The sequence below is a fragment of the Phalangium opilio genome, unplaced genomic scaffold, assembly GCF_054372755.1.
Source record: "Phalangium opilio isolate 3A_F unplaced genomic scaffold, DU_Popi_V2 ptg000209l_1, whole genome shotgun sequence".
Taxonomy (NCBI): Eukaryota; Metazoa; Arthropoda; class Arachnida; order Opiliones; family Phalangiidae; genus Phalangium; species Phalangium opilio.
In genome coordinates this window covers 8,405,476-8,476,443 of record NW_028324217.1, presented here as the reverse complement: position 1 = coordinate 8,476,443, position 70,968 = coordinate 8,405,476, and the positions used below count along the sequence as shown (strand labels likewise).

At 37.3% G+C, this 70,968-nt stretch overlaps 5 protein-coding genes, 3 long non-coding RNA genes and 1 other non-coding gene across 18 annotated transcripts; 5 read left to right on the top strand and 4 right to left on the bottom strand.

Moving 5' to 3' along the window:
* The first annotated feature begins 20,934 nt into the window (after nt 1-20,934).
* LOC149618874 (uncharacterized) lies at nt 20,935-24,105 on the top strand. Its single transcript, XM_089854536.1, has 5 exons — nt 20,935-21,013; nt 21,158-21,460; nt 22,257-22,471; nt 22,726-22,988; nt 23,837-24,105. The coding sequence occupies exons 1-5, from the start codon at nt 20,935-20,937 to the stop codon at nt 24,066-24,068; spliced, it is 1,092 nt and encodes a 363-aa protein (XP_089710662.1). The 3' UTR covers nt 24,069-24,105.
* An 8,891-nt stretch (nt 24,106-32,996) lies between these two features.
* On the bottom strand, nt 32,997-36,441 carry LOC149618872 (uncharacterized). 2 transcript variants are annotated; one of them, XR_016375184.1, is made up of 3 exons: nt 33,597-36,441; nt 33,402-33,507; nt 32,997-33,309 (listed from the first exon to the last, which is right to left on the bottom strand). It is a non-coding gene; the product is annotated as an uncharacterized LOC149618872 (long non-coding RNA). The 2 variants fall into 2 exon arrangements; XR_016375183.1 differs by having other exon boundaries at nt 33,402-36,441.
* LOC149618873 (U2 spliceosomal RNA) lies at nt 35,382-35,573 on the bottom strand. Its single transcript, XR_016375640.1, has one exon. It is a non-coding gene; the product is annotated as a U2 spliceosomal RNA (small nuclear RNA).
* Nucleotides 36,442-36,744: 303 nt separating the features above from the next.
* LOC149618871 (uncharacterized) lies at nt 36,745-41,817 on the top strand. Of its 8 annotated transcripts, none has more exons than XR_016375240.1 (4): nt 36,745-37,266; nt 37,406-37,483; nt 37,577-37,666; nt 37,729-38,642. It is a non-coding gene; the product is annotated as an uncharacterized LOC149618871 (long non-coding RNA). The 8 variants fall into 8 exon arrangements; XR_016375241.1 differs by having other exon boundaries at nt 37,538-37,666; XR_016375239.1 differs by having other exon boundaries at nt 37,538-37,897; nt 37,972-38,642.
* Nucleotides 41,818-48,711: 6,894 nt separating this feature from the next.
* Nucleotides 48,712-61,774, bottom strand: LOC149618869 (uncharacterized). Of its 2 annotated transcripts, none has more exons than XM_089855088.1 (3): nt 61,175-61,774; nt 50,905-51,210; nt 48,712-48,898 (listed from the first exon to the last, which is right to left on the bottom strand). In XM_089855088.1, exons 2-3 carry the CDS (start codon nt 51,167-51,169, stop codon nt 48,732-48,734), a joined length of 432 nt encoding a protein of 143 aa, XP_089711214.1. In that variant the 5' UTR covers nt 51,170-51,210; nt 61,175-61,774; the 3' UTR covers nt 48,712-48,731. The 2 variants fall into 2 exon arrangements, with proteins under 2 accessions (XP_089711214.1, XP_089711213.1); XM_089855087.1 differs by lacking the exon at nt 61,175-61,774 and adding an exon at nt 55,969-56,163.
* Nucleotides 58,929-60,566, top strand: LOC149618870 (uncharacterized). The gene is made up of 3 exons (XR_016375403.1): nt 58,929-58,984; nt 59,528-59,664; nt 60,488-60,566. It is a non-coding gene; the product is annotated as an uncharacterized LOC149618870 (long non-coding RNA).
* Nucleotides 61,216-64,416, top strand: LOC149618868 (carboxypeptidase B2-like). Its single transcript, XM_089854535.1, has 5 exons — nt 61,216-61,296; nt 63,023-63,124; nt 63,184-63,288; nt 63,360-63,455; nt 64,270-64,416. Exons 1-5 carry the CDS (start codon nt 61,216-61,218, stop codon nt 64,414-64,416), a joined length of 531 nt encoding a protein of 176 aa, XP_089710661.1.
* A 389-nt stretch (nt 64,417-64,805) lies between these two features.
* On the top strand, nt 64,806-67,070 carry LOC149618867 (carboxypeptidase A4-like). The gene is made up of 3 exons (XM_089854138.1): nt 64,806-64,969; nt 65,045-65,129; nt 66,879-67,070. Exons 1-3 carry the CDS (start codon nt 64,847-64,849, stop codon nt 67,055-67,057), a joined length of 387 nt encoding a protein of 128 aa, XP_089710264.1. The 5' UTR covers nt 64,806-64,846; the 3' UTR covers nt 67,058-67,070.
* A 794-nt stretch (nt 67,071-67,864) lies between these two features.
* On the bottom strand, nt 67,865-69,386 carry LOC149618866 (uncharacterized). Its single transcript, XM_089854398.1, has 2 exons — nt 69,029-69,386; nt 67,865-68,954 (listed from the first exon to the last, which is right to left on the bottom strand). Exons 1-2 carry the CDS (start codon nt 69,256-69,258, stop codon nt 68,087-68,089), a joined length of 1,098 nt encoding a protein of 365 aa, XP_089710524.1. The 5' UTR covers nt 69,259-69,386; the 3' UTR covers nt 67,865-68,086.
* Nucleotides 69,387-70,968: the final 1,582 nt, after the last annotated feature.

Below are 70,968 nucleotides of genomic sequence, written 5' to 3'. Positions count from 1 at the left end.
CTTTATCCTTAATATAAAGTGAATATGTGGAAATATTTTTCGTAATTATGATGCATTTAGTACTTTTGTAGCTTTAAAGCTCTATTTCATTTTGATATTCCAAAGATTTTTTTTAATATTATTATTTAAAATGGATGTTTATATATTACTTAAGCTATACTACATCTGTTTATAGCATAATCCTTTCTAAAATCACAGTGAGTACAAGCACAACGCTGCTATGTTGGTCAAATGAACTCTTATTTGTCAATAGGCCTAGTCAATGCCGACTCAATTTATAAAGGCCCATGCATGGTGCCTCGGGAGTAGGGGACCGGACCTTTTATCGGCCGCCTCTCCCAGGAGCTAGGTGGCGCTTTCTGTTGTATAAATATTTGAATGAATTTAAAGTTCGCGCCAAAGATATTTTGGCGCCAAAATGCATGATACCTAAAATATCCGTTTTTACTAGCATAATTTTTAAAATTAAGAGGAAATACGACTATATGATGATAAGAAAAAAAATTTTACCCTAGAAATTAACATATATCATTACAAAAATTATAATATCTTATTAATGACCAGAATTAACATTTTGTAACAAAGCGGTATTATCGCAATGAAAAATATCACACTCTTCCCCATTAGTCTACATTCATTTAAACTTTATAAATCCCGTCCTTAATTATATTTCATAATATAGGAAACTTAAACATAAACTAGTTAAATTTATTAATTTACATTATTTACTAGCCTTGCGAAAATTATTTCCTCCACATCAAAAACAGTCGAGAACAGGCTAGGAAATAAGACAGGTTTACAGGTCAAAAACCAGTTTATTAATAGCTTGGACCACTTTTTTTATTCAAAACGTGAGGGTCACTGGTCCCAATGACTAGTTTATTAATTCCTACTTTTATTAAAAATTGATATGGGGACCTCTTTAATTATTTTCATTTTAACATAAATTTCGACTCCATGAGTCCAGTTGTGTATACAACCCTAAGCCGAGAGAGATTTTTTTAGAAGAGAGAACGACCACAAGTCCTGGGACCAGTAGAAAAATAAATAGGGGAAGGGTCACTGGTCCCGGGACCAGATTCATATTTAAGATATCAGGGGTCACTGGTCCGGAGGACTAGTTCAGAAATAAACCTTATTTCCAAGCCTGGTCGAGAACTCCGTTTCCGAAGAGTCCCTTAACAGTCGTATACTCAAAGAGGAGGGAAATATTTCCCTCCTCTTTGGTATACTCCCCCCCCTCAACCGCATAGCCGTAGTTTCCCTCACTCTTATTGGCTCTTACACGGCGCGAAAACATTTTGAATCCTCTGTATCAAGAGCGCCAAGTCGCTGTGCGGCACTTTTTGGCGAATTCGAAAAAGCGAAAATAAATTAAAAAACCGAGGCATGCATGGGCCTTTATAAATTGAGTCGGCATTGGCCTAGTGAACCAAAAAGTAAACGTTTGGGTTTGGTTTTCGTTTCTATATGCAGAGACATTAACGGTTCAGAGTGAGCCGAAAGTTAAATACACTTTTAAATAATTAGGCTTAAATTTTATTATCATGGTGGAAATCTGGGCCGCGTTCAGCAGAGCCCAGCGTTGCTGAACGCGGCCCAGGGATTTTGTTTTTGCTTAGCGCTGAGCTAGCGCGGTCTTCAAAGAAAATAGTCGGCTTTTTGGATAACGTGACGTAAAACGCGTAGTTCTCAGCTTGGCGAAAAGACCATGGAGGAATTAATACAAATAGTTCTATGGGACTATAGCTATTTAATTGGCGTGAAACCAGTTGATCACGCGAGAATTTTAAGAGATATGTTAGTTTCTAATTTTAATTATAAAAGTTGTTATCTATCTCTATAAATATGTTATCCTACAATTTTTGTTAAGCCTTGGTACCTTGCACGCTTTATTAGGCTAGCGTCATTTATAAAACGCCGATGACCCGTTTTTCCCCCATCGGATGATTTTAATGTGTACAAGTATATCATTATTGGATGTAAAATGTCGTCTGATTTACAGTAAATTTGCTATGCTTTGTATACTGCTTTAATATTTCATAAATTTTAACTTAAGAAACATTTCCTTATCTGGGTAAATAAGTTTGTAAGTAGTCGTCTTGACTCGGAGAGGTAATATTTTGGTTTTCCCAACTTGTTTTAAGACGGAATGGGTAACAGGGTTATTCGGGTGCGCGTCCAAGTCCACGACCCCCTTACCCGTGACGGAGGGGTATGAAAGAAGAGGCGGGTCTTATTTTTGTTATGGCGTTGTATGTATATCCGGGTCAAATAAACGTCGTCTGCCCCTTCGTCTGCCAAGTTGGAGTGGGCTCGGATTGTAATTTTTGAAATAACATTGTTTAACAAGTTGGAAAACCAAAATATTACCTCTCCGAGTCAAGAGGTCTACTACTACAAACTTATTTACCTAGATATGGAATTATTTCACTTTTTTGAAGTAAAAATTTACGAAATATTGAAGCAGTATTCCAAACATAGCGAATGTACAGTAAAGCAGACGACATTTTACATCCAATATGGATAAATCCTGGACACACATTAGCCCTTTTACTAATCTAATTGCCATCATGATCTTTTCTTCTATTATAAAATCTTAACCTGATTATTTAAGAGTGTGTTTAACTTTCGGTTCACTCTGAACCGTTAATGTCTCTTCATTTCAGACACGAAAATCAGAGCCAAAAGTTTATTTCACCTCAGACCCCAATTATTTACTCTTAGTTTCACTAAGCCTATTGCGGATAAGACTTGTTATACCCGCCGGACTCTAGGTTTTAGTTTTCTTCAGGAAGTCACTAAACCAAGGATTATTCTATATACAGATGTAGTATAGCTTAAGTAATATATAAACAGCCATTTCAAATAACAATATTAAAAAAAATCTTTGGAATATCAAAATGAAACAGAGCTCTAAAGCTACAAAAGTACTAAATGCATCATAATTACGAAAAATACTTCCACATTTTCACTTTATATTATGGAAAAATGGAATATTAAGGTTTTGTATGATTTCTTAACACATCAACACAAGGCTAACTGCTAACGCGACGCACTAGTGTAACAATGGACGGACACACACAGACAAAAACATAAGCTGCTTTTTAACTCTTTCCGTATTAATTTTGAGTTGAGAAACAAGATCATCTTAAATATTAAAATAAATATAATTAATATTAAATATTTTCTTCGTCAGTTGTTTGCCTTATTGAGCGTTACATCGTTTTGATAAAGAACAATTAAACATACTTGAGAGACTTGACTAATATTGGCGTTTGAAATGAAGCATACGCCGGTTGCTTTTCCTTACTCAAATAGGTAGTATATAAGGGTGTCGAACTACACTTTAAAGCAAGAACAACCGCAATTGCGAAAACCTTTGGTGGACAACCCACCCTAGGGAGGCTAGACGTTTCTCGTAACCCTAGCTGATCGCCGCGAATGTCTTAAACCGAACGATGACGATGGAGTTAGAAGCCAATGAGACAGATTGGTGTCTATGTGGAATAGACGGAAGACCAGTAGATGGTGGTGTTTAGAAGCCAGTATGTACAGACTGGTGTCCAAGTGGAATGGACGAAGACCAGAAGATGGTGGTGATTAGAAGCCAGTGTGTACAGACTGGTGTCCGTGTGGGATGGACGAAGACCAAGAGATGGTGGTGATTAGAAGCCAGCAAGTACTGGTGTCCGTGTGGGATGGACAAAGACCAGAAGATGGTGGTGTGAGAACTCAAGTAGAGGAGCCATTTCCGTGACTGTGAAATCAGTTCGGAAATGGCGAACGCGTTTGCTCCGATTTGGAAACTGCGAACGCGGTCACGTGGGTGTAACAACAGACACACACACAGACAGACACACAGACAGACAGACAGACACACACGATCGTTACAGAGCCTCTCCGTGACATACGTCACTCGGAGAGGTAACAAGTTGGGAAAGCCAAAATATTACCTCTCCGAGTGGAGATGACTATCACTACCCCTTAAACAACCTAAATATATGCATCTATCGCTTTTTTTAATTCTTTGCAAGTGCAGGAATTGAATTTTAAAATAGTCTATTGTTCAAGCCTTTTCAATATCTCTCAATTGCTGTGGAAACTCTACTCTCTCGCTATACCTCAACCGCATTCTTAGTCTACCAGTATGATTTGTAACATTTGTCCATATCAAAGCTGAATCATACCTCGCCACACAAAAAGCAAATGTGCCCAAATCATGGAAGCCACAACCCAATCACACATAAGCTAGGCTCCCACTTAACCAAAATAATTATTAAACAGTTAAATACTCACAAAGGTTGGCAAAATCAATCTCCTTCAGTAATACGTAAGGCTTAATTATATTATTTGCCGAACAAAATTAATCGAGCAAATCTAACACTTAACTTCTTCCTTCGAAATTCTATCAAAGAATGATTCAACTGTTTAAAAAAAGGTTTTTTTCGCAAATAGGGCGCTATCATATCAACCGCAATTCCGTCATATTTAAAAAATATACATGGCCAACACTTTTTTAGACACAATAGTGGAAGTTTTAGTCTCATTTAAAACATGTAAAACAATTATCTCATCTACAAATAGCTTACACGTCTTTTTTTACCAATATCTAGCCGTTTGAATTTTTCTAAAGCAATCTTACCACCAAAATATTTTTTGATGTAGAATAAATGTTCTATGTTCTTCATTTTTGAAAATATATTTTTTAGCGTTTGTAATGATTACTCTCTACACCTACACTAATCTAACAAGGAGTATAAATCCACTAGTGGAAGCGGTGTTTTTATTGAAAATATATTTTTTAAGCATTAAATCTAACTGGGAGTAATATGAAAGGAGTAGAAGCTTATCTGTCTTAGGAAATATGAAATTTTATCTTAACAGTTCGTTAAATCATAAGTTTATAACGAAAAAACGCGGAAGGGGAAAACGAGCAGACAACAACGATTTTTGGGGGTAGAAGTTTAAGAGCGCCATCTGTCGTCCGTGCCAAAGTTGAACTTCCACTCGAAGGCAATGGGAAAGTGGATAAAATAATGCCATCAGCTATTTAACTGCGTCGATATATTTAACGACTTGACCCATGACATGCCCTTAACACTGGCTTCTATGAATCCTATTTATTCTTGGATGCTAGGAAACTTGGTAGACGTAACAGTCTGTACCAAGTACCCAAGCATCCTTCAATAAACGCCTGGCAACATTGTGGTACGCATGGTACAACTAAAAAATAGGATGTGTATTTATCTTTCGACTCACTCCAAGCCTTTAAGCCCTCAATACAGAGGATTTGAAACACTATCGTAATTCCTAGTGTCTCGAATCTCTACGTTCCTGTCCATTATGAACAGTGCTGAGAGAATGATACATCAGAAAGAGCCATTCAAATCGAATTGCCGAAAATATTATCCATATTTTCATTTCATATAACTGAGAAAACAAATTATTATGGTTCTGAGAGGAGCTTCCCATTTTGGTTGTTGTTCTCAAAAATATATCGCAATGCACGGGCCTCGATAGATATTGGAGGCAATGAAGGAAATATATCACAATGCATGGGCCTTGATAGATACAGGAGGCAATGTAGGAAATATAACGCAATGCACGGGCCTTGATAGATATAGGAGGCAATGATTTAACGACTTCGGTACTTGGGTTTATCTTTAATATTTAAATAAATATAATTATTTTTAATTATTTTAATCGCCAGTAAATAACTTTAAAAATAGTTAAATCGTTTAAAATAAAGTTGTTCCTATTATCTTTCGAAACTTTGCTAATATTGACGTTTAAAGTGAAGGGTACCCTTCTTGCCCGCTTTCTTCAAATTTTGGGGTATATATACGTTTCGATTCCATTATAATAATAGATAAAAACGCATTCGCGTGAACCTTTGGTGGAAGCCCTGCCATTGGGAGGCTAGACGTTTCTCGTAACCCTAGCTGATCGCCGCGTATATCTTAAAACCAAATAATAGATAAAAACGCATTCGCGTGAACCGATGGTGGAAGCCCTGCCATTGGGAGGCTAGACGTTTCTCGTAACCCTAGCCGCTCGCCGCGTATATCTTGAAACCTAACGATGACGGTGGAAAAGAAGCCAGAATGTACTGACCGGCGTCCATGTGGAATGGACAAAAGACCTGAAGATGGTGGTGCATAGAAGCTGGTGTCAATGTGGAATTGACGAAGAACAGAAGATGGTGGTGCATAGAAGCTGGTGTCAATGTGGAATTGACGAAGAACAGAAGATGGTAGTGTATAGAAGCTGGTGTCAATGTGGAATTGACGAAGAACAGAAGATGGTGGTGCATAGAAGCTGGTGTCAATGTGGAATTGACGAAGAACAGAAGATGGTGGTGCATAGAAGCTGGTGTCAATGTGGAATTGACGAAGAACAGAAGATGGTAGTGTATAGAAGCTGGTGTCAATGTGGAATTGACGAAGAACAGAAGATGGTGGTGCATAGAAGCTGGAGTCAAAGTGAAATTGACGAAGAACAGAAGTTGGTGGTGCTTGGAAGCAAGCACGTACAGACTAGTGTCCATGTCTGTTAGTAAAGACTGGTGTTGGTAGATGAATGACCAAATTTCCGTGAACCGCGAACGCGTTCCGGAAATCGGGTATTTGTTTGCTCCGATTTGTAAATTGCGAACGCGGTCACGTGGGGTCTGACAGACAGACAGACACACAGACACACAGACAGACACACAGACAGACACGGCCGGTGTAATACCTCTCCGTGACATACGTCACTCGGAGAGGTAAAAATGGAAGTTACACAAGACCATGAGTTAATAATATGTCAGCTCCCTATACGTTACTCAGGCAATTCATTTTTATAGTCCAGCGTTTTCTCCCGCGCCGCCGGCTTCCCAATTATATGCGACGCTCTGCGGCCGCCACGTGAACGAAAATCTTATTTACAATTCTTTCCGGTTTTTCCCCCGGAAGCGCGTGTAATGGAAGCTAGCCAATGATATCGGAGCTATTTAAGCAGCCGAATATTTCGCTCAGTAGCCTCGGTTAAGGAAACATTTAAGAGAGCCGGGAGTGTGGCGCACTCCTGTAAGCCAAGCTTCTGGGCGGCAAAGTTTGAGGGAATACGACACATGTCGGCGATCCTACCCTATAGGTGCCGACTGTCCCGTGTCCGCCGGAGGTGACTTACCCCAATTCCACCTTCCGTCACCTCCCAAGTAAACCTCATTTCCTTCCCTGCTTATACACATACGACCTAGCGGCCCCCGTCAGTGCTGGGCCGCGTAGGGTCTCCCGCTCAATTCTTCCTGGTGCTCAAGGCCTAACGGCTAAGCACTAGTGTTGTAGGTGGAAAAAAAAAAAAAAAAAAAAAAAAAACATTTAAGAGATCAGAGGATTGGATTTAGCTCAGTTGTATAATTTTCTGGTTTCAAGTCACAATAACGTACAACTCTTATCTTTAGCATTCTTTATCAATATCGGCAAATTTCATTGAGTTCCTGCATTTTTTGTCTCAGTACTGACACAAACGCCATGATTTAATGTTAAATTGTTAAAACATAAATATTTACGACTAAAACACTCCCTTGGTGAAAAAGCACTAAAGCAGCCGACGACTCGAGGTCGAGGAGTACGAGCGGGATTTTTTTTTCGACAAGAGAGAGCGCAACATTCGAATTTTTTGTCCCGCGCGGGCGAAATGAGAAGAAATCGCTGAATACATTACGCCTATGGAGCCTGAGTAACTTATAGCAGAAGAAAATAGGGGAAGTACGTATTCGTACCTTTAGCTAGTGCAAGTCGTCCTTCTCTCCCAGAAACAAGCTATCGCTTTAAATTGGCCAATCAGAGATAGGCAGAGAACCGATAGAAATTTTTGAAGGTGCGCCACCATACCGTGAGAAACCGAACTACAGAGTATAGACGACGATTTCCGTCCTTCTTTCGCCCCGGTAGATTGATATTGAAAGTTATCGTTCAATTAAGAGTTAAAAATGGATAGTTCTGTCCAGTGTAATTTAGTATATCGGGAAACTAGTGACAAGAAAAGCCAGACAAGTTTTTAAGGCAAAACTAAAGGTATTCAAGTAGATTTTTCGCCAAATTCGAGTGACTCGTTAAGCCTCGGCCATAGTAAACTGAAGAAGTCTAATATAAAGACACTACCAGAAGGATCAACAATAGCAGACGAACCTTCGAAGAAAATAGTTTCTTGTATTCATCCGCGGTTTCCCGCCAAAAAAAGCGGATATTCAGTGGCGCGAAAAAACCGATAAAGTGACGTCTCGTGAAATAGCTAAGAATACGTACTTCCCCTATTTTCTTCTGCTTATAGAGAGCTAACATATTATTAACTCATGACAAGACATAGGGCTTGTAACTGAAAAAAACGGGGAAGACCCAAGAATATTAAAAGTGAGTTAGAATTGAGTAAAAGTCTTCATAGATATTACAGCACGAACAGGTTTTAACAAAAACGGATTTATGGGATAAGAACGTCGGAGTTAGCGAATTCACTCCCCATCCTCGCATACTTTATTGAGAAACTTCGTCTGCTTATATTTTGACTCCACCCACAAATTCTGTATATAGCTACTTCTAGCAGAGAGAATTTAGAAGGGGAGTGGAAGGTCCCCCCTTTGACTCTATTAAACGTGATGACGCCCAAACAAGATGTCGCGTTGAGCTTTTTGGGGTAGGCGAGTTTCCGGTCACGTGTTCTAAAATCTCTCTGTTACAAACGCATCATACCGGAAATCGACCTGCCTAGATAACGTTTAGCAGACGACGTTGCGCTACATTCCAAACCACCCCTTCCACTCCCCTTCTAAATTCTCTCTGCTTCTAGAGATCGAATTTGTGGGTGGAGTCAAAATATAAGCAGACGAAGTTTCTCAATAAAGTATGCGAGGATGGTACTAGAGGCTAAAGCTATGATCCGACGTTCTTATCCCATAAATCCGTTTTTGGTTTTAACCAAACACTAAGCTCACAAAACTCCTGACCATTCACTAAGCCTTGGTTAACTTCATCAAATTCGTTTACAAAATCATGAGGATAGTAGAAATGATTGGCTTAAGAAAGAATTAGCGAACACCCTTACAGATGTACTCCAAATCCAAAACACCGGCACCAAATTCACTAACTACCTTCTTAATTGCTATTAAAAACAATTCCCGAATAATTACCGGACCGTCGCATTTAGACGGCTCCATTTGAACCCCTGTGAAGACGCTTATATGTACAACCATAGCCCACTCGATCCGCGCTCTATAGCTATAGCGCGAGCAGCTTGCGTCGTGACGCGCGTGATCGAGTGGGCTATGGTACAACGCAAGAGGGGTCGTAGTCATGGCGACAGAGGTAAACAGGAATTACGTATTTTTGGCCCTCCTTGTCAGCAACGTCACCAATACGTAGTTTTTGTGAGCCAATAAGATAATTTAATTTTTTGGTTACGTGTTGAAGGAAGGGGCTATATACTCGTCTATTAGCGTTTTCCTTTGGTTCCTCGCGGAGCGCTCCCAAGGAGCAATAAAAATGGTAGTTGTAGTTTCCAGCTTCGTTAAAGACTGTTTTTGAAGAATAGGATCTCCTAGTTTTATTCCTCCATGGGATCGCTCCGCGAGGACACAAAGGAAAACGCTATATGAGTCGGACTGAAGTAAAGGCCAAACATTGTTTATTCCGTCTTAAAAAAGTCTATCTATCCCTGGCCGTATTTACAAACCGAATTAAAAAATACGTCTTTTGGATTAAATAAAATGCCCTTGTCCTTAAGCTTGCGTCACTTTCCTATATAAATAATGATACTCTGATGGTCAAATCCCAATAGAACTGTTCACGAGCCGAGCTGAGCGAGTTTTTTAAAAGCTCGGCTCGGCTCGAGTCGAAAAAAGTACTATTTAGTAACATTTATTATTTTTTATGAAACATTTTAAGACTTTCTTTATTAAGCAGTTACCTTGGAATGACAATTTCTACCTTGCACGCAACTGCTAAAGATAAAAAACCCCAAAAACCGAACTACCCAATAAAACCCGGTAGGCTGGACTTTAAAAAAAAAACCCAGGTTTTTTTGAGCCCTGATAACGTTTCACATGAATTCACCTTGATGATTAGACTAAAAAATATTTGATTTCGTTCATTTGAAGACACTTTTTTATTTACAGGAAGTGATTTACAAACAATATACTTCGCCACTAGAATATTTGTTGGCACTTGGATTCTTCTATCTAGCATCATAATGAAAGCTTACAACGGCAACTTAAAGAGCGAATTAGTAACTAGTAGATCAAAACATATCGACTCCATTGAGGATGTCTTATCGAATGAAAACCTAGTGCCAATAACAGTAGAAAGAGCACCTGCTATACATCATGCTTCAGTGAGTTCCCTTTATAAATCATTATAGCTTAGGTAACCGATGTTGTCCGGTTCTTTGAAAGGGAGGGTGAAGTGGAAAATCAAGTGATTTTTATCGATTCCTCTACATATTATAAGATCAATCTGCGTAGTGAAACATCCAGGAAATAGCTGAGAATGATTTTAAACTTCTAATTGGGTTGAGATTTTATGGATAATTTGAATTAAGGACCTCTGACCAATTGCGTAACGCCCTGCCTTTTTGTTAACAAATTTCTCGTGGCACGCTCCATGCCAAATGAAATTTATCGAGAGATTTGATAAAATTTGCCCACGATGTGATAATCGTGGCGCGAGAGCGTGCAACGGAAATTTTGTTAACAGGAAGGCAGGGCGTTACGCGGTTGGTCAGAGGTCCTTATTTCAAATTATCCTTAATGGTGAAGATCAACTAATGTTTAAGATGTAAATTCTACATTCTCAGTTCAGTTGCAGTGTCTAACAACCATTTTTACCTCTCTGAGTGACGATGACGTCACGGAGAGGTATTACACTGGACGTTTAGGTGTGCGTGTCTGTCTGTCTGTGTGACTGTCACCGCGTTCGCAGTTGGCAAATAGGAGCAAACGTCGTTCCAGAAAGCATAATTAGCTTCTACTCCATTATCATCGTTAGGATTAAGATTTACGCGGCGATTGGCTGGGGTTACGAGAAACGTCTAGCCTCCCAATGGCAGGGCTTCCACCATAGGTTCACGCAATTGCGAGTTTTCTTGTCATTTTTCAATCGCGTTATATACCCTAAATTTCCAAAAAAAATTAAAGAGGCATACGCTTGAATTCAAACGTCAGCGTTAAAATGATTTTTGGAGTAAAGTTTCTAAAAAGATTTAACTAGAATTAAGGTGAATTAATGACGATTAAAATAATATCAATTATATTTAACTATTTAAGAAAAACCTATAACCCTATGTTATACAAAAAACCCCAACTATATTCCGAGTTAGGGAACTTTTCGGAGAGAGCCCAAAATTAAACTTCTCCTTTCGAATTCCAACCAAAAAGTGTCATATTATTCTTCTTAAAATATTTTATACATGTTTCAATATAAGAGTTATTTTTAGAGAGAAAACCGTGCTTTACCACGAATATATTCTTAGCATTTGGCTATCCAGGTGTAGGGGTAATAATTCATATTGGCAAGAGAAGCATAAGTAAATACGAAATATCAGGAGTTCATAATAACCCGAAGTACGAAACTGGTTAAAAAGCCCGTAACAACAAAGTTTCGCCGCAAAGCTCAGCGGATTCATACACCGCTTAACTCCCAAAGAAATAGTTACCCCATTTTTAGCGCCCACGCGCATTGACTTACACACTTCCGGTTTAGCACTATTTTTATCTTGTGATTTTGGGAGCGAAAATGGCTCACGTCTGCTTCTGTCGGAACGGTGTAAATTAAGCCTTGGCTAAGAAGTTGGCTTTTAGTCGAGGTTTCTAGTTTTCTACAAGGGAAGTTTTGGAACGAAAACCAAGGAGCATAGATACCACTACGATATACTGTAAGGTTGTATGTCCATAAACAGGCTAATCCTTTCTATGCGCAACGACAGAATCTTGTTATTCGCGATTTTTACCATTTGCTCTATGGCCAGTTTCATACTTCCCCCCGAAGGGGGTTATTATGAACTCCTGGAAATATGAAGTATTTTTTTTTTTCGTGGTCGTTACAACCCTCTTAATTGCGTCTCGACTCGGAGAGTCTTATTTTGGTTTCCCAACTTGTTTATTATTTATTAACTATTTGACCTCATTGGAGCATCGTGTATATTCATCAAAACTTAAAACCGATCTTTTAAGTATTTCACTTTATTTGTGTTTCCTATTTAGGAACGCCGTAAACAAAACGATACCTTGTTTACTCAGTTTTTAGAAAAATTGAAGCGAATCCCAGCTCAAAAATTAGAAACCGACTTCATTTGTGGCAAACACGCTATTTTTCACGACGAATACTACTTAAATTCCTTAACTCTAAGTCCCAAATTTTCAAAGTGTTCATGTTACCTGGGGACTGAGAAGTACTTCACTTCTTTCTATGCTATGCGTTTTAACAAATATACCCCTAGAATCGTTTTGGAAAACGCCAACTACATGTAAGTATACATAAATTATGAGTATTTTTATCCCAATGAAAAGAAACAATTCTTTATATTAAATCGTAAGTTATTTATAACATATAGTCAAATTTGTAAGGATATTGCATATACCTGACGAATCTTTTATTTTCATACACTCAGCTCTGTTTAAAAGCAAATTATTATTAATCTCATCAGGAACACACAGATTTCTTCTACTTTGAATCTCTACCAGGCCATTTTCTAGTCTCTTGCCTTCTCTTACCCGCCATCTTGCCGTCTCTTAGCTAGGGCTGTGCGAATAGTACTTTTTAAGGTATTCGTCGAATACCAAATAGCAGTGTTTTTGGGAGCCATCTCTCGGCTCGGAATAGGAAAATGACCAAATAATTTGACCAAATAGTGTGAAGTTCAAAAATTCGACCAAATTTAAATTTCTATAAAACTATTCTACCAAATTTCAAATTTATAAATAATGGGACATGGAAAGGTACTTTTGAACAGCTGAAAACTTATTTTTGAACGAATCAAAGGTTTTATTTTAATCAAAATTAGGTTAGTTGTCAATATATCCCTACTCGTTTTGCAATGTATGACCTCTTCCATGATACTATATTTTTAAATAGGTATACTGTAGTGACATATTATTAAGAAGTTCAATATAGTTAGCTCCGCAGCGAGAAGTTAATAATAACCATTACCCTTTAAAACCTTTAATGGTTTATCCTTGTCTATGAACTTCTAAAGACTGAGTGGCTGATTCCAGCTAAAGCCTCCTAGATCACGCGACTCGGTGAACGCAGGTAATACTTAACAGTAGCCACGTTAGAATTTTAAGGCTGTGTCTTCCGAGTCGCGTCATCTATGATCTATGAGGCCACGGTCCAGCGGACACTATCACAGCGCCCATAGGGATAGGAGCATAACATTTATGTTCCTATCTCTATGACAGCGCCCTCAAATTCACAAAATCAACAGAAAAATTCAATCCTATGAAAAACATTAACATGTACAAAAATGGGCCAAGCCTCGCTCGTGCCCTCTCCGCCGTAAAACGTTCTGAGATCCCATGTAGAGCCAAGTCTGCCTTTTGTTCTCATTCAATCGCCATTCGCCAATTGAACAATTATGTTATATATTAAGTCATTTTCCTAATTAATAACCAATATTCTTTGACTCTATCATTATTATACATCTTTGTTCGTATCAAAAATATCGTGACTTGACAAGCGCAGGTAATTACCTTATAAACGTGTACATAAGGTTATGCATAACTCGCCTTATAAACTTGTGCATATCCCCTCGACCAAAAACGATTTAGTGAATATCCCCTCGACTTCCTTTTAATATTACTTACTTGCGATTGCCAAGTCGTAATCCCAGCCGTGCTCCCAGAAATACCAAATAATTTGGTCAATAGACTGTTAAAAATATTCACTTTCAAATTGTTTTATCCGCTATAGAATAGTCGGTTTTTCGAAGCTCATTATTTGGTATTCTAGGATTTTGAAAACCATTATTCGATTCGTCAGTGCGAATAGTAAACGTCAATTTTCACCATATTAGTTGGTCCGACCAAATAGTAACGAATAGTCTGCACGGCCCTACTCTTAGCCGCCACCTTACCGTCTCTTACCCGCCACCTTACCGTCTCTTACCCGCCACCTTGCCGTCTCTTACCCGCCACCTTGCCGTCTCTTACCCGCCACCTTGCCGTCTCTTACCCGCCACCTTGCCGTCTCTTACCCGCCACCTTGCCGTCTCTTACCCGCCACCTTGCCGTCTCTTACCCGCCACCTTGCCGTCTCTTACCCGCCACCTTGCCGTCTCTTACCCGCCACCTTGCCGTCTCTTACCCGCCACCTTGCCGTCTCTTACCCGCCACCTTGCCGTCTCTTACCCGCCACCTTGCCGTCTCTTACCCGCCACCTTGCCGTCTCTTACCCGCCACCTTGCCGTCTCTTACCCGCCACCTTGCCGTCTCTTACCCGCCACCTTGCCGTCTCTTACCCGCCACCTTGCCGTCTCTTACCCGACACCTTGCCGTCTCTTACCCGACACCTTGCCGTCTCTTACCCGACACCTTGCCGTCTCTTACCCGACACCTTGCCGTCTCTTACCCGACACCTTGCCGTCTCTTAGCCGACACCTTGCCGTCTCTTAGCCGACACCTTGCCGTCTCTTAGCCGACACCTTGCCGTCTCTTAGCCGACACCTTGCCGTCTCTTAGCCGACACCTTGCCGTCTCTAACCCGACACCTTGCCGTCTCTAACCCGCCACCTTGCCGTCTCTAACCCGCCACCTTGCCGTCTCTAACCCGCCACCTTGCCGTCTCTAACCCGCCACCTTGCCGTCTCTAACCCGCCACCTTGCCGTCTCTAACCCGCCACCTTGCCGTCTCTAACCCGCCACCTTGCCGTCTCTAACCCGCCACCTTGCCGTCTCTAACCCGCCACCTTGCCGTCTCTAACCCGCCACCTTGCCGTCTCTAACCCGCCACCTTGCCGTCTCTTACCCGACACCTTGCCGTCTCTTACCCGACACCTTGCCGTCTCTTAGCCGCCACCTTGCCGTCTCTTAGCCGCCACCTTGCCGTCTCTTAGCCGCCACCTTGCCGTCTCTTAGCCGACACCTTGCCGTCTCTTAGCCGACACCTTGCCGTCTCTTGGCCGACACCTTGCCGTCTCTTAGCCGACACCTTGCCGTCTCTTAGCCGACACCTTGCCGTCTCTTAGCCGACACCTTGCCGTCTCTTAGCCGACACCTTGCCGTCTCTTAGCCGACACCTTGCCGTTTCTTAGCCGACACCTTGCCGTCTCTTACCCTACACCTTGCCGTCTCTTACCCGACACCTTGCCGTCTCTTACCCGACACCTTGCCGTCTCTTACCCGACACCTTGCCGTCTCTTACCCGACACCTTGCCGTCTCTTAGCCGCCACCTTGCCGTCTCTTAGCCGCCACCTTGCCGTCTCTTAGCCGCCACCTTGCCGTCTCTTAGCCGCCACCTTGCCGTCTCTTAGCCGACACCTTGCCGTCTCTTAGCCGACACCTTGCCGTCTCTTAGCCGACACCTTGCCGTCTCTTAGCCGACACCTTGCCGTCTCTTAGCCGACACCTTGCCGTCTCTTAGCCGACACCTTGCCGTCTCTTAGCCGACACCTTGCCGTCTCTTAGCCGACACCTTGCCGTCTCTTAGCCGACACCTTGCCGTCTCTTAGCCGACACCTTGCCGTTTCTTAGCCGCCACCTTGCCGTCTCTAACCCGCCACCTTGCCGTCTCTTAGCCGACACCTTGCCGTCTCTTAGCCGACACCTTGCCGTCTCTTAGCCGACACCTTGCCGTCTCTTAGCCGACACCTTGCCGTTTCTTAGCCGCCACCTTGCCGTCTCTTAGCCGACACCTTGCCGTCTCTTAGCCGACACCTTGCCGTCTCTTAGCCGACACCTTGCCGTCTCTTAGCCGACACCTTGCCGTCTCTTAGCCGACACCTTGCCGTCTCTTAGCCGACACCTTGCCGTCTCTTAGCCGACACCTTGCCGTCTCTTACCCGACACCTTGCCGTCTCTTACCCGACACCTTGCCGTCTCTTACCCGACACCTTGCCGTCTCTTACCCGACACCTTGCCGTCTCTTACCCGACACCTTGCCGTCTCTTACCCGACACCTTGCCGTCTCTTAGCCGCCACCTTGCCGTCTCTTAGCCGCCACCTTGCCGTCTCTTACCCGACGTCCATGGCCGCATAAAGATTCCAAGTAGAAGCATAAGTATATGAGATATGTTCCATAAGTTTGTCACTGGTTACTAACAGCTTGTCATATAGTGAAATAGATGAAACGTTATAGAAAAAGTGACGCCTGGTTAAGAACTGTTAAAAGCTTAATACAGACTAAATAGGAAGATGGACTTCAAAACCAAGTGTAGTCAATTCTCGCGTCGATCTCGAACTACCACTCAGTAATTCTCTAGCATTACGAAGTATAGATAGTGTCATACTTATGGAACATATCTTATAAACTTATGGTAGAAGTTATAGAAATTTACGTATTCCTGTTCTCTCTGATAACATATTTTACATATGCATTTCTTTCACTAATCCTTGACTTAATATATTTACAAACGTGAAAAAATGTCGTAATTGTTTTGGTTGGGTGAAGGAGTAGGCTAAGGGAACCTTAAAGTTTTAAATCCTGCCATCGCACCATCAAATATGAAGGCGATGCTCAGCAAAACGGCCAAAATTATTTATTGACTATTGCATAATATGTAATTATCCATGAAAAATCTAAATTACTTATATGTTGCTCATATTAATTGCAGAGTTTTGAGATACATTGAAACCGATCAAAACACAAGGCAGACGATCGGGTTAAGATATCGTCTTAATAAGAAGTTGACGGTGCGAAATAACCAGGCGACTTTTTCTACAATGATTTTTCAAACTCTTAAACCCGTATTCAAAATTTACGTTTTTGGACAAATAATGGCATTAAGTGCGTTTCTTGTTGAAGTTTGTTCAACATTGAATTTTAGCCGATTCTTCGAGTTTTAATCAATGAAACTTCATTCGATTCGGCATTATAAAAAACTGTGCCCTTGAACGTACACGTCCATATTTTTATGAATTTGAGGCAATTTCTTCTATCATTGAAGAAATTAAGATATCTTCTAAAAGCCGATAAAACCACGAAGCATCAATCTAGAAGGACCAGAAACTGGAATATTTTTTCTGCTTACAACGTCTGTGCCCAGTTGTATTTAAAAATACAGTATTTTTCCAATTTTTTTTTACTTCTAAATATATGGCAAAAAAATTAACATTAAACTCAAGGGTTAACGAAATGAGACCAAGCTACATTGTACACTCTTTCTTCAAGGCCTTGTCGTCTGCTAGTTTTTTTCTTTATTATATTAGTACACTTTAGCAAGGACATTTTAGCAAGAAAACGTTAACATGGGATCCGCCATTAAGATTCTGGTCCATTACATAGAAGGTTCGTGATCAAACACTATAATGACACATGCTAATTGCAAGTCTATTTGCAAAAGACAGTAATGATGCTGTGATTGCATTAACCTCATTAGCATTTTAAGTGAGCAATTTAAATTCAAAAATATATCAGAGATTTTAAGCTTCACGAGAAATAATAGCTTTAAAATTTGAATATACTATGTAATGAATGGAGTTGGAAAAATATTTCGCTAATGATCCTTCTCTCTGCATTTTAAATTTCGGTATAATTTCGCTTTTGTGAAATATGGCGCTAAAATAAGCAAATTGAACAATTTAAATGTAAAATGTTAAAACCCTAATGTTATAGATTCAAGTAGGCCTATGTTTGCAAGGTTGTAAAAATATTTGTAATGCTAATGATTCTTATCGCTTTATTTCAAAACTTGAATTATATTAGGTTTTCGTACGAAAGGCATTAGAGTAAAAGATACTGCTAAGAATTATAGACAAACTCAATCTGCCTCTCTGAGAACACTTCGGTTAGTACAGACGACGTGGTAAGCCTCTTATCGATAGCAAAGACTGAACGCCCAACCACGTGAGAAGATTTTGTTTTGGCAGAGCTAACTCGATCACGTTCATTGGGTGTATGTAACTGATTATCGTCTGCCTCATAGTTTAGAGGGCATAATTGTCTAAACTGGCTATGTCGTGTTCTTCGAGTCTTACCTCTTCAAGTGACGATTACGTCATGGAGAGGTATTACACTTAACATTTATGACTGTGTGTCGGTGTGTATGGCCGTGGACGTGTTCACAGTTTCTAAAATCATAGCAAAGGTGTTTCCAATTTCAGTACCGAGTTCACGGTTCGCACAATTTTAGAAAATTAAATAGCACAATGTCAGCACTCCCACTAATGTCCAATACATACTTTTGAGCACTGTGAAGAGACATAAAAGGTTCAAAATGAGCGGAAAGTTAAATACACTTTAAAGTGAATAGTTTTAGGTTTATTAGTAGCACTAATTCGTGTCATGACGGAAACTAGATCGCCGTAGTTAAAGGTCTAATCATAATCGTGTTATAGCGTTGGAGCTTGCATCCTTTTTGAGGACATTCTTTATTGGCCCGGCTAGAGAAAAATAAGCTTTGGTTACGTTAACAGTCGTGCTCGCTAACGAAGAATTTCTTTGAGGTGTAACGAAAGGATAGTGTTAACAGGCCAACCTAGTTGTAAATATAGCTTTGAATAATGCTTGGATAGTTCATTCGCTTGCTTGTCAATTAAGAGCTATAATTGTATATGTAGGTAGACCTCCTCACGACTCGGAGAGGCATTATTTTGGTATCCCAACTTGTTATTTTTTAATTCCGCGTTTATAAATTTAGGTTCTCAATTTAGTTACATATATTTTTACATTAAAGTTTCTTACGAACAAAAATATATCGTCAATGAATGTTCAGTTCTAGCCTAGCGTCTACAATTATTTCATACGTATTTAGAAGAAATGTAGACTTATATGTACCGTCAACCTTGATGGCTGAATATAGTGTTAAACCTCTATTGTTAGAGTTAGGGTGTGGTTGTTAGTGTTAGGGTGTGGTCACTAGAGACAGTTTGTAACTCCTAAGTGGTGAATTACCAGCAGCATTCCTAAACTTTAGGGTTTTAGTTTAGAGTACCCACTTTGACGTTCGACATTTCATTTACGATTTGTATCCAGTCATTATTAGGATACTGAAAATGGAAAATGCTTTCCTTTACTCAACGCGAGCTGTAAGTGTTTCGACAGTTCCTGTTTGTAATTTTAATAGCCATAAAAATATTAAAATAATTAATATTGTACCTTGACTACTTTAGTATCACGATAATACAAGGAAATCTAAATCATTTTGGTACAATAGACAGAGCTTTTACGTTCAGGATTACGTAATGGATAAATTGTCCAGCAGCTGTAACCTCAGGTATTTTATGTATAATATTTACTTATAATTATAATATTCGAAAGGGATAATACATTTTTCTAATTTCTGCTTTCAAGTTCAAAGTATGTCACACGTGAACAAGTTAAAAATCGTTTGGCTAAAATGAAGGACCCAGCTGCTAAATGGAGTGAACACAATTATCAAGAGGAGTCGAAACTGGAGTAAGTTTGAACTTGAACATATCACAGACATGAACTACGTCTATTTGCAAATGATTCTATCAAACCGTTCGACATTGCAATTTATAGTAAAAGGACGAAGTTGGTGTTCTTTAAACTACGTTAACGAAGGCAATAGCTTATTCAAAATATTCGCTTCGTCGGTGTTATTTACTTATTTGGCCGCCATTTTCATAGTTGGCTGCTGATGGAAATATAACTTTATTAGTAACAACATAAGTTTTTAAGATATGTTCCATAAGTATGACACTATCTATACTTTGTTATGCTTGAGACTAGAGATGTGAGTCGGTATAATTTACAGTCCGTAAATTACCGGTAATTTACCAAATATTGCGTAAATTACCGTTTTATATCTTACCGTAATTTTACAATGGTAATTTACCGGTAAATTACCAAACATTTTTAGTACGCATTAAATGTTCATTTTACACTTAAATGATCAATGATTTCTGTGTTTACTTCCAAAATGACTCACCAGGCGCTATTCGCTAGTCAGTACTTACAAAGTTGCGCTAGAAATTAGTTTTTAATAAATCTTTAATTAGAAATCAGATTAGAAAGGCCCCGGCTGCCGTCTTGGTAGCAAAAGCCGCAAATACGTGTAAAGCAGTCAAAAAGTGCTCACAATTAAACTTTGTTTTAAGCAATGCATTGTAAGCACAGGCAAATATAAATAACCAAAAATTACCGACTGAACGGTAATTTTTGTTTTCCCAAAATTTCAATCGGTAATTTCACATCTCTACTTGAGACTTACAGCTAGAGCTAGTTCGAGAACGACAAGCGAGAATTGACGACACTCGGTTATGCAGTCTATTTTCCTATTTAGTTTGTACTAAGCCTTTGACAGCGCCTTACAAGACGTCGCTTTACGAGAATCTGTGACGTTCCACTTACGTCACTTCATGACAAGCTCTCATTAACCAGTGACAAACTCATGGAACATATCTTATGAACTAACGGTAACAATCACATACTTATAGGCCGACTTCCATCGAAAAGAGTTCTAGCGAACTGAAAACCGAACATCGAGACTTACAATGAAGCGACTATGCCGATTTTCGAAGCCCCGCTGGGTCAAACGTTGGAAGGGTTCTCGCTAACTGAAAGCCGAGCAATGTGTTTCTAGCGAACTGAAGATGAACAATAGAAATCCTTTTAAATTTATTTCCTCTCGAATTTTTGCTTTCCCCTGAAGAAAATTCTCTATTGTGTATCTTCAGTTCGCTAGAACCGCATTGCACGGCTTTCACTTTGCTAGAACCCTTCCATCTTTTACCCCAGCGGGGATTCGAAAATCGGCATTGTCGCTCCATTGTAGCCTCGATGCTCGGTTTTCAGTTCGCTAGAACTCTTTTCGATGTAAGTCGGTCTTTAAGATCAACTTTCTTACAAAATTTCAGAGGTAATTTAATCTGATACAGAGTAAAATTACGTAACTCTAGACCTATATGCAAATTATCAAATAAGTTTTCGTTAATTAATTGAAACACTCATGAGCATTGTAGTTTTATAAGTAAAATACTGTTTTTTAAGATTATCCACACAGCTTTTACGCTTTTCATGCCAGTGAGTTTAAGTGTATTGAGATATTCTTTCATTCCACCGCATCATTTCGTCGAAGTGGGAATATTAACTGGCAACCCAATAAGAAATGGAATCATAACTCGTGAACCTGAAGAATATAATGTTCAAGGATTGGAAGATGCAGTCTGGCTTGTTTTGGCTATAACTATAGTTCTGATTGCATTCATTTCAACATGGTTTAAAGAGTTTTCTTTTCCAAATGTAAAATCAAAACTGCAAAAGTTGACCAACGTAATTTGGTACTATACAGCAAGCCTTCTAAATGGTGATTATTTTGATGTTTGGACAAATTTTTGTCTGGGCTTTTTTTTTTACCTCTCCGAGTGACGATGACGTCACGGAGAGGTACTACACTGCACGTGTCTCGGAGCGTGTCTGTCTGTGTGTCTGTCACCGAGTTCGCAATTGGCAAATGGGAGCAAACGTGTTCGCAGAAAGCAAAATTAGCTTCTACTCCAGGACCATTATCATCGTTGGGGTTAAGGAATACGCGGCGATCCGCTAGGGTTACGGGAAACGTCTAGCCTTCCAAAGGCAGGGCTTCCACCAAAGGTTCACACAATTGCGAGTTTTCTTGTCACTATAGTGAATCAATCGCCTTATATACCCTAAATTTCCAAAAATTGTTAAAGAGGCATACGCTTGAATTAAAACGTCAACAATAGCTGTTTAAAATGATTTTAGGAATAAAGTTTCTTAAAACTGTTTAACTATAATTAAACTAAATTAATGACGAGTAAAATAATTAATATCAATTATATTTATTTAATTATTTAAGAAAACCTCTTAATTGCGTCTCGACTCTGAGAGGTTTATTTTGGTTTCCCAAATTGTTAATATAGAATTGTAATGAAAAGGACTATTTTCTCGAGGCTAATTCAAATTAGTGAAATGTGCGCTATAGCCTCGAAAACTGTAACAATTTCATTTTTCGCTATTTTCTGCAACACTGATCCCTTGAGACCGTTAACTAGGACACGAGAAGCAAATAGCATTTGAAGTGAATTTACCTCTTTGTTTAGGGTAAGTAATAATATTTTGGTTTGCTCATTCATTTACAGGAGCAGATTTACCATCAACATACTTCGCCACTCGAATATTTGTGGGCAGTTGGATTCTAATGTGCAGTATCATAATGAAAGCTTATAACGGCAACTTGAAAAGCGAATTATTAACAGACAGATCAAAATACATCGACTCTATTGAGGATGTCTTATCGAATGAAAAACTTGTGCCAATAACATCTATAGAAGCAATAGCTTCAACCAAAGCAAAAGTGAGTGGAAGGTTAGCCGCTTACCCTAAACCAGTTTTAATTTTAGACCTCTTGAAACTAAATTTTAAGGTAAGTTAATATTCGATATTAACTTTTAATTCTACATCCTCAGTTCAGTTGCGATGTATGTATAGGAGTGCAAAAACCTTTTTAACTAATTATTAGCCCTCATTGCAGCATCGTGTAAATTCATCGAAACTTAAAACCGATAATTTAAGTCTACGTATCTCAAATTATTTGTGTTTGCTTTTTAGGAACGCATGGAACAAAACGATACCTTGTTTACTAAGTTGTATGGAAAATTGAAAACATTCCCATCTCGAACATTAGACGCCGACTTTATCTGCGGCAAACACGCTATTATTCACGACTACGACTATTTGATGTACTTAATTCAAATACGAAGGCTTTCAAAGTGTTCTTGTTACTTGGGAGCTGAGACATACTTCCCTTCGTTCTACTCTATGCTGTTTTACAAACATACTCCTCGAGTCGTTTTGGAACACGCCAATTACATGTAAGTTCATCAATTAATACCATGCAGTATTCATAAAAATCCTTCAAAAAAAATAAAAACATCATTTATGCGGAGCCTCCGAAATGAACTAGGCCCATGCATGTCAAATTTTATATGGGGAAATATCCAGTTTGTTAAGGAAAATATTTTCACCATATATGTGTACGAGATGGTGCTTATATTACCGTTGTGACAGGGGTCTTCCTTAAATTATCGTTGATATTTTAGGGGTCAGTCATAAAAATTTTTTGATAGAGAAAAGTTTCATCCTAAAACCAACGTAAATGTTTTTGGGGCTATTCACTTTTTATTGAAACTTTCGGTTAGATTGTATTGATGACAACAAAATGAATTATTTTAATTAAAATAATTCAGTAAGAGTAATAAAAACGTATACTTACATTCAGGGCTCGACATAAGGCACTAGTCAAGGCATTTGACTACTAAAAAAAATGCCTTGACTACTAAAATAAATCGAAATTTGGGGGTTCACTAGTCAACTTGACTAGTAAAAAAATGTCCCAAATATTCGTAAACCATGCGTCTCACTAGTCAGTGACTACTAAAAAAAAACTGGGATAGGGGGCTCACTAGTCAGGCTGACTACTAAAAAAAATATCCTTATGTCGAGCCCTGCTTACAATCCGCGACCTTGGCCCAAATACTTAAGCAGTCGACAGGGTCACGGGGTTGAACTTTCTTTATTTTACGGTAATATAAGCGCCCCCAAGCGTAAAACCACAGCGAACTAAATTGGTTAAAAAAATATTCTCGCTTCGCGACACGCATGGGCCTAGTTCATTTCGGAGGCTCCGATTTATGTCACGTACTAACATATTGCTTTGCAGAATTTTGAGATTCTTTGAAACCAGTCAACAAATGAGGAATAAGATCTTTACTAAATATTATACTAATAAGCTGTTGACGGAACGAAATAACCAACCGACGGTTTCTAAAATGATTTTTAAAACGCTTAAACCCGTTTTTGAAATTTATATTTTTGGACAATCTATGGCGATTTTAGCGTTTTTTGTTGAAGTCTTTTCAAGATACAACTTCAGACGTTTTTTCGAGTTTTAATCCGTGAAACTTCATTGGCCTCATCGTGAGTTTTAACAGAAAACACTTTCACGACCAAATTTTCAAAAATTTCAGATCCATAGGGAGCTAACAGTTCTAACCCTGAAACGTCACACCCTTCTATCTCTTACTGGAGTTTCATCCCCCTAACGGTTGGAAACAGTATTCTACGCGCAAAAATGCCAACCAGAGGGGGCTGCGTGACGTCAGACTATCTCTTCCCCCTAGCCAGTTGTTAGCTCCCTATTGAATGAATAAAAAAGTCAATCTCTCAATTGAAAATAATTTTTCTTTAAATGGACATTATTGACAAAAACCAAGTATTTTTTTCTGATTCCTTATGTTTCTGAAATATGCCGTCTTGAATTTTTAATGATTTTTTGAAGAGATAATTATATTTTATAACCATAATTGAAATTTTATATCCAAAACATGAATGGCGTGTTGTATATCCGTTTGTCTAGTTAAAAAAAAAAGAAAAAAACTCCAGCAGGGACACAATGGGCATTTCCGAAAACATTTCTGAGCCCGGGGCATCTTGTTTAAAAGGACCCGCACACGCGCATATCAACCAGATGTACATCACTGATACGCCAATTAATGAGAGCACGTCTGGTGCTGGATTATTGCGATATAGTTAGGATCAGAACTAGGGGTGTGCGAATACCACTTTTTGGGTATCGAACCGGTTATCGACTACTAAAAAATTTTCCTTATCAAATACCGAATCGAATAGTTTATTCCAAATCGAATACCGAATAGTTAGGCATTGGTAAATTTTTTACTAACCGATTAATCGCGAATAGTTAAGCCTAGTATTCGCGAATAGTTAACCCTAATACTCACGAATACAAGGTTTAACTATTCGCGATTAATCGGGTGGTAACCCTAATATTCGCGAATAGTTAAAACAAAGCAAGGGGAAAAGCATTTAGAAGCTCCTAAATTTCACAATACGTCTCCTCGTTGGTGTCCAAGTGTTTCTTAAAATTTTCCTAGGCACTTGCTGGTAGTTCTTGATGGAGGACAAATAAAATCGGGATGATATGTTTTAAAAAAGGTGGTTTCTCTAGTGTCAAGGACCTAAATTCATGGTAGTCGAACTTTAATCGAATAGTCAGTTCGGTATTCGATATTCGTATCGAATAGTGAAAATGGGCTTATCGAATACCGGATCGAATTATTCGGTTCGATATTCGATCGAATTATTCGATTGAAACGGTTAACCGCACACCTCTAATCAGAACTCTTTTTAACTATTATAAACGTATCTGTAGAAAATATTTACACTATATTTTACGAAATTAAGTAGGGCTGCTAAATATTCCGGTTCCATGGTGCCGTAATTATGGTTCCGGGTTTCGCGATTGCGAAATCGCTCCTAAACAAACTATCGTTAAGGATTTTCCAAAAATGTGCCACTTATTGTATTATCCGCTTATGCTAGAAGTATAATTATTTGTAATAGGGATAGCTAGAGTACGTAAACGATGTGTGCTTAATTATGGGCTAGGCCATCTTGTTTCTATGTAAAATGGGGGAGGGAAATCTACCCAATAAGTGGAAGGAAGTAATGGTCTTTGGCCTTCGAGGATGACCTAAGGTAACGACAAACTTTGTATGTACACTACTACACTTGTGGCATAACTCAACAATTTATTGTCATTACATTGGATCATACTTTTCAACGTTTTAACTTCTACCAAGGTTAAAACTAATATTAACTTACAGCGTTCAATTAAACTTGTAATCTTGTGGCACTAATAAGAAATCATAATACTGTATAATATATTATATATACTGTGGAAGAAGTAGAGATCTTAGAGGATTTAAAATCAAGCTTCGTAAATGTCGGAAAACACGAAAGAGAAATTGAATTAGATTCTGTCTAATTCTAGCAAGTATATAATGGAATGGTCGATGGGTAGTAGGAAGAAAGATTGACCCCGTGAATGTTGAATAGTGAAGGCTACCTTGCCCGAGTGTTCATTGTAGCATTTTATTTGCCATGCAAATTCAGGAAGGTCGCCATAGATCTGTCTGTCGTCATAGAAGATGAGCCTTTTGACTTCAATGGTTTCCGAGTAGGCAGTTTAAATGAACGAGAAATTGTCATTTGTTACGTGGTTTTTATAGAGAAATTCCCAAAGGTCGATGCAGTAGTTAGATCGGTATAAAATGAGAATAATGATCGGTTAAACCTCCCTCTAGAAGATATGCTATTGGACAACTCTATAATGATCAAAAAATCAGGACAAAGTGTTTTTTAATAAGCTGAAAGATTTTCAGAAGAAAACGTTAGAGAAAGGGATCTATGCTCTTTAGCATTTTACATTAGTCAAACGTATTATCCATTTGAATTAAAAAAGTATATTTGAGGTTTAATGATTCTCGAGATATATAAATCTAGATTTAATATTTGAACATTCAATGTCATGCATGTAAATGGAAATGTAATTTTCGCGAGGTTGGAAAAATATTTCGCTAATGATCCTTATTACCGCATTTTTAATTTCGGTATAATTTTATTGATATATTCCGTTAAAACAAGCAAATGGAACAATTTAAATGTTAAAACCGTAATGTACTAGAAGCAAATATGTTTGCAAAGCTGGAAAAATATTAGAAATGCTAATGATTCTTATCGGTTTATGTTAAAACCTGGGTTGAATTAGGTTTTCGCACGTAAGGCATTAAAGTTGAAAATGTGATTAGAATTTTATGCATACTGAACCAGCCTCTCTGAGAACACTTCAGTTACAAACGGAGGATGTGGAAAGACTCCTATCGATAGCAAAGACAAAGCCCAACAACGTGACCGTAAAAATCGACGTCTCAGGTTACAGCTTTTCTCACTTAAAGCCGAAAAAGTAACAAATCGCTAAGAAGACTGCGCTATTATTTTAAAAATTATTTTGAAAACACTAGTAGATCAAAGATAGGTAATATTTTAGACAATTATTTTGTCTTTACTAGACATTGCAGCATTAAAACTATGTAGTACTATTTCTTATGCTTATTAACACGCTTTTCACCACTCTGAGTGACGGTGACGTCACGAATAGGTATTACACTGGACGTGTCTGTTTGTCTGTGTGTGTGTGTCTGTAACCGCGTTCGCAGTTGGCAAAGCGGAGCAAACGTGTTCGAAGAAAGCAATATTAGCTTCTACTTCATTATCATCGTAAAGGTTAAGATTTACGCGGTGATAGGCTAGGATTACGAGAAACGTCTAGCCAATGGCAGGGCTTCCACCAAAGGTTCACGCAATTGCTGGTATTATTATCCTATATTCTGAATCAATCGTCTTATACACCCTAAATTTCCAAAAAATTGTTAAAAGGCATACGCTTGAATTCAAAGGTCAACAGTAGCTATGTTTAAAATGACTTTTGGAATAAAGTGTCTTAATACAATTTAACTATAATTGAGCTAAATTAATGACGATTAAAATTATTAAAATCAACTATATTTTTAAATTATTTAAGAAAAACCTGTTAAAGGGAGGGTGAAGTAGAAAATTAAGTGATTTTTAATCGATTCTTCTATTAATTGTAAGACCAGTCTACATAGTGAAACATTTAGGAAATACCTCCCATTGATTCTAAAATTCAAATTAGGTTCAGATTTTAAAGATAATTTTAAATAAGGACGTCCGACCAATCGCGTAACGCCCTGCCTTTTTATTAACAAAATTCTCGTGGCACGCTCCTTGTCTCGCGCCACGATTATCACGTCGCGCGCGAATTTTACCAAATCTCGTGATGAATTTCATTGGACACGGAACGTGCCACGAGAATTTTGTTAATAAAAAGGTAGGGCGTTACGCGATTGGTCGGAGGACCTTCTTTAAAATTATCCTTAAAATCTGAACCTAATTTGAATTTTAAAATCATTCGGAAGTATTTCCTGAATGTTTCACTATGCATAGAAGAATCGATAAAAAATCACTTGATTTTCTACTTCACCCTCCCTTTAATTGTTCGGAGAGGTTAATTCTGGTTTCCGAACTTGTTAGTATAACTTGCACAATAATCTCAATAAAGGAAGCGGTAACACGAGATAGAGCTTCAAAAGCAAACTAAACAGAGAAATAATTCTATAGTCCATTTTTCTACCGCTTCTGCATGCAGAATATCGTGGCGGTTTCCGCGGGAAAAATAAAAGCACGTGATCGACCTTCATTAACGGATAGAAGATTTGGTTTAGGCATAGCTTACTCGAACAAGTAACAGATTATTGCTTGCTTCATAATTAAGAGAACTAGAGGGCACAATTTTAAAATAAGCATCGTTTATTTCGTATTCTTTGAGTTTTTACCTCTCCGTGACGTACCTCACTTACGTCACGGAGAGGTATTATACTGGACATTTATGACTATGTGTCGGTGTGTCTGGACGTGACTGTGTTCGCAGTTGCAAATCGGAGCAAAGGTGCTTCCAATTTCAGTACCGGGTTCACGGCTTTCACAACTTGGTCAGCTCTCCCTCTTATGTTCAATCCACCCTTTTACTGGACACTATTATTTCATCAGCCAAGTCCGTCCTCCATTCAACATAGACGCCAATCTTTACTTACTACCTTCTAACACCACCATCTTCTGGTCTTTGTCTATCCCAAATAGACGACAATCTGTGCTTATAGGGTTCTAAAACCACCATCTTAGAATCTGTTTTTTTTTTGTGTCCACTTGTCCACTATGAAGAGACATTAACGGTTGAAAATGAGCGGAAAGTCATATACATTTTTAAATTAATAGTTTAAAGCTAGATTCCCACTCGACCGAAAAAACCCGGCGGAAACCACACAGCCAACGGTAGAAATTTTAACGTACGCCGGCGTCCGGCGGTAGACCGTTCACACTACGACTGAATTTTCAGTTTGGCGGTAGATCTTTTAGTGACAGATTTGAGTTGTTTCCACAACATCCATTAAACACTCTGAATTGGTATCTTTGTCCCCTTGTCGCTTAGATCGTACAAGAAGGGATATTTTCTAACCTCCTCAGTAAAGTCTTCCTTATTAACATCAAATCTCATTTTACTTCCGTTAGTATAATTTTGCTTTCTTGGTAGTATGTTTTCGATAAGCCTTGATCAACCACAAAAAAATGGCGGCTATCAATCTATCTCGCGTATGCGTGCGCTCTTGAAATTTATGACGTTGTCAGTAGGATAATTTCATTGGCTGAGACACCGTCGTAACGCCGAACACGACCGAAAAAATAGAACACAACTTACGCCCGACTGAACGGAAATTCCGTCGGGCTCGGCGTAAAGATTTTTCGGTCGAACCCCTTTCTGCCGGTTTCCGTCGTGTTTTCCGTCGAGTGGGAATCTAGCTTTAGGTTAATTAGTAGAACCACGTGCCATGACTGAAACTAGATCGGCGTAGTTAAAGGTCTATTCGAAATCGTGTTATAGCGCCAGAGCTTCCATTCTTTTTGAGGATATTCTCTATTAGCCCGAATAGAGAAAAATCAGCTTTGGTTACGTTGACACTCACGCCTGCAAACTAAGAATTTCTTTGAGGTATAACCAAAAACGGATTTATGCACTAAGAACGTGGGATCATAGCTTTAGCCTCTGGTACCATCCTCGCATACTTTATTGAGAGACTTCGTCTGCTTATATTTTGACTCCACCCACAAATTCTGCATATATCGACTTCTCTATTTTCGTGGTTAAATATTTTTTCCGAAATTGCGCCAGTGGTAAAAAAGCAAAGTGGACAATTCAAATTGGCTACCAAAAAATATTTAGGTCTATAACTTATCTCCCCACAGATTTGGAGCTGTAAGGCTTTGTATAAAGCCCTAGCTCGTCATACACAACGGAGCAAAAAAAAAAAAAAGAGAGATATACAGAATTTGTGGGTGGAGTCAAAATATAAGCAGACGACGTTTCTCAATAAAGTATGCGAGGATGGGTAGTGAATTTGTTACCTTCAACGTTCTTCTCACATAAATCCGTTTTTGGTATAACGACATAGTGTTAACGCGCCAACCGAGTTGTGAATACATCTTTGAATAATGCTTAAATAATTCATTAATATTAACATCAGCACTTGCTAGTCAATTAAGAGCGATAATTGAGTATCTAAATAAACAAGTTTGCATGTAGACCTATCAACTCGGAGAGGCATAATTTTATTATCACAACTTGTTATTTTTTTCCTTCCACGTTTTGAAATTAAAGTTCTCAATTTAGGTACTGTACATATTTTTTTAAAAATTAAGTTTCTTACGGAAATAAATATATCCTTTACAAATATTTAGTTCTAGTCTAGAGTCTACAATTATTTTTTATACATTCAAGCTATATTTGGAAGAAAATAAAGCCTCATCTTTACTTTAAATGTACCTTCAACCTTGGTCAAACCTTCTTATCTATTGTTAGAGTTAGGGTGTGGCCACTAGAGGCTTAGTTTGCAACTCCGAAGTGGTGAACTACGTAGAGCATTCCTAAACTAGAGACTTTATTTAGAGTACCCACTTTGACGTTCAATATTTTATTTATGATTTGTATGTACATGGATACCCAGTCATTATTAAGATACTGAAAATGGAGAATGTTTTTCTTTACTCAACACGATCGGTAAGTGTTCCGAAAGTTCCTGCTTGTAATTTTAACAGCCATAAAATTATAAAAATATTTAATATTGTACCTTTACGACTTTAGTACCACGACAAAACAAGGAAAACTAAATCATTTTGGCACAATAGACAGAGCTTTTACGTTCAGGATTACATAATGGATAAATTGAAAAGCAGCTGTAATCTCAGGTATGATATAATATCTATTTAAAATCCACTGGAACATTTTTTACCTCTTTGAGGGGTGTTACACGGGACAGATCTGTTTGCGTGTGTGTCTGACGCCGTGTTCGCAGATAGAAAATCGAAGCAAACGTGTTCACAATTTTCGGATGATTGTACATACATCAACCTTCATTCGCAAGCTATCCTCCAACTTTTACACCTAATTTGTACAATCTCTCCCACATACAAACCAATCTCTACTTATTCGCTACTAACAACATCATACTCTAGTCTTTTTTGTATACCACATACACACCAATCTGTACTTATTGGCTCCTAACAACAACACCATCTACTTTTCCTATATCCGTACCACAGAGACACCAATCTGTAACATAGGCACTCAATCATCATTAAGATCACGAGAAACGTCTAGACTTCCAATAGCAGGGCTTACGCAAAAGGTTCACGCGATTACTCTTTTTCTTATCCCTAACTGTGAATCAATCGCCATCCTAAATTTAACAAAAATTGTGAAAGCGGAGTATACTACATCCCTTAGGACTTAGCATGGCTAAGAGTTCTGTATCAAAAACGATGGAGGGCTTTCAGAAGTGTCCGAGGATTTATACTAAAGATTGTAAGATAATTTACCTGTTTAAAGATAAGAAAACACGACTGAAATGACCGCAATTTAAATTGTCTTTCGCAGTGCTGTATTTAGTGAAGGGTTAAGATTTTTTTAGGTGTAGGATTAAAACGTGGAGGTTGTGACGTTTTCCTACGCTATCACCACGCGTAACCTTACGAGACCGACTTATCCGTCGGCCTCCTTTGAACCAAACCTTACCCGATAGCACAGGCACAAAAACCACCCAACCGCCTACCAAACCTTATACCCTAAATACGAAACAATGAGACCATAGTTGGGGTTCACTTATTATTAAATTTTAATAATTAACATTTCAGGACTCATTAATATAGTACACCAGTACCAATGCCATTTAACTCTATTTACAATTATACAAAATATTTACATAACCATGCCAAACATTATAAAACCAATAAAAGTACTTTACGTTCTTGGGGTCTCCCGTTTGTTCTTCAATACGCGCTTTACCCGCACCAAACCGGTTTAAACGTCTCGCGTTCTTATACGACGCGGCTTTCGACCGACTGATCACCGGTTCGCATTGTCACGCGTCTTCTTGGGGATTGCTCTTTTGGGCCAAAGTCCGGAGAGGAACTTTTAGGCCTTGGACCCTCTCACCATCTTCCTCGTAGTCATCTCCATCAGTGTGAAAATGTCAGAAGAGAGTTTCAATCTTGAGAATGGTTTTAGAAGCGTTCTTTCTGACCCGAACACCCGGTTATACAGGGTGTTTCTGAAAAGTCCATCACAAATTAAGGGGCGTGTTTATGGGACCAAACTGAGCGGAAAGTACCAAAGAACATGGGGTGTACAACATTTTGTTACGGAGATATGGCCTTCCAAACATTCGCCCCTAAAACAAGGAAATATCCAAAAATGAGGAGTAACACTTAAGACCGACTAACCAGCTTGTTTAAAATTACTAGACAATTTCAATAGCCTTTAATCGAACAATTGATTTCTACCTTTACTAATCAGAAGCGTATAAATGAGTAGAAGTATGCCTACGGTGGTAATGTAAAATTAATCCCAAGTGACATGATGTTTCAAGATCTTCCCAGCACCAAGTAAAATGGTTCTGATTGAAGGGACTTTTATTAGCACAGCGTAAACAACGTTATTTTCAGGAATTAGTCCAAATGTCCACGGGCGGCATTGCAAAAACGTGGCAGTCTTTCGAATGATACTTGGACATGTTGGAAGATCCCTGGCTTGTTCCTGTTATCTCAAACCGTAAAAAGCTACGCAAATCTTCATCATCACGGACAACACTCTTGTACGTTAGGTATGACCTTGAGAAAACCTAAAAGGACATCTCGAATGTATTTGAAAAACCCATCTCCAATTAAGGGGCGTGTTGTTTGTTTCCAACAGAGTAAACTCGCCCAGAGAACAATTACAATGCAGAGCCACGTTTCGGCGTTAATGGCCCACAAAGGTGGTCCCAAAAACAAGAACAAACTTTAATTTGTTTCGTTCAGTAAGTGTTTCATGTGTCATAGATAAAACGCCATGATTAATGCACGAAGAAAATGAATTTATTGACAAGTTTTAACATTTAATTGCAACTAGTTACAAAAATTGTTCAAAGTGTTCACCACCCGCGTTAAGGCACACATTAGCACGTCTTACAAATGATTCCCTTACACGTTGAAAAATGCCTGGAGTTTCGCGAATTGTTTGACAGCCGTGAATTATTCGTCGACGTAGCTCTTCAACATCGGGCACTTCAGTCTGATAAACTAAGTCTTTCAGGTGGCCCCAAAGAAAGAAATCACAAGGGTTCAGATCGGGTGATCGAGCAGGCCACTCCACAGGTCCACCTCGACCTAACCACCGCAAAGGGAAGGTCGCGTTAAGATAATTTCGGACCGCGATGCTGAAATCATGGCGTTTTATCTATGACACATGAAACACTTACTGAACGAAACAAATTAAAGTTTGTTCTTGTTTTTGGGACCACCTTTGTGGGCCATTAACGCCGAAACGTGGCTCTGCATTGTAATTGTTCTCTGGGCGAGTTTACTCTGTTGGAAACAAACAACACGCCCCTTAATTGGAGATGGGTTTTTCAAATACATTCGAGATGTCCTTTTAGGTTTTCTCAAGGTCATACCTAACGTACAAGAGTGTTGTCCGTGATGATGAAGATTTGCGTAGCTTTTTACGGTTTGAGATAACAGGAACAAGCCAGGGATCTTCCAACATGTCCAAGTATCATTCGAAAGACTGCCACGTTTTTGCAATGCCGCCCGTGGACATTTGGACTAATTCCTGAAAATAACGTTGTTTACGCTGTGCTAATAAAAGTCCCTTCAATCAGAACCATTTTACTTGGTGCTGGGAAGATCTTGAAACATCATGTCACTTGGGATTAATTTTACATTACCACCGTAGGCATACTTCTACTCATTTATACGCTTCTGATTAGTAAAGGTAGAAATCAATTGTTCGATTAAAGGCTATTGAAATTGTCTAGTAATTTTAAACAAGCTGGTTAGTCGGTCTTAAGTGTTACTCCTCATTTTTGGATATTTCCTTGTTTTAGGGGCGAATGTTTGGAAGGCCATATCTCCGTAACAAAATGTTGTACACCCCATGTTCTTTGGTACTTTCCGCTCAGTTTGGTCCCATAAACACGCCCCTTAATTTGTGATGGACTTTTCAGAAACACCCTGTATATCTTACACTTGACCAATCGTTGTAGAGGTCTTCACTCGGGACTCCAGACGTGACCCGTCTTATTGGCTCTGTTCGGAGGTGGTCACCAATAACGAACCAATGGGAGGTTAAGGTTTCTATCCCCCTTAACCCCTCGAAAAACCCGGTGACCTCTGACCTCCCTGGCGACCATCAGTCGCCACACCGTGTACCGCGACAATCCTTTGCCACGAAACGACGCACACATCATACCTTTGGCAATGGTGTTCTTATCTTTTAGGCATCGGTAAATTTCTTATTGTGAACCCTTTTTCTATCTTATTCTAAATATGAGCGAATGAACAAAACACGGTGGAGCTGCACTGTATATGGGTAAACTTAACCGTTTATAGCTGTACCTATTAGTTCAGTAAGTAAAACTTAAAAGTGTGGGATCTGGTGAGCGACGCCGGCCGGACGCCGTCCAACAATCCCCAAAGAATTATAATTACCTCCCCTAACCTTTGACGACCAGCGTTCTCAGGCTCAAAGAAAATGACCAAACTAGAAATAAGCTAGAAATAAGTTTTACAAAGAAGAAAGAAACTGTCAAAGTAGCTAGGTAACCCCGACTTGCAGTCGCCGGACCTTATCTATAATATCATAAGTTAATTATACCTCTAAGTACACAAATCGCTTCCACTTCTATGGCAATAGTGTTTGTCTGGCTCCCTTTAATGAAACCCTATACTCTCTCCGTATCATTTATCACCTCAACTTCAATACAAAATTGTACCGCCTAGCCTAGCGTTTCTTTTATCCCTTTTAGAATGTTTCAGGACTGAAACCGCCTCTATCTCACGAGAGAGAGAGGGATTTGGGGTTGCTTAAGTAAAATTCGTTCCCCCCCAGTGCCTGCCTATACGAAACGTAAAACTCTCCTTTATTCCACTGGATGATTTTATTTTTCGTCTCGACCGCTTGGTGGCTGCACCGCGACAGAAATTTTAAAATTTTCTCTCTTCGGATCTTAGCGCTATACGAGTTCTGACGTCACAGTAGCCTGCCAAAGATGCCCAGTCGTTCCCCGAATTTGTGTACTTAGAGGTATAATTAACTTATGATATAGTATAAATATCAAATTCCTTCCCCGAGTAACAACGACGCAATCCAAATTCATTGTGAGATGCGAAGAACGGCAAATTTGATTGCTGCAAATCGATGGTAGTTAGGATCTGTGTGTTTGATTTTGTTTTATTTAAGGGAGTGGGCCGATCCCGGAGGTACTGCAATACCGGGCCAACCCGTGGCGGAGGTGGAGCAAGCCCCGAACTCTCCGCCGCCGTTCAAAAATAAGTTTAATATCTTGGGCCCCAATGGGACCCGTATCAGATATTAAGCTGATAAGAACAGATACTACACTTTGATCTTAGCCAAAAGGCCGAGAAGCGATAACCTACATTTGTATCCTATTTAGGCTATATAAAAATTCTTACCTAAACCCTGTATGGAAAAGGTGTCATATATAATACCAAGTGTATGCTTCACATACCTACGTTAACATTCATAACTTAATGTAAAATATAAGCATTTTTCATATATTGCGCTATCGAAAAACGTTTTTAAAAATTGACCTAATTTACTAAATAATTAAGAATATAAGGGTCTTAATTTTACGTTCTTCCAATGAAAAATAATGCAAGCCGTGCCATCTATTTTGACTTCGTTGATAAGATAATCAAATTTAAGCTATTCTCATATCATGTAGTTAAATAAATTTTGATTATGATAAAAAATGATAAAAACATATTACTATAATTTTTTAAGTTTAAAATTATAAGGTAAATTGCTAATAGATGGAGCCATTGTTGGATAAAATATGATAAATCATAGAAAAGGCGAAAATTCAAACTTACTGAATCCGATATAGTTTACACACATGGAGATTACCGGGTTTCCGGATATAAATGGTATGAATTCTCCATGTTTGTAAACTATCTATATTTGATCAATATCATCAGAAGGGGATAATAGAGAAGTATTATTCTAAGGTAGCGGTTTTAAATCTAAAAATTAAGCTAAATATTAAAAAACTTAAGAAATAGCAGTTTTTAAAATCTACAAAATTTCTTAACTATGATACTAGAATTGTTTCCGTTGATAAATGAATGCATTTCAAATTTTATAAATGCGTTAACGAAGCTAATTAGTAATTAGTCACCATCAAAAATCATAATTATTTTGTTTAGCTATATAACTTGAGAGTGTCACCCTTCTTCTATTATCCACTTCTGATATTACGTAACAATCATTCAATTTAATTATATTTGGCCGTATTCTACAGGGCCGGTAGGCCCTTGTAGATATGACTTGACACCCTTTTGTAACGTTAAAGCAAAATTCACATGCTTTTACCATGGATGAAGGATGCGCGTGAAAAACATTCGACGCTCTACAGGATGTGCAACTCCCTATACTAAAAAGTAGACAAGTCGATACTAGAGCCGCCTGGCTACCAGCGCTGGAAACCCTCGCGGGAAAAATAAAAAATACTGGACATAAGAAAAAAAATTACTGTTTTGCTTCTAGCAGACGACGCTAAGGAAAAAATCGACAGTAGCGCGTGTTTTTTTCTCGTGTCCAGTATTTTTTATTTTTCCCACGAGGGTTTCCAGCGCTGGTAGCCAGGCGGCGCTAGTATCGACTTGTCTACTTTTTAGTATAGGGAGTTGCACATCCTGTAGAGCGTCGAATGTTTTTCACGCCCATCCTTCATCCATGCTTTTACTAAATTTCCTATGGAGATTAACATGGGGTTTTTCGTGATTTACCCCCACCGCGCACAGAAAAACTACAGCGAAGTTACTTTTCGGAATACTCTTGAATTAACAATTAAGTATTCAAGGTGTGCTATCGGCTAGTTTAATTTAAATCAATTAACTCTAAGTATGTTAATTTTAGTTAATTCTGAAAGTACGTCAAAAATTACTTTTGGGTCAGACTATCTAGCAGTAGACGCTGACAAATTACTTTGGTATTTCATCCGAGCTTGAGCACCTTTATATATATTTTTTAATTAACTGTAGCACCCTTAATAAGAAATACGTCGTTATCAGGTCGAATTTTCGTCTAGAAAAGTAATTCAGGTAAATAATTGCAGTTAACAGAGGTTTTTATATCATTTAAAGTAAGTTTTTGGAACGTTCTTTACGGCCAAGGCTTAATTTGTATTTTAGTTTGTCTATGTAATATAGTCTTTATAGTGTCTTTCTTTCCCCTTTAAAGATAAAAAAGCTAATTTCCAGCTCTGTATTTCAAAAATACGCAGTCTGCTTCGTTTTCTGCTACCAACAAATATAGGAGGTATACAGGGTTTCATTATTTGTTAATCTCATTAAAATGCTACTAATTGTGAAGATGTGTGATATTATATTTCCTTAAACTGAACCAATGTAGAGGAATTTCCATGTTTACATCAGCACAGATTCTCTCAACGTAACCACGTTGGAAACGATTCGTTAAAACAATTTTTTTCCTGGAGAAACAGTCCGTATATGATATTACGTTTTATAAATTATTTGTTACAAAGAGTGGATTGTTTAATTTAGAAATATAAGTAACAGTGGTGCTGGTTAATCCAGGAGAACATTGTCTTTACGTTTAGTCAAATAAATTCCATGTGCAGATTTTTTCAACGTAAACAGAGGGTTGCGTTCGCTATTTCCACAGTCCTTATTGCCGTTTGTTTATATGTCAGAATTGCTATGAATTGTTTAGGTATTTGATTTAATTTCTGGTATTTAAGCGAAACTATGGAATCACATCATTCATTAAAATTGTAACCTTTGTAGTGATCCGTTGTAGCGGGCTCCCCGGTACAACATATTTAATTGTTAATCTTCACGTTACCGCAAATTTAGCACGGGGCATGATAAAAATTGAACGCAATGCATTGGAACTAATCAAAAACTCATCTAAACATTAAAATTAAGGTTAATAATTTTTTGAAGCTCAATTATAGCTAAATCAATACTGCCAAACCACAATCCTTCATTAATTTCAACATAATTAAGTATAATTAGGGTGAATTTAAGCATAAAATATACATATTTTGGATAAAAACTCGAATAAATTTTAAATGGACTACTTAATTAATATTTAAACTGTATAGCTGTTGATAAAGCCTCGTATTTCTATTTCACACTTAATCAAGATAAACTTTTAATTAAACTTAATCAGGATAAACCTTTAAATTATACTTAATTAGGATAAACCTTTAATTAAACTTAATCCAGATAAACCTTTAATTAAACTTATTCCGGATAAACCTTTAAATTTAACTTAATCCGGATAAACCTTTAATTAAACTTAATCCGGATAAACCTTTAAATTTAACTTAATCCGGATAAACCTTTAAATTAAACTTAATCGAGATAAACCTTTAAATTAAACTTAATCGAGATAAGCCTCTAAACCAAACTTAATCGAGATAAACCTTTAAATTAAACTTAATCGAGATAAGCCTCTAAACCAAACTTAATCGAGATAAGCCTCTAAACCAAACTTAATCGAGATAAGCCTTTAAACCAAACTTAATCGAGATAAGCCTTTAAACCAAACTTAATCGAGTTAAACCTTTAAACTAAACTTAATCGAGTTAAGCCTTTAAACTAAACTTAATCGAGATAAGCCTTTAAACTAAACTTAATCGAGATAAGCCTTTAAACTAAACTTAATCGAGATAAGCCTTTAAACTAAACTTAATCGAGATAAGCCTTTAAACTAAACTTAATCGAGATAAGCCTTTAAACTAAACTTAATCGAGATAAGCCTTTAAACTAAACTTAATCGAGATAAGCCTTTAAACTAAACTTAATCGAGATAAGCCTTTAAACTAAACTTAATCGAGATAAGCCTTTAAACTAAACTTAATCGAGATAAACCTTTAAACGTAAGTAAAATTAAGGTGAAATTAACGCAAAACACGATTTTTTTGGTTAAATTCATGGATACCTTATTTAATTGAAATTAAAACTACACTTATCTTTCACCCAGTCTCAATTTTCCTATTTAATCTTTACAATTAAATGAGCACTAAAGTCCATATTTAGACCCATTTCAAGTCCATATTTAGACCCATTTCAAGTCCATATTTAGACCCATTTCAAGTCGATATTTAGACCCATTTCAAGTCGATATTTGGACCCATTTCAAGTCGATATTTGGACCCATTTCAAGTCGATATTTGGACCCATTTCAAGTCGATATTTGGACCCATTTCAAGTCGATATTTGGACCCATTTCAAGTCCATATTTAGACCCATTTCAAGTCGATATTTAGACCCATTTCAAGTCGATATTTGGACCCATTTCAAGTCGATATTTGGACCCATTTCAAGTCGATATTTGGACCCATTTCAAGTCGATATTTGGACCCATTTCAAGTCGATATTTGGACCCATTTCAAGTCGATATTTGGACCCATTTCAAGTCGATATTTGGACCCATTTCAAGTCGATATTTGGACCCATTTCAAGTCGATATTTGGACCCATTTCAAGTCGATATTTGGACCCATTTCAAGTCGATATTTGGACCCATTTCAAGTCGATATTTGGACCCATTTCAAGTCGATATTTGGACCCATTTCAAGTCGATATTTGGACCCATTTCAAGTCGATATTTGGACCCATTTCAAGTCGATATTTGGACCCATTTCAAGTCGATATTTGGACCCATTTCAAGTCGATATTTGGACCCATTTCAAGTCGATATTTGGACCCATTTCAAGTCGATATTTGGACCCATTTCAAGTCGATATTTGGACCCATTTCAAGTCGATATTTGGACCCATTTCAAGTCGATATTTGGACCCATTTCAAGTCGATATTTGGACCCATTTCAAGTCGATATTTGGACCCATTTCAAGTCGATATTTGGACCCATTTCAAGTCGATATTTGGACCCATTTCAAGTCGATATTTGGACCCATTTCAAGTCGATATTTGGACCCATTTCAAGTCGATATTTGGACCCATTTCAAGTCGATATTTGGACCCATTTCAAGTCGATATTTGGACCCATTTCAAGTCGATATTTGGACCCATTTCAAGTCGATATTTGGACCCATTTCAAGTCGATATTTGGACCCATTTCAAGTCGATATTTGGACCCATTTCAAGTCGATATTTAGACCCATTTCAAGTCGATATTTAGACCCATTTCAAGTCGATATTTAGACCCATTTCAAGTCATATTTGGACCCATTTCAAGTCGATATTTGGACCCATTTCAAGTCGATATTTAGACCCATTTCAAGTCGATATTTAGACCCATTTCAAGTCGATATTTGGACCCATTTCAAGTCGATATTTGGACCCATTTCAAGTCGATATTTGGACCCATTTCAAGTCGATATTTGGACCCATTTCAAGTCGATATTTGGACCCATTTCAAGTCGATATTTGGACCCATTTCAAGTCGATATTTGGACCCATTTCAAGTCGATATTTGGACCCATTTCAAGTCGATATTTGGACCCATTTCAAGTCGATATTTGGACCCATTTCAAGTCGATATTTTGACCCATTTCAAGTCCATATTTAGACCCATTTCAAGTCATATTTAGACCCATTTCAAGTCATATTTAGACCCATTTCAAGTCGATATTTAGACCCATTTCAAGTCGATATTTAGACCCATTTCAAGTCGATATTTGGACCCATTTCAAGTCCATATTTAGACCCATTTCAAGTCATATTTAGACCCATTTCAAGTCGATATTTGGACCCATTTCAAGTCGATATTTGGACCCATTTCAAGTCGATATTTAGACCCATTTCAAGTCGATATTTGGACCCATTTCAAGTCGATATTTGGACCCATTTCAAGTCGATATTTGGACCCATTTCAAGTCGATATTTGGACCCATTTCAAGTCGATATTTAGACCCATTTCAAGTCGATATTTCGACCCATTTCAAGTCGATATTTCGACCCATTTCAAGTCGATATTTGGACCCATTTCAAGTCGATATTTCGACCCATTTCAAGTCGATATTTGGACCCATTTCAAGTCGATATTTCGACCCATTTCAAGTCGATATTTACCCCCATTTCAAGTCGATATTTACCCCCATTTCAAGTCGATATTTACCCCCATTTCAAGTCGATATTTACCCCTATTTCAAGTCGATATTTACCCCCATTTCAAGTCGATATTTACCCCCATTTCAAGTCGATATTTACCCCCATTTCATGTCCCAATTTACCCCCATTTCATGTCCCAATTTAAAACCCCTATTAATCTCATATCAAACCCCTGTTCACCCCATATCAGGACCATGCGCCTGATTTACAGGAATATTTATAGTCTTGTTCAGTGGGACTTCACTACCTTTCCTATTGTGTTTGTACACGTTGAAGGCTCTCTTATTATATCAATCCTGACTGAACACGATTTTAAGTAAAAATGTTAATGCCGTTAAAATTATCCAAATGAACTATTTTGGGCAACAACTAATGTAATAGAGTCAGATTGGTTTTAATTAGGGGTGTACGAATACCACTTTTTGGGTATCGAACCGGTTATCGAATACTAAAAAATTTTCCTTATCAAATACCGAATCGAATAGTTTTTATTCCAAATCGAATACCGAATAGTTAGGCCTTGGTAAATATTTTACTAACCGATTAATCGCGAATAGTTAAGCCTAGTATTCGCGAATAGTTAACCCTAATACTCGCGAATACTAGGCTTAACTATTCGCCATTAATCGGGTGGTAACCCTTTATTCGCAAATAAATAATACAAAGCTATGAGAAAATCATTTAGAAGCTCCTAAATTTCAAAATGCCTCTCCTCATTGGTGGCCAAGTATTGTTTAAACTTTTCCTAGGCACTTGATGGTAGTTTTTGATGGAGGACAAATAAAATCGGGATGATAATTTTTAAAATAAGGTGGGTCTCTCTACTGCCAAGGACCTAAATTTATGGTAGTCGAACTTTAACCGAATAGTCAGTTCGGTATTCGATATTCGTATCGAATAGTGAAAATGGGCTTATCGAATACCGAATCGAATAATTCGGTTCGGTATTTGATCGAATTATTCGATTGAAACGGTTAACCGTACACCTCTAGTTTTAATAATGAGCATGTTTTACTTTTTAAAACATCACTTAAAAACCTTTCTGAGGTCTGTATGCACAATTTTTTAAAAATACATGCTTATTGGAAAATATTTCATGGCATAAGAATTTTATTTTTATTTTAGAAACCGAGATTAATATTAGGTCATTACTAATCAACTCGGGCCTTTTCCAAAAAATCGTTTATTTTTCAAGGTCCCTCAACAAAAAACGTTGAAAATATTGCTGGTTTTATAGGTCGGGTTAGGTAAGGCATATGTTAGTTAGGTTACGTGTCATTGAGACACAAATTTCAAGCATTGTACCTCTTAATAGTAGACGTATTTATCCTATAAATGTTATAAATTTAATAAAAAAAAGTTCAATAATAACAAACGTTTTATCGTTGACAGCGTTTAAAAATAAAAATATTTTCTTTTAATAATATGTGGTTTTTCATAGGCACTATATTACGTTAGAAAATTATTTTTGGGAACTCATTCTATGTTCAAACTTCGTTTAAGTTCGTTACAGTGTTACGTAATTTGACTTAAAAATTAAAATAAGCGAATCGCTTTATAACGGTGCATTTCTGCTATTTAAAAATATTTCATTCTTCAAAACTGTAAATTTTGCTTAATGTTTTACAAAATAGATGAGATTATTGCTCATTTTACATAACCACTCAAGTTAATCAGATGTTAACGGGCGTAGATAGAATTTTAATTTAAGCCAAGATGTTTGTCCCATTAGACCAAATCCAAAACCGCCAAATTGCGGTAGTTTTCAGCCGAATTGGAATTCGGTCGTAAGGCAGGCAAGCGGTTAATTACCATAGTACAATTAACTTGAAATGGGTCAATAGGGCCTTAAAAGTTAAAACGGGGGAAATAGGGTCTTTAAATGGGTAAACAGGTCTTTAAATGGGTAAACAGGGACTTGAAATGGTGTATTGACCGATTTGTTTTACACCATAAACGTGGTGCTAAATATGGAAAAAATAAATATTTTACAACTATTTCACTTCACTTGGTTTAATAATGTGACAGAGGTAGCGTACTTTTTTCATACTTTTAACACCATTAAACTAAGTAATATTAGAAGTTCAACAGATTGCCTAACAAAGATGTTAAAAACCACTGTAAATGGTGCATTAATGCCTAATATTTTCTTAATACTTGCAAATAATATTAGCAAATGGCGTGAATTGATCATAAAAATGGGGTTAAAGTACACCCTAAATGATGTCTTTTTTGGCACCGGAAAAACAGCATATATGGTGTTTGAATGCACCGTTATATTTTAGAGTGCAAATGTATGACGGTGAAGCAAACATGATTATTCAAAATTTAATTACATTAAGACTGAAGTGACAGATATTATAAAAAACCGTCTTGGTTTGGACCAAGGCCGAAAAAACAAACGATATGTTTGAGGTTTATCAATTGACTGAAGTTTCAGATATTGAAATTTTTTTCTAGTTATTTTTATCCACTCAATCCTTAATCAATATTTAATTCAATCAACTGATTTTACTGTTAATCGATCTAGTCCCTCTAAATTAATTGAAAAAATTACATATCTACGCTTTTTCAAGAACAATTACATTTTCCGAAAACATTTTATCATGAAATTAATTATTTTGAAGGGATTTCGTGTCGATGCTCTCTAACTTGTAAGCACCTTGACCAACATAGTTTTAATTGTTGCTGGCTTGACAAATTTTCAAGTTTGCACCAAAAGAAGTTTAAATCTGTTTTAAGTTGTTGATAAGACTGTCGTTTACAGTGAATGTCGTCTACTTAAGACAAAGCAACAAAGTTTATCCTGCGTGGTTAAGGGTAAAGATCACATAAACAGAAATACTTCTCAGTATCAATGACTTGTTATATTCATTTCTCGCGGAGATAATATGGTTAAACACATCATTCATTACTAGTTATGCCAAGGTCACATTTAACTCCGACACCCCCTTCCTTCCTCTATTTTCCCAATATATTGCATTTTATAATCACCAGTGGTTCCAGTGTATGGGTCATCTGAGCCGTCGCAACACACTATATTATATTACCATATAGATCGAAACCTTTTCACATTAGTAAACGGTACTGTACATGACACTCCGGGCTTGCCCGCCAACCTTATTAACCTAACGCTATAAAACATTCGTGTACATGAATGGTTATGGTTATGGCTTGACACTCGCTAGCGCCCGAACGACCGATCACTCAGTGTAATCGGTGTACAGTACATTTGTAAGTGAGTTTGGAAATTACATACAGAGAAACTAAAACACAGGTGTGATCCCGCCATTGGGGTGTTTTCTCTCTTTCATTTTCTCGCTCGCTTAGAAGCACCGCTATAGGCAGTGCTAGTTGACTAGCCTCCTGCCCGTAGTGAACTCTGGCACCGTCTGGCGATGACCCTTGGTGCGAGGGAGAATACACCCCAATGGTGGCCTCGCCCCGGTGTTTTCCGAAATGATCTTTACGCTTGCTAAAATGATTACGCATAATACGTAACCGGTGTAAAGTAGGGGTGACGTTTCAAATGAAGACTGAGTTATGACCAAGAAATTCTTAGGTATGGAAATGGAAGTTCCAGTGCAACTTTACCTTCATAGAGGCGACAATAGAAATGTAGCATTTCGATATACGAAATTTAATGTATAAATTCGCGCAACACCCTGGTTTGGCATCAATTAAATATTTACATTTTCCATTCGAGTTATGCCAAAGTTCGCTTGCTCTTTTTAGACATCCAGTAGAACATTTCAAATATTCAATACTGATGCCTCAACACGTACTCCCTTCAAAATAATTAATTTCATGATAAAATGTTTTCGGAAAATGTAATTGTTCTTGAAAAAGCGTAGATATGTAATTTTTTCAATTAATTTAGAGGGACTAGATCGATTAACAGTAAAATCAGTTGATTGAATTAAATATTGATTAAGGATTGAGTGGATAAAAATAACTAGAAAAAAATTTCAATATCTGAAACTTCAGTCAATTGATAAACCTCAAACATATCGTTTGTTTTTTCGGCCTTGGTCCAAACCAAGACGGTTTTTTATAATCTACATAGAGGCTTGCTAATTTTGCACTTAATTGTTTCGTCTTTGGCCCCTTTTATTTTAAGTAACTCCGAACATGCATTAAAATTAACAATATTAAAATAAACATGCGTAATTATTAGTAAAGTGCACTGATTAAACAAGTTTAATAAACATTAACGCGCTTAATAATTTACTTAAACTTAAAAGCTTACCTTTAACCTTAGAAAGACGCATCCCAAAAGCACCACAACACTAGAATGATAATTCTATTTCTAAATATAGGCCCAGTAAATAACACATCTCAGAAATACGTAAACAAGCAACCTGTCTCGCACCTGGGCTCAAATTTTCCAAGAAATAGAGAAAGAACTTGACACAATAGGAAGGGGGGAATAACTTCAATGGCGCCAGCCCCTTCCAGTAGTTTCTGCCTTTCACAGGTACTCACCTCGGTGCAAAACAGAGCACGTGTTCCTTTAAGCGGAGGAGGAGGGGGGCGTTGTAAAATAAGTCCTTCTATTTACGACCACCAAATTTTTCCACTAAAAAAAAACCCCCAAGCCGTACTTTCCCACAGGTCTTCTGTTCCCAGCCTCAACAGAGCATTTTAAAAAAAAAATTCTTCCCCCTTCGCTAACAAGTACAAGCATAAGTTCATAAGATATGTTCCATCCATAAGTTTGTTAATCTCTGGTAACTTAGAAACTGAAGCTTGTAATTTTGAAGTGATTGAAGTAGGTCATAGATTCGGGGTAAAGCGACATACGCCTGGTTTTGGCGCTGCTGTCAAATTAGTGCTTAGTAAGTTCAGACTAAATAGGACGTAGATGGAACTTGGTCCTGCAAAATTAATTAACCACCACCGAGTGTAGTTAGGACTTCAATTGACTCGCTTAATTGTCGTTCTCCTTCTCGAGCTAGTTATCTCGAGTACTGTAAGTCTCTCAGTAGTATTACGAACTTTTCTATCTAGACGTGCCCTGGCATGGACCAGTTTATTTATTCTAGGCCAAGGGGGTCGCTGGCCTAATGTCCAGTTTTTAAAAAATCCTGATTTCCCACCCTGGGTGGGGGTACAGAGGCAACGTTATAGAACTGGGGGGTTTCCCCTACGTTCCTCTCTCCTTCAAGGTATAATGGCTAGTTAAGACTGCATAAATTGCGTTTGTTTCCGCTTTAGAGACGTTATAAACTGATTTGTTGCAGGTACTTAGACTCTATTGTTTTTGATGAAATTTCGAAATGGCACATCTTGAATAGTTGCTTGTTAATTTGGAAGTGTTAAGAAACATAACTTTGCTGTAGTTTCTAAGTTATTCGATGTGCTACACCACCAAAAAGCCCATGCTTTTTCTATGGAAAATTTTGCAAATTCTTGTGATTTCTAACCTTACGGGAGGGTGTGACTCTGTGAGCTCTTATCTAGAAGGATGTCTGGAATTTGATTAAAGTGGTGATGTTGTTGTTGATGTCAATAAGTACAGATATACGTTACTATGTTGTTAGAAGCCAATAAGTACAGATTGGTATCAAAGTGGGCGGGTTCTTGGTATAGGGAGAGGGCGTTTGTCAGGGAGGGAAAGAACATACGACGTCATTTTATACGTCTACTTAGGGGAGCGTTTGTAGGCGCGATACTGAAATTCCCCCGTTAGGGGGATGGAATCGAGGTAAGAGATATAAGCCTATGACGTGGCAAGAATAGGTTTGCCCTCTCCCTAATAGGTATGGGTAATTACGTTTTTGCATAAGGAAATTCATCTTTGCACCGTGATGCTTATTTAGTACATTACTGCGACTCATAAAATTACTTGAAGTTAAAATTCGTAGTGTCTATTTCGGCCTGTTTTTCGGGCCGAAATAGCCTGACACTATTTTGGCCTGTTAAAATTTTGGGTTTTTGGTCTTGAAATGACGTCATTATGAGGTAAAGTATGATTTCTAGTGGAATTACCCGTTTTACTTATCTTACTTGTAAGGAGATTTTTGTTAGTTTATAGGGATAAAGAAAAATAATATAATTGGTTTTAAATAGTTAATAATAAAATATAAGAAAGGGGTTGATTCATATTCAGGGTGGTTTAGAATTAACCCACGTGGTGGTTGATAGTCTCCCTACAAAGGTTTTTATAAAATCCCGGGTAACCGCTAAGTTTGCACTATTGGGACTTGCGGGGTAGATATAAATTAATACGTTGTCTAGGGGATGATTTAGCTTAATTAATAGATATAGGGAGTGAAATAACTAAGAAGAATCTTAAGGATCCAGATTAAACAAATATAAAATAATTGAAATAAATGGAATTGAAAATAATAAAATAAAATAAACCCGCGAACGGGGAGGTACTCAATTGTTTTTAGAGTTGAGAGTCATCTCTATGGTTTTGTCCACGTTTTGGCCCATGACGAATCGTAGGATTTATTCCAATTAACGTGCACCAAGAGATAATTAACGCGCACATAAAGATAATTAAATTTTAATCTTTTAAAATAGATGGTTGTCGTCTATTTTCCCATCGACACGGGACGGTAAGTACTGGCGGATATACATATAGATACGGCGCGAGAGCCCAACGGACGAAGTGCGGGGCCTGGTTTTAACTTAGCGACCATAGTCGCGAGACCGATCTTGGTTCGACGGTTCGACCTTTCGTCCTCAGCGTCCAAAAAGAGAATCTCCTCTTCTAATATCTTCTTCGGCCTGGTCCTTTTGGTTCTGGTCCTCTGGGCCTTTCCCTTTGGTTGACCTCATCATGTTTTTCATCGACTCCGTGTGTCATGGGTTTTCTTACGCTACGTCAGAGGTTTACCTCTTTGAAAAATATATTTACACCTTTGCAATCTGCAGGTGTTTTCTTAACTTACATCTATACAATATTGTCAACCCTGTTTTCTAGTTATTATAATGGGGTATTGATAAACGGGGGAGAGAGGGGTAAAGTTTAAGGAACTACTGTCGTAGTATCCCAATAGATGACCTGGCGGAACAAATGGGTAACCTCTGCAGCAGGTCAACCACGCCCGTTGAGTAAAAGAATTCAATAGATATTGTTCAGCTTGAGATCCCGAACGACCAGCATCAGGGACCCCGTGACTAAACAATACTATTGAAGTTCTTTGAGCTTTAAATTTAACTTATGGAATTTAAGAATGGTGTTTTTGCAATCATTTGAATGCGTGAATTTTGAATTTGGAAGAATTTTAAGTCATACCAACATGAATATTTATTAAATTGGGAAAATAAGTAATTTGGACGTTACATACTTTTTCACATTTCAAAGATCGTTAGGCATTTCAAATTTATGGAAAAAAAACATGTCCGAAAATTAAGTACAACAAAGAAGAACGGTTTTTAAGCGTAATTTTATTTAAGTGACAGTACAGATTTCAATATTTAATCTGTATTCTAATTACATTATCTCTGGGGCTAGATGTTAAAGCGTAAGATTTTCTCGGCAGAAATGCAAACGCATTCTCCGCTACTGTTACAATCTCCTCCCAAAGTGGGATCAATATCTCTACAGGTAGCATCGCAATCCTTCCAATTTCCAAACGGTTTTGTGGCGTTAGATACACAATTGACACCTCTATGGTCTAAAAAACACGAAAAAAATGTTAGTACCTTTGACGGAATTCTTATATCTTTATCGATTTATGTGACAATGAATATGTAAAATCTAGCTCTAAAGGTGGATTCGCAAAGGCGCTGAAAGTCGAAAATGAAAGCTGAATGAAAAAATCATTTTCAGTGGACTCTTTCGCAAAGAGGCAATAACTGGTTTTTTAAAGTTGAAGCGCAAAGCAAACGCTGAAAGCAGGCTGATTTTAAGTTTCGGCCAAGATCAAACCGAGGTTGATCTTTCAGCTTCAGCGCCGTACCACGTGATGCCAAGAGCCAATCAAAAAAGGGGTCGCTGGGGTCAGGGTTTTGAAATTATTTACGCGGGTATTTTAAAACGGTTAATATCGTGTCTCGTTATCTTGAAAATGTTTTCTGTGAAATAATTAATTAAACAAGAAAACGATAACAAAAAGCGAAAAATATTTGAGAGAAGAAAATAGCAAAAAGGATAGAAATGAGATAAAATAACAATATTGTGGAAAGAGGTTACAATAAACAATCTAATTAGAATAATTTGGAAAAGTAGCAATAATTCCAGCTTAAAACATATCCAATTGAGTAATATTTTGGAAAAGGGAGAAATTTACTCAGTTGATAAACCTTAATAATAACCAAAACATGCGCACATTTAGCCACTCATCTATTTTTCCCCATTAACAGCCAAGGCTTAACATTTGATAGTCTCCTTCAGTTTTTCTGTTTTTCCAGATGGGATGAACCCACCAACAGCGCTTTTTCCGCAAAAGGTTTTGGGTTCTTCTTTTTCGTTTCAAAAGTAATAATTTCTTTTTAAATAATAATAACAGCAACAAGTTCCGATTCACCGACGTCATTTTATTTCTATATTTTTTGTGATGAATCCCTAGCGGCTGTTAATAAAACCTGCTGCTTTGCGAAAGGTACAGCGCATAGCTTAAACTGGTTTTTGAAGATGAAACTTTTTTTTGGAAAAAAAGCGCTCAGTTTTTTTCAGCTTCAGCTTCAGCTTTACGCTTTTTGAGTGGTTTCAGCGCCTTTGCGAATCCACCTTTACGGTGTTGTTTTTGACTACATCCAATCATAAGTTCATAAGATATGTTCCATAAGTTTGTCACTGGTTACTGAGAGCTTGTCATGAAGTGAGTCGTGACGTACGTGAAACGTCATAGATTCTCGTAAAGCGGCGTCTGGTGAGGCGCTGTCAAAGGTTTAGTACAGGCCCAATAGCAAAACCGATGGTAGTCAATTCTCGCGTCGTTCCCAAACTGGGTCTCAGTAAATCTCGAGCATTACTAATATAGGTAGTGTCATACTTATGGAACATAACTTATAAACTTATGATCCACTATATATTTGGTCTGAAACCGCGTCTCTGTTCGACCAAATTCCTGATTTGACCTATTCCCCTTAGATCAAATGTAGCATTGACACAGGTTAGCCTTAGACAGTGCTATTTGGGTCTATGTCTTTTCATTTATTTTAGAGTATTTCTTTATACTTTGAGGGAATTAGCCTAACCTTAATTATTTTACGAATTTCAATAACTTCAGAGTATTTAGTGTTTCAAGTTATCAAATGAAACCTAACATAACCTGTATATCTTTCATTCATTTTAGAGTATTTAATTTTACTTTGAGTAACCTAGCCTACCCTCCCTACTTTACCTAACATAATTCTATATTTTTTACACTGGTACTTTTTCGATACGAAAAATAAATAGACTAAAACTCCAATGCTCTAGAGCCGAATTTTTGACGCCATCTTGGAAAATGGCGTTTTCAGCAAACACCTTATTTTGCTTACATAATAATCTTCAAGCTCCTTATGATCCGAAACATTAAAAAGAAAGATAGGGCAAATACAGAGGAGATTATAGGCGCCACCTGCTGTGCGGTTTTCATGCTACTAAACTATCTACACATTTCTCTGTCTCTCGATGTAGGCCTAGTTGAGAAAAAAAGTGCTACAAAGTTTTAGAGAAAGTATACGTAAAATTTACACAGTGGTTCAGCAGCGCAGACCGTAACATTTGGAAATCTGAGCAGGTCATCCCTGCACTCCAAATTATTCATCATATCTCTGTGTTTTCCGCTGAAAGCGTCACCTCTTCTTCGGCAAACGTCCCCATCCGCAACATCCAGTGCGGTACAAAAACCTATTTCTGCGTGGAAACACACACATCGTTCTTTACCCTCTTCACGTCCTTTAGTGCAATCTCCCGCCAACTTGGGATGCAGCTTTCTGCATTTCTCGTCGCAGTTCATCCACTCGTTATCATAATCTTCAGTGCAAGTACCTATTGATCCTGAAATACAATTTCGTAAGAAATGTATTTTGAACCAAAATTGGTTACGATGGTGTGTTTAATCAGTGAAGTATTTGAAATACGCTCAGGTGGATCGACTCGGTGGATTTGGGGTAAATCATAACCCGCCTACCCAAAAGGGTCAAAACCGAAGAAACCGGCCTCCATTACCCTTTCAAAAATCTTCTTAAGAACTCTTAAGAAAATTCCTTGGGAAATTTCTTTGGAAATCCTTAAGGCGTTCTTTAGGAAATTGGGGAATATTGGCCTCTTTTTCTTTGGAAATTACTTTGGAAATATCTTTGGAATTTTCTTGCGAAATATCTTTGGAAATTTCTTGGGAAATATCTTTGGAATTTTCATGGGAAATATCTTTGGAATTTCCTTGGGAATTTCTTGGGAAATATCTTTGGAATTTTCATGGGAAATATCTTTGGAATTTCCTTGGGAATTTCTTGGGAAATATCTTTGGGATTTTCATGGGAAATATCTTTGGAATTTTCATGGGAAATATCTTTGGAATTTCCTTGGGAAATGTCTTTGGAATTTCCTTGGGAAATATCTTTGGAATTTCCTTGGGAAATGTCTTTGGAATTTACTAAGGAAATGTCATTGGAAATATCTTGGGTAAATATCTTTGGAATTTTCTTGGGAAATGTCTTTGGAATTTTCTTGGGAAATGTCTTTGGAATTTACTTGGGAAATGTCTTTGGAATTTTCGTGGGAAATATATAGAGAAGTGGTAAAATAATTTAGCCACTTGAAACGAGGATAGTTCTTTCATGCAGAACCATATCCCAATACAGGAAGTGTAGTTCTTATATGCTGAACTACACCCCTTATAGAGAGGGAAGTTCTCGCATGCAGTGTGAAATTTCTTTAAAAGTCAGACATTTAATCTACTTAAAAACATCCGTAAACGGCAGAAAGTTTTAAACCTTGTGTAATTGTATGGGGTACTAAGTGGGTTTTGGAGGCTTTAACGGCCAAGCAGTAGATACAGACGTTGTTGTTAAATTTAATAATGTATATTCACTGAAAGTTTTTTGAGTATCAGAAACGAGTTTAAGCTAATTTTCTCTACAATGTTTTTAAAAAAATATTTATTTTGGGCTCTAATTATGCTCGAAATAAAGATAAAACTGCACATAAGAGAATTAATCAAAACTTCCGACTGACAGCTTATACTCCCTGTAAATCTAAACATAACGATTTTAATTACTCTTATTTTACTTTTAATCTATTTTATCCATTACATCAACGCTCCCGTCCCATTAGACCGAATCCCGTTGGATCGAAAGTCCCATTAGACCGAATCCCATTAGATCGAATGTCCCATTGAACCGAATCCCATTGGACCGAAAACGCCAAATGTGCGGGTTAATTTTCATACTTTGGCGGGTTCTTTTTCTTAAGATTGGCATTTCAATGTCTTAAATATATTTTTTAAGCTGGTTATATTCTGAAATAAAAATCGTGTTTTTTTTTGAACAACCACACAAAAATGTTTATGGTTATGTCTAAAATTGAATTTTTGTACGCTATATAAGGAGATGATTTTCAATGCTCAATTTTAAATCTATGTGAAACATGGAGCGGATTGCTAACAAGAGAGGCTTCTTGTATATTCATAAAGGATATTTATTTAAGCTTAACAATTTATTAGCAATAATAGAAATATTTTGGAAAAGATGTCAGATAATTAATTAGAGAATATTTTGGAAAAGGTGGAAGCTAATTAATAGGAAAATCTTTTGGAAAAGGTGACAGCTAATTAATAGGAAAATCTTTTGGAAAAGGTGGCAGCTAATTAATAGGAGAATATTTTAGAAAAGGTGGTAGCTAATTAAAAGAAGAATCTTTTGGAAAATGTGGCAGCTAATTAGTAGGAGAATGTTTTGGAAAAGGTTGCAGCTAATTAATAGGAAAATATTTTGGAAAAGGTGGCAGCTAATTAATAGAAGAATATTTTGGAAAAGGTGGCAGCTAATTAATAGAAGAATATTTTGGAAAAGGTGGCAGCTAATTAAAAGGAGAATATTTTGGAAAAGGTGGTAGCTAGTTAAAAGGAGAATATTTTGGAAAATGTTGTAGCTAATTAGTAGGAGAATGTTTTGGAAAAGGTTGCAGCTAATTAGTAGGAGAATATTTTGAAAAAGGTGGCAGCTAATTAATAGGAAAATCTTTTGGAAAAGGTGGCAGCTAATTAATAGGAGAATGTTTTGGAAAAGGTGGTAGCTATTTAAAGGGAGAATATTTTGGAAAAGGTGGTAGCTAATTAAAAGGAGCACATTTTGGCAAAGGTGTCAACGAATTATTGGAACCAAACCTAACCTAACCTAACCTAACCTAACCTAACCTAACCTAACCTAACCTAACCTAACCTAACCTAACCTAACCTAACCTAACCTAACCTAACCTAACCTAACCTAACCTAACCTAACCTAACCTAAGCTAAGCTAAGCTAAGCTAAGCTAAGCTAAGCTAAGCTAAGCTAACCTAACCTAACCTAACCTAACCTAACCTAACCTAACCTAACCTAACCTAACCTAACCTAACCTAACCTAACCTAACCTAACCGTAAGGCAGATGCAACTAATTTAGTTTATAATGACTTTAGTATGCAAACACACGAATGTTAGTATTACGAAACTTACTTTTCCTTTCGAGGATTCGATCCAGGGTCTGTCGATTGATGGTCCGATACTCTTCCACTAGGCCACGGTGAGACGGAAACCACCATTGCTTAATTAACTTTTGACGAAGAATTATAAAACACTAACAACAGATAACATTTCTGATAAAAAATTCCCAATAGACAGAAACCGCCCAACGGGCTTGATTGAGAAAAGCAATACTTAAAATTTCGATTTATTGGGAATCGGTTTAACGGGATTCGATTTATTGGGATTTCGGTTTAACGGGATTCGGCGTAATGGGACAACTCCACATCAACACCTCACGGATTATTAAAGGCAAAAAAAAAAAATAAAAAAATAAAAAAGTAGGTAAATATAACATTCCATTTCAGCGCTTGCTGAGCCTTAGCTACGGGACAAGCCTTCGTGAAACGTTTTATTTTTTTTTAAACCATCAAGTTAATGTCTATCTAGTAAAACTTTAGCTAAACAATTTGGGTAAAATATTTTGAGATAATTATATGAAAAGCATAATTGCAATATATCTGGCCCTTTGAAATTCATCTCTAAAATTCTTAACCAATTTCGTTGGAAAATAAACCTTCTTTGCAAATTCTTCTCTAGAATTCTTATCGAATTTCTTTGGATATTAAACCCAAGAGCTTCATTGGACATTTATCTCAATAATTCCTATCGAACTTCTTTGGGAAATAAACCCTAGACTTTCTTTGGAAATGATCTCAAGAATTCCTAAAGAATTTCGTTGGAAAATATTCCCTAGACCATCTTAGGAAACTTATCTCTAGAATTCCTAAAGAATTTCTTTAGAAAATAATCCCAAGACATTCTTAGGAAATTTATCTCTAGAACTCCTAAAGAATTTCTTTAGAAAATAATCCCAAGACACTCTTTGGAAATTTATGTCTAGAATTCCTAAAGAATTTCTTTGGAAAATAATCCCAAGACATTCTTAGGAAATTTATCTCTAGAACTCCTAAAGAATTTCTTTAGAAAATAATCACAAGACACTCTTTGGAAATTTATGTCTAGAATTCCTAAAGTATTTCTTTAGAAAATAATCCCAAGACATTCTTAGGAAATTTATCTCTAGAACTCCTAAAGAATTTCTTTAGAAAATAATCCCAAGACACTCTTTGGAAATTTATCTCTAGAACTCCTAAATAATTTCTTTAGAAAATAATCCCAAGACACTCTTTGGAAATTTATGTCTAGAATTCCTAAAGTATTTCTTTAGAAAATAATCCCAAGACATTCTTGGGAAATTTATCTCTAGAACTCCTAAAGAATTTCTTTAGAAAATAATCCCAAGACACTCTTTGGAAATTTATGTCTAGAATTTCTAAAGAATTTCTTTAGAAAATAATCCCAAGACATTCTTTGGAAATTTATCTCTAGAATTCCTAAAGAATTTCTTTAGAAAATAATCCCTAGACCTTCTTAGGAAATTTATCTCTAGAATTCCTAAAGAATTTCTTTAGAAAATAATCCCTAGACCTTCTTTAGAAATTTATCTCAAGAATTCTTTAGGAAATTCCAAGGAAGTCTTTGGAAAAAGTTTCTTTAGAAAATGATCCCAAGGGCTCCGTAGGGTTCCAAAGAAATTCCTTTAGAACTCTTAAGAAGATTTTTGTAAGGGTAAGTCCCTTAGGACCCTAGCCAGGGTTAAATCAAAACCATTCAGGTTTGAATATGAAAGATACAGGATTACATAAAACGGGATCAGATTCTGCTCTGTATTTCGAATGCATTGAGAATTCATCATGTCATTGCTTTCTCATCCATTGTTCCTCCATCTTAGAATCCAGATATAAATATTTTGGGGAAAAATTAGAAAACCTCATTCTGACCTCGACTAGCCTGCCTGAATATCGTTGACCATTGAGATAACTAGACTTTTACGAGGCTAGATGTTTCTCGTAACCCTAGCAGATCGCTACTCCCCTAACGATGGGAGTAGAAGCCAAAAATTGCTTTCTACGAACACGTTTGCTCCGATTTGCCAACTGTGAACGCGGTGACAGACACACACACACAGAAACGTACAGTGTAATACCTCTCCATGACGTCATCGGAGAGGTAATACAAATGAGCTAGTTACCTGATAAAACGCCTCCGCAAATGTTCATGTTGTCGAATCTTCCCAAATCTTTAAAACATTTAAAACCCCACAATTTTTCATTTAACTTGTGACTCCATCCTTCGTCTGGGGAATCCTTTTTCAATTCAAAACAGTCAGTTTTCTTCCCCTGACATACGCCTAAAATAAAATAAAAACCTAAGCCTTTTCATTCATTTTTAATCCATATCATTCAGTTTTAAACTTTTCACAAAACACCTAAAATAAAATGTTAGAAATTATGCTTAAAATGCATAAAGAGACATTACAGAGTTTAAAGTGATTTGAGTTTGGTTATAGGTTTTCAAAACAAAGAGTTTTATTAGTAAATAATTTTGTCTGGGAAGCCGCGTCCTTTTATTGGACTAAGCAGAAGAAGGATGACCCTCTGTATCCGCTTAATATTTCAGTTACGTAACGTGATTCTTAACTGGTTCACCCTTTTTATTTGCTCTCCTGCTCATCAAACTTCAGATGGGCATCACACCGTGGGGTGAGTTCTAAAACTGTATGGTACTAAATCCTCAGCAATCAACCCACAAACCTTGATTGTCTTGACGTGGGGAAAAAATCGCCTAGCACATGCGCCTTGGTGAATAGTTAAATGCTAATAGAGTAATGATGAGGGAACTATTTATTGCGTATGTGATTCGGTTTAGGAACCTTGCTCCAAATGTTCTGACGTTGGGATGAATCATGTTACAATTACTCCGCAGTGTGGTACACTTCTCTTGAAGAGAAGTGTTATATACTTCTGATTGTAATAAATATTTCATAACGGGTTATAGAAGTAAATTTTGATCCTGCATATAATATGATAATAAAGTTTTTTTTCACTGTCTCGTACATTCGGAAACTGGCAATCCTGTTTCCGGAAATTGACGGCCAACAATCGTGCACTAAAAGTCACTGTGTAACGTCGACAAAAACTGTTAGGCATAACCCATGGTTAAACAAGCTGAGAGGTGCTCAAAATATTTTAGAAAAATCTACTTTGAATACCAGAACAACTTCCGCTAGGACATCCTGAAAATTTCAGCGATTTAAAAATACGCTCATATCACGTCTTTTGTACATTAAAATATTCGTTAAACAATTGATTAAATTTTCAATTCAGTCCACTATAAGTTTAGAGGACTATGTCACGTGATTTGTGATGTGAAACAGGACTTTATATAAATGGTTATGAACTTTTTGTACAGTTAAATTTTATACTCACTAATGCCCACTGTTGGACTTGCACTGTAATCTTTTCCTTTAAAATGATAACCACCACATAAGCAACTAGGAAAGATCAAAAAGAAAATTCCTAAAGATAAATATCGGCAATTCAAACTTTTCAAAGTCATTTCCAACGATTTGAAAAACAACAAACGAGAAAAGGAAAGTTCGGCTTATCGTGTGGTTTGAAAAACGTTAGTGCTGACGCGATCACGAATTTTCACTTTTATATTGCGTAGTTCTCAAAATGTAATATAATGTTATACCTATTGTTCTCTCATAATCGTTTTCATTTCTATTCAAACTTGGACATTTAGGAAGCGTATTTATGTAAACGCATGTAATACCCATTGTTCTGCCACTATAATTCTCATAACAATATCATTTCTTTTCAGACGACATTAACGAGGAATATTTTTTGCATATCAAATTGCATTTTAACAATGAGGCACATTGTCTTGCCATAAGCACCGGAAAAAAATAAAAAAATAGAATGAAACTGTAATGTCCATTGAAATGATGATAATGATAAGGTGTGGTTATAAAACACACCTAACTTTCCGTTGATGTTTTGTTCGTTCGTTATTTCGTTCCTTTACCTGTTTGTACCACACGAAAAACAGGTCTGGCTTGAAAATGATTAGACAAAATCCGCAACGAGGATTCGCATGTCTGGTTTAAAATGTTGATTGAGTTGGAAATAAATTAATTCTATGAGTAAGCGTGTTTATATAAAAACTTGTTGTACACCAACCGTTGGGTCATCTCTTATATAACCTTAGGAACTTAGAAGACACGGGTACTGTACTACTTTGTAACTTTAGCACATACGTAACTTACATTACCACCCCAGTCACACCTAGCTAAACGAAAATCCGGATTTGCGTGACTTGTTAAAATTATAACCAAGTCATGTGGGCCTAAAATCACCAATTTATCGAAACCTAAAGAATAAATTGGAGCCCCCAAAAGTTTAACATTCGCAGTTTTATTTAATATTTATTATTTGAATTATAAGAGTAGGAAAATTTTTATGCTGCTTTTTATATGGGGTGTGGTGTGGGCCCGATATAGTACTCCTTGATATGTTTAATGTTTAAAAACAATTTTTGGTGTTGCACATGGTGCTATATTTCAAAATGACGTTAGCAAAAATTATATTGAGGGTTTGACGGATAACTCTGGGTTCCTTCGCTGTTAGTCATGTATAGTTTCTTGAAAATATCTTCTACATAAAACAGTTGAGTAGTCTTTGAGTTGTTCAACAGCAAAAGGTCACTGGAGAGAAAATAACGATATGAAACTACTTTATCGATTTTTTATCAGGAATACAAAGAATTCTACTTGATATCTTTAACAGGTCATTTCTGGGTCTTTCTGCTTGTATAAAAGGGGAAGACGTTTAAAAACGGTCACCTCTGACATCATGCATAATGTATTTGAACTAAGAAACCACGTGATATTGACGTAGCCAGCGACTCGTGCCTTGATTTACGCGATCTATGAGCGTCGAACCTGAATGTAAAAAAGTTTTCTTTACCTGTTCTGAACGAGTACATAAAGGATGGGCGGTTGTCCTGTATATGTGAATAGCCAATGAAACTCGATGAAGGAGGATCTGGCGGTTTAAGAAAGTTTTAAGCCCTTCACCTTACCTTCAATCAGATATTAGTATGGGGACAAAATGTCCTAAATCGAGGATGCATTAATCGTTGTGAATTGTTTGCTTTTGCAAAAGATAAGATAGTGTGGGAAAATTTGCATCCGTCCCTTTGAGGTAACATTATATTATAGCAATCAACACTGACGTGGACAGACATTAAAAATGATTCCGTGTATATTCTGTATCTTTTTGCTTCTGCAAAAATGTTTTTCTGAAATTTATACAGGGTAAATTTCTGTTATGAGCTATTAGAGTCCAATAGCTTAAATTATTAAGTTTAACACCGGTTTTCTTTTGCGTGGGTGAATTGGTCATTACCCTTTCTGATTCTCAACCTTAAATCGCAAATGATCGTTCAGACCTTCATTGCCCAAAAAGAGAGAATGAGTAGTTTAAATGGCCTCAAACACGCAAGGAAACTGTGTATTTGAAATTAGGCCGTTCTGATAAATGTTTTTGTTTGAATATTTCAAAGGCATGAATTATGGGCCGTCAAAATGTCTGATGAAATTGAAATAGAAGTTCTAAAATCTGTTACTAAGGCGTTAAAAGTAATATAAAGTAGAAATATTTCTATTCAGAAATTGATACTATCTGAATCATTTTTTATAGGATCTGTTTTTAATCTTACTTTTTACACATTTCCTATTTTTTTAGGTTGATATATGGAGTAAAGTAATAAGAGAAAACAGTAGTGTTTTACTCCACGTTACTCGTAATTCAAAAGAAGGCGTTGCTGAGGCACTAAAAGAACATGGAATCAATTATAAAGTATCAATTCCGGATATTGAGAGGTCAGTATGCCTGCATGGAGTATGAAAGTACTGGAAGCGGAATTCTAAACAAAACCTGGTTGTATACCAACTGTGTTATGCATGTCCCTTGCGCATGTCTGAAGGTTTTATGTCTCTTTATGGAAGGTAACCCCTAATGAACTATCGTACAACCACGCGGCATGTTTCTTGATTGTCAAGCCCGCGACTTCGCTTTCCGTTCCTAGCTACGTTTACTTATGTAAAATAATGGGCTTATGACTCGTGTGTATGTATGGTGTATGTGAGCCTTAGTATTAGCATGAATCTAAATCTATAGTTATATAGATTCATGGTAATAGCTTGAATGAAGCTTCATCGAATAGATTCTTTATATTCCGGTTCTTTCTTGTTTATGTTAGCGCGGGAGGAATATGAGCACAGTGGCAATATTGTTTTGTGTTTGTGTTTGTCTGTGATCAACATTTTTGATTCCCCTGTGCTGGGCAGTTACTACGCAATTCGTAATGGATATCATTTACAGTTGTCAAGGGAAGAGCTATATCATGCTTATCAGTTGAAGTCACACTGTTCTTTTAAGTTCATAATATTTTTTTCTCATTATGACTAATTATATGAATCAGTTGCTCATAGTAATTTGGTTTCAGTGCTAGGCTAAAATTACAAAGTGTAGGTTGTTGTTTTATTATCTATTCATTGGCCCTCCCCGACACGCACACACACACATACATATTAACCACACGTAGCTAATACGAAATTATTTTCGTTGCTTGTTATTTGTGCATTTCCATTACTGCAATTTAAACATTGTATCTACTCACTTTTCGTTACTTCCTTTTTTCAGTTTCATTAATGGACAGAAATCAAGGCGGTTGAATTACAACGGTGATGCTACAAACTTCAACTTAGAAGAATATCACGACTATTTTGAGGTGTGTAAATGCTTGCAAACTACAACTCTGTTATATGATGAGGCAATTGTGTTAAGAAATTAGTTTACTCTCTTTAACCTCTCCGAGTGACGATGACCTCACGGAGAGGTATTACACTGGACGTATGAGTGTGTGTGTCTCTGTCACCGCGACTAAGATATAGGCGGCGGTCGGCTAGGGTTACGAGAAACGTCTAGCCTCCCAATTGCGGCTTCTCTTATCGTTGTGCATCAATCGCCTTATATACTTTAAAGTTTCCAAAAATTGTTAAAGAGACATACGCTTGAATTCAAACGTCAACAATAGCTATGTTTAAAATAAAGTTTCTTAACACGATTTAACTAGAATTAAGGTAAATTAATGACGATTAAAATAATTAATATTAATTATTTTTTTACCTCTCCGAGTGACGTATGTCACGGAGAGGTTCTAATTTCGACGTGTCTGTCTGTGTGTCTGTCAGTCTGTTGTTGTTGACTTACACCCCAGGGGACCGCGTTCGCAGTTTTCAAATAGGAGCAAACGTTTTCCCAAAATCCAGACCGCATTTACAGTTCCCGGAAATTTGGATTCCACTTACCATAGCTATTATCCATTACCTGTCTAACACCACCATCTTCTGGCCATTTGTCCATCTCATATGGACACCAGTCTTTACCCACTGGCTGCTATAGTCCACCATCATTGGGGCTCTTTTTCCATGCCACATGGACACCAGTCTGTACACACTGGCTTCTACACACCACCATTTTCTGGTCTTTGTCCATCCCACTTGGACACCAGTCTGTACACACTGGCTTCTACACACCAACATCTTTTGGTCTTTGTCCATCCCACATGGAACACCAATCTGTAAACACTAGCTTCTACACACCACCATCTTCTGGTCTTTGTCCATCCCACATGGACACCAGTCTGTAAACACTGGCTTCTAATCCCCACCATCTTCTGGTCTTTGTCCATCCCACATGAACACCAGTCTGCACACCTGGCTTCTACTCCATCATCATCCTTAAGGTTAAGACATACGCGGCGATCGGCCAGGGTTACGAGAAACGTCTGGCCTCCCAATGACGGGGCTTCCACCAAAGGTTCACGCAATTGCGCTGTTCTTATCCATAGCTGCGATTCGAAGCCCTTATATACTACCTATTTGAGTAAGGCGAAGCAACCGGCGTATGCTTCATTTCAAACGCCAATATTAGTCAAGTCTCTCAAGAATGTTAAATTGTTCTTTTTTAAAACGATGTAACGTTCAATAAGGCGAATAACTAACGAAGAAAATATTAAATATTAATTATATTTATTTTAATATTTAAGATAATCTTGTTTCTCAATTCAATATTAATACGGAAAGAGTTAAAAAGCAGTCTATGTTTTTGTCTGTGTGTGTCCGTCCGTTGTTACACTAGTGCGCTGCGTTAGAAGTTCGTTTTGTTTTGATGTGTAAAGAAATCCTACAGAACCATAATATTCCCTTTATCCTTAATATAAAGTGAAAATGTGGAAATATTTTTCGTAATTATGATGCATTTAAAACTTTTGTAGCTTTAAAGCTCTGTTTCATTTTGATATTCCAAAGATTTTTTTAATATTATTATTTGAAAAAGCTGTTTGCATATTACTTAAACTATACTACATCTGTATATAGAATAATCCTTGGTTTAGTGATTTCATGAAGAAAGCTAAGATCTAAACTCCGGCGAGTATATCTAGTATTACCCTCAATAGGCTTAGTGAAATAAAGTGTATATAATTGAGACCTGAGGTTAAGTAAACTTTGGGTTTTGATATTCGTGTCTGAAATGAAGAGACATCAACGGTTCAGAGTGAGCCGAAAGTTAAATACACTCTTAAATAATCAGGTTAAGATTTTATAATAGAAGAAAAGATGGTGGCAATTAGATTAGTAGGGCTAAGCTACAGAGTTTTTATTCTTTATATGGTGCGCATTGACTATCAGTGCGTCCAGCTACAATATAGCTTTGGTATTGTTTAACGTTAACACTCATGTTGGCAAACTAAGAATATTGTTGAGGTGAGACGAGACGGTAGTGTTTACACTGCTAACCAGTTGTGAATGTAGCTATCAGAATATAGGGTAAACAGCTGAAGCGTAGACTTGATTTCCTGTTCTTTTTGCCATTGACTGATTTCCATGTGTCCAAGATTTATTTTTATTGGATGTAAAATGTCGTCAGCTTTACTGTATATTCTCTATGCTTGGAATACTGCTTCAATATTTCGTAAATTTTTACCTCAAAAAAGAGAAATAATTCCATATCTAGGTAAATAACTTTGTAGTAGTAGACCTCTTGACTCGGAGAGGTAATATTTTGGTTTTCCCAACTTGTATTTAATTATTTTAAAAAAAACCTCTTTATTGCGTCTCGACTAGGAGAGGTTTATTTTGCTTTACCAACTAACGGTTCATTCAATGTGTTTAGATAGAACTATTTCTTCAAAACCTTTCGCTAAAACATTCAAATCTGATTAGAAAATTATCAATTGGCTCAACGTACGAAAACAAAAGTATTTCAGGAGTCGCGGTAAGTTACCGCTCAGGATATCAACTCAGAAGCCTGATTTAAAGTTAATTAGTATATAGATTACAAGAGGAAACTCTGGTCTGAAACCTGCCTTGGTGTACGAATGTGGTATTCACGCCAGGGAATGGATATCTACAGCTGTTTGCCTTTTTATTATTGATCAGGTACTGTTTTGCTATATTGTTAGTAAATTATAACTGAAATTAACACTTGATTTTTTTTAAACAAATTGTAGCTAATTTTAGACTCAAATTCGGAGCTGACTGAAAATTTTGAATTTTACATTTTTCCGGTTATTAATCCAGATGGATATCAATATACTTGGGAAAAGGTTAGTAACAGCACTGAATCTATAGTAAAGTCAAACCATAGAGGGAGTAGCATTTAATAATAAAAAGGTTTTGTCACTGAAAATTTACCCTTTTCAAAGGGGGGGGGGGGCATTATTTTCTGTTTGATATATAGGGTTAAGATGGAACTAAGGATTTCAAATATAGTCGAGACTCATTTTTAATTTTAGTATAGCATTGTTCAACCTTAAAAAGGAGTCAATAGACCACAGAGTCTGGGGTTTAACCATCTTTTTTTCTTAAGAAAATATATTAGCATAAGTTTATAAGAGTTCCATAAGTACGACACTACCTATTATTCGTAATGCTAGAGACTTACAGCTCGAGCTAGTTCCGAGACTGACAGGCGAGAATTGACTACACTCGATTTTGCAGTCCATCTTCCTTTTTATTCTGTACTAAGCCTTTGACAGCGCCTCTCCAGGCGTCGCTTTACGAGAATCTATGAGGTTACGCCTACGTCGCTTCACGACAAGCTCTCAGTAACCAGTTACAAAATTATGGAACATATCTTATAAACGTATGATTTTAGGGTTCAGAAGGAACATCCTGTTTGTCGACACAAAGACGTTAGATAGGGATATTCAACGTTACCAATCAAACAAAGTCCTTTAGTTTGAAGCCATATCTAACGTGTTTGGATGATAGGATCCACATATCGGACGTTCCTTCATAGTCCTAATATATTGTCTTAACTCTTTTGAAATCACGGTGTTTTAACACCAGACTCTGTGGTGTGTTTAGCACAGTTTAAGGTTGAACCATGCCAAGATTGACTGATTATTGGTTTTTCAGGATCGATTATGGAGAAAGAATCGATCCAAGAGTTCGTGGGCAATGTTTGATCATTGCATTGGGGTAGATCTTAACAGAAATTTTAAAACTCCCTATTTCTGTGGTAAGAATGTTTTCCAGCTAATTATTGTCTTGGAAACTACTTAAATTATTACCAGGGATCCATGTAATTTTAGAAGCAGGAATGGAGAACGGTTAGCCTTTACTTCAGTCCGACCCATAGCCCAGTATAGAGCCCCTCCCTTCAACACGTAATGAAATTTCTAAATTATCTTATTGGCTCACTTGAACTACGTCCAAAAATACGTAGTTCCTTTTTACCTCTGTCGCTATGACCCGCCTCTTCTTTCATACCCGTCCCGGAGAAGGAAAAAGTGGGCTTTGACACGCAACCAGATTTCTCTGTCCTCCATTCCTGCTTCTAAAACTGCATCTATCCCTATTATTACTTTGTGTACATATTGCATACAGATCACCTCATTAAAATTTTTCGTTAGAACTTGGTTCTAGTCATAATCCCTGCGTTGATGGTTATTGTGGAGATAATGCATTTTCTGAAAAAGAAACTCAATCCTTGATGAAATTTACTTTGGAATTGGGGAGTCGCTTGAAAATGTACACCTCGCTTCATAGCTTTTCGCAGCTCTGGATGTACCCATATGGCTACACAAATGCTCCAACGCCTAACCAGATTGATCTTGTAAGATTACAGATTAACTTTTGATTTTAAAATAAATAATATCTCCATACTTGGTTTGAAAAACTTGAATCCTAGCATCAACTGGCAAATCTTGGAGCCGAAGCGATAAAATCAATTTCTGGAACGCAGTACGTGGTGGGACCCCTTCATTCAACCATATGTACGCAATGTTAATTTTTGTGTATTTAACTAATAAGTAACTATTAATGGTATATGGATAGACAAAATATTGAAGGTTCATTGAAGTAATATGGATATAGGGATGATTTAGAAATTTAATATCTTTATGGGCAAAGCCCTTTATGTGTAGCGTGAGGCATAGCATTGGTTATATTTTCTTTGCCAAAAATATTTTATAGAAAGATTCAAAACTACATACATATGCTAGCAAAAATATTCTGCTTCACTACTAAGAGTTGTACCAGAAGTGAGATGAGACTAGAAGTGAATGGCTCTAGCATTGATAGTAGATCCTGGCACTAGTGAACAAATTTGAGGATTTTATGCCGCTTCCCACGCGCCTACACTACCAAAAGGAGATGATCTAAAAGGACATAGCTTTCCAGCCTAGGAATGAGGGTATTGTGTGTCAGGTTCTCTCTAACGAACGTCTCATCTCTAGTGTTCCTAAAACTTGATATCCCAAGGCTAGGCCGAATGTATTTACTGTAGAGTAAATGGTAGTTGAACACCCAAAGTTTTTCTCTACTAACATTTTTTATCGGCGCCAACTAACATCAGCCGCGGAAAGCTGGGTCTCACTAAAAAAATTCCACCCCCCCTTGCTTGAACTTACTCGGATAAATAAATTAACCCCGCCTGTTTAACTTCACTCTCCACCGCTGTGGAGCGCTGCTTCAAAAGCTCGTTCTCGCTCGTGGCCGATATTTTAGAAATTTTATCTCTCCATTCACGCGAGCTCCGTTGGGAACTTTAAAAAGCTTAACGTCAGAACTTTCAGACCTAGAGGCTACGGCAAAAAATCTTACATAGGAACTTGGTGTAAGATTATTCTACTTGTGACACTACTGAGAAAAAAATTGGTTGAGTTCCAAAAACATTTCCTACCCCCTTCGCCTCATCCTAAAGCGGCCGAACACGGACGCGGCTCCTTGAATCTAGTTCGACCGTCTACCACCGCGAGCGTCTCACGTTTTGGAGGGAAAATTCAGAAACCGCTACTAGAGGGCCAACCGTTCTTGTCTTATCAAGAATATTCACTTTCGCCGAGTGAAGAATTTCGTTAGCTCAGTACTTCTGGTCTCATATCACTTCTGGTTGTACTAAATTCACTTATAAATATCATAATAAGAAATTTATCTATTTGTGGTTCTGGTGAATTTTTGAGGCGAGATAGTAAAAAGTAATTCCCATGCGTATTGCGTAGAAACGTTCTGTAGTCAACCAGTGTATTTGGCAGGCCGCGTGTTATATAAACTATAAGTTTACAAGATATCTTCCATAAGTATGACACTAGCTATACTTCGTAATGCTGAAGAGTTACTAAGAACTAGTTCGGGAATGGACTACATGCGGTTTTGCAGTTCATCTTCTTATTTAGTCTGTCCTAAGCCTTTGACAGCGCCTCACCAGGCATCGCTCACGAGAATCTATGACCTACGTCACTTCATGATAAGCTCTCAGTAACGGCAGTGACAAACTCCTGGAACGTATCTTGTGAACATATGGATAAATCTATCATGGTGAAAGTGTGAGCATTGTAGGTATCGCGGGGCTTTTGAAGACTAGATGATCAGTCATTGAGTTAGTGGCCGAAATATAGATTGAGCATATTTGTGCATAAACCTTCCTAATAGTAACAAGCGCGTTTTTATGCAGCTTTTACTATCGCATATATATTTAGACTTGAAAACTTTGAAAACTTATTTAGTTTAAAATTTCATTACAGACGAGAGTTCAGGTTCGTCGGTTGATTGGGTCTACGACACATTGCACACTTTGTACGCTTTCATACTTGAACTTCCAGACGAAGGTGACGACGGATTTTTAATTCCACCTGAAAAAATTAAAAATATTTCTACTGAAACGTGGCATGGACTTAAGACCGTAATAAAAGCTCTACCATAGCTTTCTGCAATAATTGTCGAGGAGCTTATCACTCTTAGATTCCCCGTACTAACGAATACGAATTAAGCGCAATTGGGCTTTTAAAGATTACGTTTATTTCCTTTAATAAAGAGTGACCTACCCCTCGATAATTAGCAAATACTTACTTTATTACATGGACTTAAACCTTGCAAAATAAATGATGTTGGACTACTGCTAAATTGAATAAGACTGTTGTACAATAACAATACTAAAAAGAAAAAACACATTATATTGGCGCATCAATTTTGTTACAAAGAGCCTAGATATTATAGACCATTTCGAAAATAACATAAAGAGAAACCAGCACATTTTGCAAAAGTAATGAGAAAGGTTCACCATTCACCACCGTCATAAGATAATCCGTCATTCACGTCATTTGAGAGCTGCAAATATTTAAATTTTAAAACTACTCAAATCTTTCTTGAATAGGAACAGTTAAACAAATTGCGGGTCGAGTGGATCCCCTATAAGGTAACGTTTCTCCTGAACTTCAGATTTTGCTTGGCGAAGGCCAGTGGGTGGAATTTTAAGTACACTTTAAAATGTAGCTCACAAATGCCTTCTTCCTTCGCCAAATCAGAAGTGGATTTCGCAAGTTAAGTCACCTTTTGCAGGATTCACTGGACCAGCTCTTTGCTTCAAACATGCATAAGTATTAGTTGCCATGGGTTAAAAGTCTGATTATTCAAAATGTTAGTACAATTTAGAAATAATATGCTTAAAGTTGTTAGGCAAAGGTCCCATGTTAACGTATTTGGTAAACGAAGATTCTAAACCTTTCCTAACTTGATAATATTGTGCTTGGCAACCATTCAACGAAGGTAATGTACTTTAGATATATGCTTATGACCTTCATGTTGCGATACTGAATAGTTCAGTGTACAATGCAGAGTTTGAGCCAAAATAAAAATATTTATTGAGAGTAAAATTTTATTCAAATTATACGAAACGTATATTTAGTCAATAAATTAACAGCAGGTTTAAATATAAAAATTTCACTTTCGTTTCTTAATTACTAACATTAGGAGAAGAAAATAGACTAGAACTAAATCTAACAATATCTTCGACGTCCATACTGCAACCGTCAAACGTTGAACTGCATATGTCCAAACCCCCACGTAGACCGGCGACGAAAGCCCTGTTGAAGATGTATCCGGCAGAGTATTTCATGATCTGCCTCTCTTGTAAAACGTCTTCAGTAACTGGGGTTAGCTTAGCATCATCATCTTGGACAACACTACCCAATTTGGTAAAATTTAGTGGAATTTTCACTTCCCCCATGACGTCAGCTGGTTCGACATCAGTACGGTTCCCGTCTGGCAGCGACATTTCCGGTACGATGGGTTCAGTTCCGCCAAATTTCGTATCATTCAAGGCCGCGGGTACAATCTTCTGAACGATGGTAAGTACCCGTACAACTGCAGGAATCCTTACGAATTTGGTAACATTCGATGCGGGTAGTGAAACTCGATCCTTTCCAATGGGAGCGGGTCTGACGTAATTCGATACATTCTTAGCCGGAAGACCTAGTTTCTGGACAACAAAAGGCGGCCGCATGAATTTGGTAACATTTAAGGTGGGTAGTGAGACGTTAGGTGTGACCACATTCATGGTGACTGGAATTGGTTTCCAGTACATTGTGGAAACAGGAGTACGGTAGATTTCCATTGAGGGTTTCACCCCAGATGGCGTTATTCTCAACCAGGAAAAATTGTTTTTCCGCCAAGGCTGGTGCGTTCGAATGAAAATGGCGTTGTCATGATGTCTGGATTCAAGTTCTTCGTCGTCCGTTGTTGAATTTTCAGCCTTCTCTTGAAGATTTTTCAAGAGAAAAGGATTTTCAACGACGCTGAAATCGAATGGCTTGTAAACGTATCTGCAAAATAGTGAAAAAATATTGTGGTGAAACTTTGATAATACAACTCGAGAGATCACTTGCAAGAGCATTACCCAAACGATGACGCGATTTGATCAACATAAGGTCCATTAGCATATTCACTTAGATTTGCGCCAACGCTACAAACTAATTTAAGGGTACATTTCTCACGGTCTCTCAGTAAAAGAAATTCCAAAGCAGCATCTCCAACAGAAGTGTACTCCGCTCGCTCATCAAATTGACTATTTTGATCGGCGACTAAGAAACCGCTCACAGCACACAGGGTTAAGAGACTCAGAAGCATGACGAAAGTGATAAGAAATCTAAGTAAGTTCTGATTCTGTTCTCATCACACCAAAGCTATTTATACTCGTTTCTGGTAGAACGGACGAAAGTTTTTTAAACTTTTTAATAACTGTTTTTTTTGTGATTTTACAAAAATCTAGTGCAGATCAGAGTAAATGTGAACTGAGTTGCACCATTGGCGAAATGTGACGTCAATATTTCTGGTTATTGACAAGCGATGTCTCTTTTGCTTATCAATTATAAATTTGTAACCAAGTTTATGAATCATGTTATGAAAGAAAAATTACCCATCACCGCCAAGGCATTCTTAGATTTTTGAAACTGTTAAGAAAATTGAATGCAGTTTTCAGTCCATGAAGTGTAAATATTTCATATGCACTATCTTTGGCTTGTTTCAAGCAAAACACTACACTAACTAATGCCGGTTTCTATTGGCATTTTCCATGGAGTAATTCAATCTGAGAGATAATGTCATATTATAATAATAATCTAAGCTTAGTCTAGGAAGGGATATCCACACTCCCCCCCCCTTCAACTCGCGACTTATTTACAGGTGGGTCCCTTTACAATGCATAGAGGGGTGGTGGCTAGCCCCTATGCCACAGCTAACCTACAGCGCCTTAAATTGCAGCTAGGTCTCCTAAAATATTACTCCATGGTGGCAGATTGCCTACAGGCAATGTAAAATGGATTAAGAGAACCATCCAGCAATAGCTTTACTCATATCATAAGTTTATAAGATATGTTCCATAAGTATGACACTACCTATACTTCGTAATGCTAGAGATTTCTGAGAGCTAGTTCGAGAACGAGAATTTACTACACTCGGTTAATTTTTCAGTCCATCTTCCAATTTAGTCTGTATTAAGACTTTGACAGCTCTTCACCAGGCGTCGCTTTACGAGAATCATTGACATTTCACATACGTAATTTCATGACAAGCTCTCAGTAACAAACTTATGGAACATATCTTATGAAGTTATGCTCATATCAACAGATTGCTCATTAAAAAAGGAGATGCGTAATTTTGGCCTAATTTGTGGCTTAAAAACAGTTTTCTACTTTCTCGTGATTTGTTATCATTTTTTTTATAGTTGTTCGTTAATTTGCGATTTGAATTGTTCGTTTCATTTAGTGACTTGTGTTTCAATAACACATGAATTAATCATAAAGAATCCTGTTCTAGTTAGTAAAGAAACTTTCGAACTCCAGTTAATGTCCGCAAGTCTTTGCGAGTTACAAGAAACGGAAAACTACACTCGACAATACGATATTATATTCCATAGTAGAGAGAATTTTAAATTCACATATAAATGGGATAATGGTAAATAGTATTCTAATATTGGTTTTGGCAATAAAAAATAGAAATTCTATTTTCTCTTGGTTTTGGATTATAAAATTTGAGGATTTCATACAGTACAAATGTCATTGGGTTTCAGACATGACAATTAAAAATGGACCTAAAGTATATACATTTGTTTATTGTGTGTTGTATTGTGTATGAAAGACGAGTTAATCACTAAGTCATTATGCTGAAAATTCACATTTTCTATGATTGATAATAACTATATAATAAAAGAGCATTTATATTTAATGCCGAAAATGAGAAATGCTGTAGTCTTTGTTTAGTATTTACTTAGAAAACCACGTATATCTTCATCGTGTAAAAAGGACATTTGAAAACCATAAGCTAATTTGAAGAACAGAC

Excerpts from the sequence above, each read along its gene's own strand:
- LOC149618874 (XM_089854536.1), top strand. The coding sequence starts at position 20,935 with ATGCTCGGTTTTCAGTTCGCTAGAACTCTTTTCGATGTAAGTCGGTCT. Across the intron at positions 22,472-22,725 it reads TAGCTTCAACCAAAGCAAAA|GAACGCATGGAACAAAACGA; the intron begins GTGAGTGGAAGG and ends TTTGCTTTTTAG. Across the intron at positions 22,989-23,836 it reads TTGGAACACGCCAATTACAT|AATTTTGAGATTCTTTGAAA; the intron begins GTAAGTTCATCA and ends ATTGCTTTGCAG.
- LOC149618869 (XM_089855087.1), bottom strand. The coding sequence starts at position 55,996 with ATGAACATTTGCGGAGGCGTTTTATCAG. Across the intron at positions 51,211-55,968 it reads TTGCGGAGGCGTTTTATCAG|GATCAATAGGTACTTGCACT; the intron begins GTAACTAGCTCA and ends ATTGTATTTCAG. Across the intron at positions 48,899-50,904 it reads CTGCGCTGCTGAACCACTGT|ACCATAGAGGTGTCAATTGT; the intron begins GTAAATTTTACG and ends CGTGTTTTTTAG.
- LOC149618868 (XM_089854535.1), top strand. The coding sequence starts at position 61,216 with ATGGACACCAGTCTTTACCCACTGGCTGCTATAGTCCACCATCATTGG. Across the intron at positions 61,297-63,022 it reads TGCCACATGGACACCAGTCT|ATAGAACTATTTCTTCAAAA; the intron begins GTACACACTGGC and ends CAATGTGTTTAG. Across the intron at positions 63,289-63,359 it reads GCCTTTTTATTATTGATCAG|CTAATTTTAGACTCAAATTC; the intron begins GTACTGTTTTGC and ends AACAAATTGTAG.
- LOC149618867 (XM_089854138.1), top strand. The coding sequence starts at position 64,847 with ATGAAATTTACTTTGGAATTGGGGAGTCGCTTGAAAATGTACACCTCG. Across the intron at positions 64,970-65,044 it reads CGCCTAACCAGATTGATCTT|CATCAACTGGCAAATCTTGG; the intron begins GTAAGATTACAG and ends CTTGAATCCTAG. Across the intron at positions 65,130-66,878 it reads ACCCCTTCATTCAACCATAT|ACGAGAGTTCAGGTTCGTCG; the intron begins GTACGCAATGTT and ends ATTTCATTACAG.
- LOC149618866 (XM_089854398.1), bottom strand. The coding sequence starts at position 69,258 with ATGCTTCTGAGTCTCTTAACCCTGTGTGCTGTGAGCGGTTTCTTAGTC. Across the intron at positions 68,955-69,028 it reads CAAATCGCGTCATCGTTTGG|ATACGTTTACAAGCCATTCG; the intron begins GTAATGCTCTTG and ends ACTATTTTGCAG.